A 72,089-nucleotide genomic window follows, 5' to 3' on the forward strand; every position below is an offset into this window, starting at 1 on the left:
GCTCGGGTTCTGGACCTGTGAGACCAGCACAGGAGCTTGTTGCAGCAGCGAGAGGAGGGATGGTTGTAGACATTGACCTAGTCGTCCTGGATTCTGATTCGGACGATGATCACGCTAGCATGTAGTTGTGAGTGCTGGGGTGTACTCCTCTGGACTGGATTAGGGTAGGAGTATAGTTATAGCTCTGGTCTTCATGTTCGTATTTTGGGGCAGGGTAGGTTCCCGACCGTTAGCTTTTTGTGTGGTTTTCTTTATGGAAATCACAGAGAGTTGGTTGGACTAGGAGGTCTTATTCAGACCGTTTTGGGATGACCTACTTTCATTTTGGAGGACTGTATTGCGAACACTTGACCTTTCACTTTGGTTTGTACATATTCCCCACGGGCACTACTTTCGGTTACTTCCCGTCACTGGAGGATACTCGTGACGTGGTTCACTACTTACAAAGGCCTCTCTGGCTTTTCTAGTTTTGTTGTTGGGTTGTGAAGTCCGCCCCATCATCGGAAAAAAAAAATCAAAATAACCTTAATGAAGTAAGAAAATTGGTGGTTGAGCTTTCCGTGAAGGCTTAATTGCAACTTTGGTCCTTGACGTTTACCAATTCCACGATTCTAGTCCCCCACCTAATTTAATTACACAGATGGTCCCTGACTTTGCTGGCAGTCTGCAACGTTGGTCCTACCATTTGTTTGTTAATGGAGGAGGTTTACATGGATGGTCACTTAGCTGATGTGGAAGTTGAATTGGAGAGAGATAGAGACCAGCAACTGATTCAACCTTCTTCCTCGCCTCTAGGGACTTGTTCGTTCTTTATCTCTTCCCTTTTCGCTAAATCTCAAGCTTTGAAACATCTTCCTCATGGTGCTCTGTTTTTTAAGGAGGAAGAGGGTAGAAGATGACCGTTGCAGGTCTCACGTGCTTCCCTCTCTCTTCAGTTCTTCTTTCTCTCTCCAATTGGACATCCACGTAAGCCTCCTCCGTTAACAAATAAACGACATGACCAACATTGCGGACGGGCAGCAAAGTCAGGGACCATCCGTGTAATTAAATTAGGTGGAAGATTAAAATTGTGGAATTGGTAAACGTTAGGGACCAAAGTTGCAATTAAGCCTTCCATGAATAATAGCATGAACAAGTAGTGAAGTACTAAAATATTGTACGTAAGTAACCCTAATCCAAAACTAATCCCAAAAATTTGACAAAACCCTCTTAAAACCCCCTCTCCTCGTCTGTATTCATTTCTCAGCAAAACAGCAAAAGAGAGCAACAACCCCTGAAACCAGAGCAATGGGGTTCATCACCACCCTCATCTCCCGAGCCACCACCACCACCACCACGAACCCGCGCCTCCTGTCCCAGCGGCGAACCATATTCGACGGCACCTTCCAACTCGTCCGAGACCGAGGCCTCGACCACGCCGTAGAGAGGGAGAAGAATCTGAAGCCATTAATAGACCTCAAAAACCTCATCAAGCTCGAACCTTCCAAGTCCCTCCCAGCTTCCCTCATCAGAGACTCCATCGATCTCCCCTTCCGCCCCATCGAGTTCATCCGCAAGTACCCCACCGTCTTCGAAGAGTTTCTCGCCGGCGGCCTCCAACCCCACATCAAGCTCACACCGGAAGTGCTCGACCTCGACGCCGAGGAGCAGTTAACGTTCCACAGCGACATTGTCAAGCAACAAGCTGCGGATCGCCTTCTTAAGCTCTTGATGATTTCAAGGATCCATAAAATCCCCTTAGGAGTCATTGAACGCTTGAAATGGGACCTCGGTCTTCCCCATGATTATGTCGAAAGCGTTGTTCCTGAGTTCCCGGATTACTTCCGGGTGCGGGACGATGATGTTTTGGAGCTTGTTTGCTGGAGTGATGAGCTTGCTGTTTCGGTTTTGGAGAAGAAGTGTATGGGGAAGGGTAAGGAAGTGGCGTTTCCGGTGCAGTTTTCGAGCGGGTTTGAGATGGATAAGAAGTATGAGAAGTGGTTGAAAGAGTGGAACAAGTTGCCTTATGTGTCCCCGTATGAGAATGCGGCTCATCTTCCGGCTTCAAGTGATGAGTCTGATAGGTGGGTTGTTGGTGTTTTGCATGAGATTCTTCATGTTTTGGTTCCGAAGAAGACCGAGAGGGATAATGTGTTTGTGCTTGGGGAGTTGCTGGGTTTGAGGTCGAGGTTTAAGAGGGCACTTTTGCAGCATCCGGGTATCTTTTATCTGTCTAGTAAGATTGGGACCTATACAGTGGTTTTGAGGGAGGGTTATAAGAGGGGTTCGTTGATTGAGGATCATCCTGTGATGCAATTGAGGGGGAAGTATGTGCATCTCATGAATACTGTTAAGGAGGAAAGCAAAGAAGGTAAGGTGGCTCAGGGTAAAAGCAGCAAAAAAGAGGGCAATGTGGCCGGGCATGAACGGAAAGTAGGAGAGGAAGAGGGTGGTGATGAGCACAGTGGGGAGGAACAGAAAGGGGAGAGGTTTGAGGACGAAGTTGAGGATGCTAGTGAATCTGCCTTTGATGATGATAGTGATGATGATGAAGAGAAAGAAGAAGAGCGGTCTCCAAGAGGTAGTCATGGAATTGCTGGCAAAAGAAGGGGCAGAGACTCAGGGAAAGTGAATTTAAATGCTGATAAGCCTTTGAGAGAAGGTTGGGGAGAACGTTCATCTGGAAAGCCTTGGCAGAGGAATGTGGAGAGAAATAGGTCAGGAGTTTCAGAAAGAACACAAACACGAGGTGAATATAAAGATGTTGAGAGTTCGGCTTGGAAGCCTAGGCAGAAGACTGCGGAAAGAAATAGGTCAGGAGTTTCTGAAAGAACACAAATGCAAGGTGGATATAAAGATGTTGAGAATTCGGCTTGGAAACCTAGGCAGAGGACTGGCGAAAGAAATAGGTCAGGAGTTTCTGAAAGAACACAAATGCGAGGTGGATATAAAGATGTTGAGCATTCAGCTTGGAAGCCTAGGCAGAGGAGCGCGGAGAGAAATAGGTCAGGAGTTTCTGAAAGAACACAAACTCGAGGTGGATATAAAGATGTTGAAAATTCAGCTTGGAAGCCTAAGCAGAGGAGCGGGGAGAGAAATAGGTCAGGAACTTCTGAAAGAACACAAATGCAAGGTGGAAATAAAGATGTTGAGCATTCAGCTTGGAAGCCTAGGCAGAGGACCGGGGAGAGGAATAGGTCTGAAGTTTCTGAAAGAACACCAATCCGAGGTGGATATAAAGATGTTGAGAGTTCACAACAGAAACCAAGATCCTCTAAAGGCCCAGGAAGGCCATCAGCTAGCAAGAAAACCCCTGTTTTGTAAAGATTTGCAACCAAGTCAGATGCAGGTAGGTGGTTCCCCCTCTTGATTTTTCTAATGTGTGGCATTTTGATATGCTTTAGTTTTTGCTGCTGTTTCTTTCTACAAGGCCATTATTAGGCCTTTTCTTGTGAATGTTGACTGTGCCCCAGGTCCTTGTGCTAATTGTTAGTTGATTTCATAGCTTTAATTGATTTTATAGCAGTAGACAAGCTAACTATTTGGTGATAGTGTGCAATCTAGGCTACGATTTGGTGCTATTACTGGATAATACACATTTTTGAGGAGGTTTCTTTGGCATAGCAGTTGATTCTAAGATTAGGCTATTGGCTTGTAATCTTGTATTTGGTGTAAGACACATGAAATTGCTGGCAATACACTCTATTATTTGGGGAACTTTATATGGATTCTACTAGATAACTTGCATTCACTCTTCAAGTGTGCTGAAAAGAATGTGGGGGTGAATACACACATGTGGAATTTTGGAGATTCCCGTACTTGGAACTTTCATCTTATTATTCATTCAGATAGGGGTAAAAAGTTTGATTGTTAAAAAGAATGATGTAAAGATGAGGTTCATTGGTGGAAAATATGAGAAAAATGGGCAATTACATAAGTTATTTATTAATTTTTTTCAGTTTATGAACAATTAAACATTCAACTGATTAGGATACTCTGGTCCCAAACCAAAAAATGGCATTCGACTGGTTAAGTATGTTCAGATAGTTGTTAAGGATTTATCACTTTATTTCAGTGGTTAATTGCAGTGTATTGGAGATATCTTTTTCCAAGAATTTCATTCCTGTAATCCCCTCCCCCTTCCATAGAAAAATGAAAAGATCATGTTAATTTCCATCAATGAGATGATCACGCATGTGGACTTTTGAAGAACTCTCTTACTTGGATTTTTCATCTCATTCATTCAGTTAGGGGGAAAAAGATTGATTGTATTACATTTTGTATATTTCCATATTTATTAGATAAAAGAGAAATGGAGAGCAAGGAATCATGGACACATCAAAATAATAGTCATATACTTATGTTGAACACTTATACATGTCACTGTCAGTCACTTCGGGTATTCCTAACTCCAATTCGTTGTTGCTTTTCTGCAAGAACTGCGACTGCCAGTGTAATCTTATTTTCAGTGTTTTCGGTGATAGTCTTTAAAATGCTTAGATGGGGTGTCGTTGAGGAGGAAACACAAGCTTAATGGGATACTGTTACAAACCCAAAGTAGATAATTAGTGCATATATTGAAACAAACAAGAGGAAAGAATAATTTTATTGAATAAAATTGAGAATATGAGAGGTCTTCTCCAAGAGTTTCCCTTCACAAAAGATATCTCCTATCACAACTAACCTATGAAATTCAGAGAATGAATCCTGTACTATTTTCCCCTACTAGCTAATAGAGTATCCTCTTTCTAACTTCTCCAACAATTCCTGACTACTTTAACTCCCCTTAATTCTCTTTTATCCTAAAACTTGTTCTTAAATGCTTAGCCAGAAATTTCTTAGAGAAATAATTTTCTTCTATGCATGACGTGTCTTACTTTCCCCTTTACCCTGACTCTTTTGAATTTCTTTAATTTTTATCCTGTAGTCAGTTGTTGGGGGTAATGTCATGCATTTACAAGTAGAAAAGCACAAGTATATAGAAAAACTTATAAACGCGATAGATTTCGTATTGAGGGTTGAACATCTTTTGGCTTTGTATGTGCACCTAATTTGCAAGAAGTAAAGGTGCTTTTGAGTTGTGTGCTCATTTTTCTAGTTTTTGGGTTGTTTCATCTGACGTATGATCCCAGAGTTTTCAGCGACATATTTCTTCTTCCATATATTTTATGTGATATGCAATGTAAATACCTCTTCATCTGATATGCATAAGGACTGATTTGGCCATTTGAGCTGAAGTATTTTCTCATTTTTAACTTGAATAAAAAATCAGAGAAAAGAGGGGAGGTACACCTTGGTAGGATAAAGCATCCTCTATAACAAAAGAGAACAAGAATATACAACAGAGAACATAAACATGTCATATCAACTAGAAGTGTCAGCTTGTGTTTTGTTAGGATGTGAGAGGGAAAATTAGTTAGGGACTTTCATAGTCTGTAGTTACTGAGTAGGAGAGGATTAGTTCCTGTTAGGTACCAGGAAAAAGCACAATAACTGAGAATGAAACTGTAATAGATGAACACTGAATCCCCTGGGAAATTCCAGAAGCAGTGTTTTTAGGGAATTACAAATAACAGCAGGGAAAATAAGATAAGGATGAGCAAATTCGAGACTGATCTTTCTCTCCTAGTCCAAGCCAAATTCTAGCCTAAGGAAATACTCTCTCCATAACTAACTTATATTCTGCCAATGGTCCCCCCTTCCCCACGTGATTGCTACCACCTCATCAGGTGGTTATTTGGGAATACTACATTCTAGAAGGGTGGTCATTAGGTGGTTCAGCTTGCATCTGCTTGGGCCTCCTCACATAGGCATTGCCAAATCTGGGCCTGGTACTTGGGTTTGCAACAGTTGCATAAATAAATATAGGGGATGAGAAATTGGTGAGGGATTCATTCAGTTTGTTACTTTGGGAAAACGGAGCAATAGCTCAGTTGAATAGATAAACCCTTGTTTCTTTGTTTTTCTCCATTTCTATTGTGGGTTCCTAACACAATCCCCATCACCTTGAGCAGGTAGATTGCTCAAGATTTCTGGTATAATACAGTTGGCCCATAACAGGCATAACTATAACCAAACCAGAATGATGGGACAATCTGATTTTTTTAACTCATGCTTTCTTGTTGATTGTGCATGTCATGTAACCTAGGCAATAATTTGGTCAGAAATTCAAGTGGCTGAATGTGAAAAAGTGGAATTGTGCGAGACTAATCTTGAGGCGCATGTTTGCTCCACAAGGCCACAGATGGATCCATGCTTGTAGAAATAGGAACATGAGTCACTTCATTCCATGAACCTTGGAAGTTGGAACTGATACTCGTGGCTATTTCATCTACTGGAAGAATATTTATGACATTTTACTGTAGGTCGACAAAGTCGGTAAATGTGCTTACGAAAATGGAGTAATTTTAGAATTTTTTGAGCTTATTAAAAGCCAAGTGTATGGCACTTAAAAAAAATTGATATACTTGCATCTTTAGTTCGAGTTCGAGCGTGAATTCCAATTTCCAAGTTTAAACAGCCTCAGTCTTTCATCAATTTGTTAGTGTTTTCCATTTTCTTTGTTTCTTTGTTTCTTTTTTGTTTTTCATTAGTTTGTTTCTTTTTGTTCATTTTAGACAGTTGATTGGCTTTAGTTTTCTTCTATTGATCAAACCTGTTCTTTCTGTGGCAGGAGTGTTCTCCCATATTTTGCACTTGCTCAAGGGGACTTCAGATGTTCTCTTCCACTGAGCTGTTATTGTTATTCAAGGACAACACTAACCATTCAAGGTTGCACATCAAGCTACTTGTTAGAAATCACATGGATTTCTTCAATGGGATCCCAAACATAGCAAGAAGGAGAATAGGAAAATTGATTCCAATATTCATTCATTATTAAAATTGATAATGGAAAAATACAATGTGTATGCTATTTATAGCACAACTTCCTAACTAACTATAATGGAAAAATACAATGTGTATGCTATTTATAGCACAACTTCCTAACTAACTATTTCACTTCTAACAAACTATCAACTAACTATTCCTAATCACTAAATGTGATTCTTATATTTCTAATACCCCCGAAAGATGGAAGTGGTAAACATTAACACATCCAGCTTGGGAACATCATGACTAAGAACAAAACAATATCAGGTTATGAACACCATGAACAAATATCAACACAGCAAAGAGGAAAAGAAAACATATATGTGTCTTCTGTACAAACACCATGAACAAGCAATCAAGGGACTGAAGATGCAAAAGAGTAGTGCTTCTGTACAATAGACCAATTCAGTGCGCTTGTTGCATCTTCACATGGACAGGAGGTGCTTCCAGAAACAACAAGAAATAAAAGCACAGGATATGCAGCAAGGCTAAAACAATCAGCACTTTGGACAATTTTAGTCCCATCTCAAGACCTTGAGAAGCACCCAATTCTGAACTCTTAACAAGGTTTTGTAGCATATTCAATCTATCATGAGCTGAAAACCCAAGCTGCTCACTAACTTTAGCTTCTGATAACCAACTCAAAAACTCTGCATTTTCTGCTTCTAACTCTGAATCACAGAAATCTCGACAGGAGCATGCTGATAAAGACTTACTTGTTGAACAACCACCATTAAAACCAGAACCAAAAAGAGTTCCAAAATACATAACAAAGTAAGTCTTGATGTTAAAACAGAAAGAGCTTTGACTAAGCTGCATCTCTGCTAAACTTATAGAGTTACTCAGTGTATGCCACAGGAGGTGAAGTGCATTATTCGAATTCCAAACAGTTGCTTGATCTATGGGATCATCTTCATTATTTTCAATAACTATTGTAGCTGAAGCATTAAGTAGAGTGAGTGAACTTAAGGCTTGAAACACACATATAGTTGCTATACCAACCAAAGAGCCATTACTTAATCCAAGCATATTTGTTTTATGCAAGATTTCAAAATCACTGATAGCTGCATATATCAGTGCATAAGCTGATTCCGAAAGCTCTAAAGTGAATGTCAACCTATTTATCACCTCACAAGCAAGCATATACAATTTATCTGAGAACTCAAGTGCTTCACTGCAATGGTTATAACAGACAAACACCATTGCATCCTGATATATGTTCAAATTTGAAGCACCACCTATTCGTTTATCAATCAACATGAACTGAACCTGATCCAAACTGCTTAATGAGCATCTATCAATTATTGGAGCATTTACGCAAACACCTTGTGTGCAGCTTCTGAATCCACCAGGATCAAGTAAAATTGACTCAAAAGAATCTCCAATCATTGTGTTATTTTCACAAACACCTTTTGAGCAACACAAGGATCCATCCAGATCAAACTGAAGATTTCCTATCTCTGAGGATTTTTCACAAACAACTTGTGAACGGTCCCAAAATCCTCCAGGATCAAATGAAAGTTTCTTAGGAAGATTAACTATCTCAGAATAACTTCCACAAACACTTGGTGTGCAAAACCAAGAACCATCAATCTCAAGCAACAAGTTCGAATCATTCTTCCAATCAAAAGAGAAATTCCATAATCCTGGCCAAGACAATTGAGATTCTTTGATTGAAAGAAGGATTTGAATTACCTCTATGATCGAATTCTTCATGAGACACGAATCTGCTCCAAGATTGATCGCACCCTCACTGAAATCTCCAAAAACATAAGCATTGGTGGCTGGTTTCCATGCCGGAAATTGAATATCCCTATTGGCAAAGAAGGAAAGATGCGAAACAAAAGAAGATGATACAGCAGGATCGGTGGTAGATGCTGAATCGGAAGCAATAGCTTCTTCCACGACAGAAATTGATGAAGAGGAAGCTTCAAGAATTTTCTCTGGCACGGTTTCAACCATTGCTGAATCAGAGAAGGACGAACGCGAATAAGACAAAGATGAATCTGAACTGGACGATGAATCCAGTAGCAAAGAAGAACCAAAGAAACCCTTGCTGAAAGTGCCAAAAATGAATGGTTCAATCGCCGGTTTCCATGCCGGAATCTTGATTTCTCGGTCGGCGAAGAATGAAAAGGGGTTCTCAGCAACCGTTTCATCTATAGCAGAATCAAGGTACGCAGGGGAAGCAAGAAAGTGAGAATGCAGCACAGAATCTGAATCTTCGACCTTCACAGTGGACGCTTCCTCCATGACAGAACCAGAGCTCATGACTGAATCAGAGAACAGCGAAAGAGAAGATGAATCTGTGGCGATGTCTCCAAAATCAGCGACCAAATCAGAGAAATTGATGGAAGATAATCTTGCAGTGGTTCTCGTAGTGGTGCTGCGGCGGCAGCGCTTGAAGCTACGACGAGCAGGTTGGAGGAAACGCTCGTAACTCGGCGACGGCGGTGGCGGAAGAGGCGGTGAGCTCCATTGGAGCTCTGATACCATGTTAGAAATCACATGGATTTCTTCAATGGGATCCCAAACATAGCAAGAAGGAGAATAGGAAAATTGATTCCAATATTCATTCATTATTAAAATTGATAATGGAAAAATACAATGTGTATGCTATTTATAGCACAACTTCCTAACTAACTATAATGGAAAAATACAATGTGTATGCTATTTATAGCACAACTTCCTAACTAACTATTTCACTTCTAACAAACTATCAACTAACTATTCCTAATCACTAAATGTGATTCTTATATTTCTAATACTACTCTCCAAGAGATGGTGATTCAGTTTGACTAAAGAAAACTTGCTTCAGGATGCATATGATGCAGAAATAAGGAGCATCTAGGGGAATCTGACCCCAACATTATCTATTGCAATGAAGCTTTCGCTATTGCGGAATCAGTATTGGTATTCCTACGCACGAAATTTCACTCTCATGCAACAGGTAATGATGAGTAAATATTGGTTACGCAAGGAATTATTAATTAGAGGAATTTTATATTTTTGCTCATATTAACAAATTATGGATGGATCCACTAACCCAAATATGTTGATTAATTACTATTTAATCATTATTCTAAGATCAGATATGGGATTTCAAGCCGTTGTAGAACATTTATCTTGCTGTATTTAGACATCTGAGAGAAAAGGCTAATGTTAGCCATTAGAATCCAGGATCATGCTATCCCATGCTCAGTGCTCAGCTCATCAGATTTTCTTTCTTTTTTTTGATTCCAAATGAACTAAGCAAAGGGACGGTAATCACGCCCTGCAATTTATCAGGAATAGCCCGAAAACCAATACAAGATTGGTAAGAGAGAATTGCTTTTTGCACTCATCTTTTTACTATTTGCACTTATTCTCTTTGAAATATAACCTTAAGGGCCCGTTTGGTGATCAGGACAGGATAGGATAGGACCGGATAATAATCATATCTTGTTGTTATCTGTTGTTTGTTGCGCCAGCAGGATATGATAACACTATCCTGTCTCCTATCCTATCATGTCAATCATGTGTAAAAGTTATCCTGAGGGGGGAGCTAGGATAGAGCAGGATAGGATACCAGTTATATATTTTCTTTCAGTATCCTAACTCCAAATTAATTTATTTTAATATTATATAATTTATAATTTATAATAATATTAATTAATAAATATAAAAATATTAATTTAACTAAAATAAAAAATAAATAAAATTATTATTCATAAATAGTAAAATATTTTATTATTCATAAATAGTAAAATTATTACTCACTTATAAATATTGATTTATTAATAATAATAGACTAATTTAATATTTTCATCTCCTATTATTTAAAAATTATTTATCTACTTATATAATAATTTAAATATAAAGTATTTTTGAAATAATAATATTTTTAATTTAGTTAAATTTTATTGTTTATCACGTGTCACAACTAAGTGAAAAACATTGATTACAAATATTGATTTTTTAATAGTAATAGATTAATTTTTTATTTTCATCTCCTATTATTTAAAACTACTTATCTACTTATATAATAATTTATAATTCAAATATAAAGTACTTTTGAAATAATAATATTCTTAATTTAGTTAACTTTTATTGTTAATTATCACGTGTCACAACTAAGTAAAAACCAATCGTTTAACTGCATATTTTTATTTAAAATATAGGATATCTTCAAAACAATAAAATAGGCTAATTAATAAAATTTAAATTAATTTTATTTATTTTAAAATATAGACTCATTCATGAAAATGTAAAGAAATTAAATTTAATAGAATGATCAATTTTAAATGTATTTTTTATTTAAATATAAATCTGATACATTTTTCCTTATCATATCTTATCCTTATCATGTACACCTCAAACACATGATATGATAAGAGTCTATCCTGCTCTTATCCTATCATGCTGATATCCTGTTCACATATCATATCCTATCATATCCTATCCTGACCACCAAACGGGTCCTAAATGTGAGATTATGGTGTATACATAGTAAAACGTGCTTGTGCAAAAAGTAATCCCCTTTAACAAAAGCTCCCATCAATGTTTACAGCCGTTTGGTTTCCAGCATTTTTTAGTTTCCATTCCATGGTGTGAATTAACAACAAGAATGCACAAAAGTATGAAGATTGATTTGTGCATAAATAACAAAAAACTGCAACAAAAGTAATCACCATAGGGATGTAATTGTGCATGAACACAAACCCATGGTAGCCACAACTATTTTAGAAAACTAGGATTAGACCTGTGCATCTGGTTTAAATTTATAACTTTGTTGGCTTGATTTAATGATTTTAAGTTAATTATCACAATATATAATAAACATCAGGCTTAATTTCAGTTTAGGTCTCTGATGTTTCTCAAATGTGCGGTCTGCACCCTCTGTGTTTAAAACGTGCGATCAAGGTCCCTCATCTATCTAAAACGTGATAACGATGCCCTTCCGTTAACTTCCGCTAGGTTCCGTCTGTTGACCAAACGGAAATGCTGACGTGTCACGTGACACTTATTTAGTTCATAAAATATAGGCTACTAATTAGTGATGGAAATAATCCGTCACAAAACCCATTTATATAAAATAACTGCTCTACATCAAGCTACACTAGAAAGTAGAAACCTAAAAACTCCTCACGATGCTCTCATCCAAACAAGCCTTTACTACTCATTCCAGCATCACCGCCACCGTCCTCCTCTTTCTCCTCGTCACCGTCACAATCACAAATCAAGGTCAATAGCCTCCGCCCTCGACCTGTACCTGGAGCCCCACGCTTCATCCTACTGATCCGAGAGCCTTCGAACCAAGAAATTTCCGCCCACAAACCTCAATGAAACCCAGATCGAGAGCCAAGAGGAAGGGATCGAGAGGCAGAGAGCTTGTTCAGATGATGACGAAGATGAGATGAAGGACAGCGGACGAGGTTGGTCGTGGTGGTGGCTTCATTTTCTACCAGTACTGCAAGTCTGCAACAAGTTTATGTGTTTTGGAATTTGTAAATGGTGTGGTGTTGGATTCAGATGCATGTAGATCTGAATGTTGAATGATTGGAGGTTGTAGAGGGAGTACAAAGAGAGAATGCCATAGAAATTTTGATTGGGGATGTTTATTTGGGTGATGGGAATTCATGGAGTTGTAGGAATCATAATCAGCGTTATCATTCTCTTCTTAGTCATTGTTTGCTTCATCACCATCGAAGGAACCTGCAACTCACGCTCCTAGTCTAGTCCCTCTCTACTGCTTCTTCCTTCGATTCAATCTCTTCTTTCTCTCATGGCATTCATTACAAACAACGTTCAATTCGTATTTGTAAGACCCCGTTTTAGGGCATATTATTTTAATAATAATATTAAATAATATTCTGTGAATTGTTTGTGTTATGTGCGATATGATGCCTTTATAATTGACAATTATTGTATTTGGGACATTATTAGGCCTTAACACTATCTAGATGACAATGTACTCGTCATTACGGTCGTTTTGACTGTAATATTGCTAGGGTTATTTCCGACGACTTTTAGGTCAAAATCGGCCTGGAAGCGGCGATGAGTTGGCGAATCGAGGCGACGAGGACAATTTTGTGGGTCACACCTTATGGAGAGGTTCTGTGCATGATTTTAAGAATATTCCATGAGCGGATATTCCTTTGTTTTATTTTTGGAGGTTTTATTTAAATAAAATGAGTTTTTATTTAAATAAAATGTATTTAATTATTTTTAAGCCTATGGTTTATTAAATAATTAATTCTGAAAAATATTTTTGAGTTATTATGAGAGTAGTGCACGAAATTTTGGAGCCAAAACCATTGGTAAAGTTTTTAAATTTAAATTTGAAGTTTTGATGCATTTAGGAGGGAAATTGTGTATTTAATGCATTAATTATTTTGGGTTTTTATTTAAATTATTATTTTAAATATTTTTTTGAGAAAAACTGAGCATGGTGAAGGTGGTGGACGGCCAAGGCATGAGGAGGAGGAAAAATGAGTCTTTTGCAAGTATTTTCCTTTTCTGGCTAAGTTTTATGAGTGGGAAAATTTAGGGATTTTGATTCCTTGACTTTCAATTAATGAGGGATCAATATTTGAGTTTTTAAAACCTTCAAGTATCTTCTCATATCTCATTGAAAACATTTTGGATTCAGATTTTTATATTCTAAAAGATTAAGGATTTAAATGATAGTTTTAAAAGGGATTTAATTAGGAATTAAGCCAAATTTTGAGAACCGAATCAAGGAAGGTTGGAAGAGTCTAGAAACACTAAAATGGGCTGGAAATTTCGTGGTTTTGGGCTTTTTCTTGGGGAGAAAGAAAAGCATTTAATGCTTGACTCTCACCCCTCACTATAAATAGAGTCTTTCCCCCTCTCATTTCTTCACACCAAGAGCTCTCCTCTCCTCTGCATTTGTGTGAGCTCTCTCTCCCTCTCTTTATTTTTATTTTATTTTCCTTGCTTTATTTTATTCCTTGACCAAGGTGATGTTGGTCATTCTGAGTATGCTCTGTGGTTGCAGTATAAACTGATCTGCCACATCCAGAAAAGAATGATCATTTGATTGAGTAGTCAAGGAAAAGTTTGTGAAAATGGTGTTTTTCTTCAAAGTGTTCTTATGATGTTCTCCCATATTCATAGAAAAGTTGTTAGAAAGAGTCTTTGATCTTGGGAGGATTGAACCTATGCGAAAATTATGTTTTTCTTCGAAAGTTCTTCAAGTGTTCTTATGATCTTCAAGCAAAATGTTTTAGAAAAGAATGTTTGATCTTATGAAAGAAATGGTTTCGGATTTTCAAGGTTTTTGGGGGGAATTTCGTGGTCAATAAGGGGATGGGCTTATGATCGATTCGATTGTCCGATTAGTAACGTTACTCTGTCCGTTCGTTGGTAGGAAATTTCCAAGTATAGACCTAGCTTCATGGGGCAACCCGAGACTTCTAGGAAAGCGTACCTTTGAGGTAAGGGCACTTCTGCTATGATTGATTGTAGCTGTATGACTATGAAATGTTAAGGACCTTATGATATATGAATACGCTAGTAAGGGCACTTCGGCTGTGATTGATTGTGATTGTTAGAAAGCATGATACTAGGACTATCGATGTTACATATGTGCTAGATATGCTATGTGATAATAATGCAATAAATGTTAGCTAGTGTTATTATGAACATGCCTATATTCCTAGGGTGTTAGCTACATTTATTGATATACATGCAAGTTATTATGCAATGATATGTTGTTCATAAGAAATGAACGTGATAGGCTTAGGGCCTAGTGATGATGACTGGCTTGCATGGTATGCATTGTGGACCAAGTGACCTGGACTGGGCTTGGTTGGCCACGGCTGGTGACCTAGACTGGGCTAGTCGATTGTGACATTCAGGGGAGGCCCTGAATAAGGACGAACGTGAAACAGCAGTGCGTTGGAGAGGTCCAACCCCGATCATCAAGCTGTTGGGCAGCAGTGCGTTGGAGAGTTCCAGCCCCGATCGTGGAGTCGTGTTCGTCTAACCTTTCCAAGAGGGATTGGCTTATGGATATCCAAATGTCTGCATGCATGTGCACGAGCATTGACTAACAATAACTTAGAACTATGAGATAGTTCCCTATACTTGTGAACCTTAGAACTTAATATAGTTCCCCTATTTGTGAATGTTAGCTTAGGGAAGAACTTTTGATTGATAGGGTAGTATACACTACTTATGATATGTGTGTGTTAGAAGTTGACCCTTGCTCGTTTGTTTTTTGTTGTTTGGGGCGCTTAACGCCTAGACAACAAGCATGCGTGCGATCAGTTGATATGCGGCCCTATACCTGCTTGATGTGGACGACGACAAGGCTCGAGACATCAACCGCGCGACCGATGGTTCAGCTATGGGATTGGAGAGAGAAGAGGATGCGAGACGATATGATGCAAGCGTCGGAGGAGGCCTTGGAGGGCACGCGGCTTATGAGTCAGGTATTGAGCGTGATAATTGAGTCTGTACTTGGGGGTGAGCTGAGTTTGTTTATATGGTTCGAACCTAACCTAGAGATCTTCTTGTTGTGTTGGCTCGGGGGCGGTCGAACACTAGTTTATTTTTTTTTGTTTTAATTTGAAAGAATCATTGTACGCTTCCAAATCTTTCATTAATGAAACGAATTATTCAGCCTATTTACTCTTGTCACAACTTCTTTATTCTCAAGCAATGTTTTAAAAATGTTTTTATTTCGGCTAAAATTTATCCGCGTTTTTGAAAAATATTAATAAAATGACCCTCAAGATTTAGGGATGTTACAGTATTGCTCCTATTGGGTTTGCTTAATGGGTCCTCTGTGCATATGGGTCACTCCCATTCTGCTGGTCACCATCATCATCATGACCATGACCATGAACCCCATCATCACCATCATGGAATGTTGAATTATTAATGAATTTAATAATTGTTTTTAAAAAACATGCACTGTCAGCGAGTTTCGTTTAGTCAACTGACGGAACTTGACGGAACTTAACGGAAGGGCCTCAATAGATCGTTCTTGAATTATGAGGGAGGTTGACCGCACATTTTAAACACAGGGGGTGCATATCGCACATTTGTGAAACATCAGGGACCCAAACTAGAATTAAACCTAAACATTTTTTATATAGTTAGAATTACAGTACCAGCAAAAATTTCAATGCTTGTTTTTATCATGAATATTAAAATAATACCATTAATGCATGAAAACCTTAACAGTTAATTAAACTAAAACACAGATTTAATATATCACAATAAAAAAACAAAGATTTAATATATAGTAGTAATAAAATTTATAGAAGCACAAATATCAATTTTATTTTAATGATTGTTTTCTATTAATATTAATTACTTCGGTATGGTATATGATTGATTCGTCAAAAGTAAAGTACAGGGTTCACATCTTATAAATAGAAAAATCCTACTGGTTGGGATATGTACAACGTCGTCATTGATTGAAATTTATGCAATTTTGTTTTTTTATAAATCTTTATATAGAGAGTTTAAAAAAAAATCTTTATATAGAGGTTTCAAAATTTCTATTATGCACTTAGTCTTAATTGTATACAAAATTTATCTAAGGATTTTGTACTGTTATTGGGCTAACAACCTTTGTAATCTTGTGGGCTTACCGAATTTGTACTATTGGACTAGGCGACCCATGACCCAGACGGGTCAAAACCTTATAATATATAAAAAGGACAACGCCCAAGCGGCTGGGGGGATCCAACACTTTTTACTCATTTGTTACTTTGTCATATTTTACCTCTGTTCTCTAATTGCTTAGCCCCGACCGGAGTTCTAGACCGGAACATTAGCGCCCACCGTGGGGCCGAGGAATTCAATCATAGGCTTCAAATTCACTAAAAATGGTGAATCGATCTGGGGCGAATGGAAGGAGAATCATGCTAATCATGATAACGTTCCACCTGACATTTTGCAACAGATCATGGCGGATCTAACTGATCTCCGCCAGCACAATCAACAACTGCAAACTCAACTTGCTGAAATCAATCAAGATCGGGGCTTGCATGAGGGCGATCGTAGAATGGCAGAGATGGTGGTAGATTTCCAACCATTCACAGATGACATTGCGAATACCTCTGTCCCAAATAATTTGAAAACTCTGGTTCTTGATTCATATTTTGGAGATTCTGACCCAAAGGATCATTTGGTGTACTTCAACACCAAGATGGTTATCGTGGGTGCTTCAGATGCTTTGAAGTGTAAAATGCTTCCTTCAACTCTCAAGAAGTCAGCAATGACTTGGTTTACAACGCTGCCACCGGGTTCAATTGCTGGATTTATGGATTTATCTGCGAAAATTTTGTCGCAATTCTCAACTATCGGTGCATTTGGAGGACAAGATGCCATAAATTTGTATAGCGGCTTTTGAATTGGGTCTTCAGTCAGGAAGTTTGAACAGCAGTTTAAGCCGTAAGCCCGTGGAAACGATGGCGGAATTGCGGAGCAGGGTGCAAGGTTTTATTCGAGAAGAGCAAAGTGATCGCATAAAGAGAAACCGTAAGAATACAGCAGTTACCGGCCAACAACAGCAATCGGATTCGAAGAAGGCGACGGTTAATGATCAACACTCGAGCGGAGCAGTTACAAAAGGAGAGAGAAGTTATAACAATTCAAGTCGTTTTGATAACCACTCTAATTTTCGAAATCGGGCTCAGCCTTATGCAAATCGTGGTTATGGACAATCGATGACGTGGACCAGAAACCAACAAGATAGGTCGGCCCCACTAGCGGTTAATTTAACTGAGGCTTTGCACATGTGTTTGGAGGCCAACACGATTCGGTTTCCAAAGCAACCGAAACGCTCACCGTGCAACGTGGACAGAAACAAGTGGTGTGAGTATCATCGAATTGCGGGACACAATACTGACGACTGTTTCACGCTAAAGAAAGAGATCGAGGCTTTGATAAAGGCAGGTTATATGCGTCAACTGGAAGTGCGAAAAGAGTCAGATGGAGCTGGAACTTCAACGAAGCGTGATGAAGCAGGAAAGGAAATTGAAGAGACAGATCCAAAGAAGCAAGTTGGAAGTGAGACTAAAGGGCGTATTCATTCCATATTTGGAGGATTCCGGGGAGGAGGTATGACTAATTCTTCCAGAAAGAGGTATGTTCATTCCATAAATGTTGTATACGCTAATGATTGGGGAAGTTGGGGAATCAATCAGCCCGATATTACATTTACTATAAGAGATTTTGAGGGAGTTCAGCCTCATGAAGATGATCCCATCGTGGTGATGCTAAAAATATCTGATTATGAAATTGAGAGGGTGCTTCTGGATCAAGGGAGTTCAGCAGACTTGATATATGGCGATGCATTTGAGAAACTATGGCTTACAGAAGCTGATTTGTTGCCATATGATGGGGCGTTAGTTGGTTTCTCCGGGGAGAAAGTATTTGTTAGAGGGTATGTGGAGCTGAATACAGTGTTTGATGAAGGTAAAAACGAGAAAGCCTTTGCCATTAAGTTTCTTGTGGTAAAGTGTACATCACCCTATAATGTGCTTATTGGAAGACCATCCCTGAACAAACTTGGGGCGATTATTTCAACAAGACACTTAACAGTTAAGTATCCGTTGGATATAGGTGGAGTTGGAACTTTGAAAGCTGATCAAGTGGTTGCCAGGAAATGCTATTCTGACAGTTCCAAACAGTATGGTCACATGGGAAAGAGAGCAGTAAAGGAAGGGCACAGAGTTTTTGGGGTTGATGTTGATCAGGACGAGGTCAGTTTGGATCCGAGAGAGGGCTTCTCCGATTTCAAGATGACTCCAGAGGAGGAAACAAAGACAGTGAAAGTAGGCGAAAGGATTTTGAAAGTTGGGGTAAACTTAACTCCAATTCAGGAAAGTAGATTGGTGCAACTGTTAGCTGAAAACATGGATTTATTTGCTTGGAGCGCACGAGATCTTCCGGGAATTGATCCAGAATTCATTTGCCACAAATTGGCATTGAATCCTGGTGTGAAGCCAATCGTTCAATTGAAGCGTAAGATGGGCGAAGAAAAGGCACTTGCGGTGAAAACGGAGACTAACAAATTGATTGATGCAGGTTATATAAGGGAAGTAAAGTATCCTACTTGGCTGGCTAGTGTTGTTATGGTCAAGAAGAGCAATGGAAAATGGCGAAAGCACGAATTATACAGATTTGAATAAGCATTGTCCAAAAGATTCATATCCGCTACCAAACATAGACAAATTGGTTGACAGGGCTTCAGGATTTGGAATGCTGAGTTTGATGGACGCGTACTCGGGCTATCATCAAATTCGAATGTATGCGCCAGATGAGGAGAAAACTGCATTTATGACAAATCAAGCAAATTATTGCTATCAAACTATGCCATTTGGGCTTAAGAATGCAGGGGCTACTTATCAGAGGTTGATGGATAGGGTTTTTGAAAAGCAGGTAGGGCGCAACATGGAAATTTATGTGTATGATATGGTGGTCAAATAAGAGGAAATGGGCGGTCACTGCTTGGATTTAGCCGAAGCTTTTGGAGAAATCAGAAAGCATAACATGCGCTTAAATCCGGAAAAATGTTCTTTTGGAATTCAGAGTGGAAAATTTCTGGGCTTTATGATTACTAGAAGAGGAATTGAAGTTAACCCGGATAAGTGCAAGGCAATTTTGGAAATGCAAAGCCCAACATCAGTGAAAGAGGTACAAAAGCTAACAGGAAGAATTGCAGCCTTATCGCGATTTTTACCATGCTCAGGGAGTAAAGCGGCTCCTTTCTTTCAGTGCTTGAGAAAGAACAAAGCTTTTCAGTGGACAGATGAATGTGAGCAGGCTTTCCAAAATTTAAAGGAGCATCTGGCTAAGCCTCCCATATTGTCAAAACCAATTCCAGGTATTTCGTTATCAATTTTCATTTCCATATCAGATAATGCTGTGAGTTCTGTCTTATTACAAGAGTGTAAGGATGAGTTGAGAATTATATATTTTGTGAGCAATGCTTTACAAGGGGCTGAGTCAAGGTATCAAAAAATAGAAAAAGCTGCACTAGCTTTGATTGTCACCGCCCGAAAGTTGAGACCTTATTTTCAAGGTTTTTAAATCAAAGTCAAAACTGACTTCCCTCTACGCCAAGTATTGCAAAAGCCTGATTTAGCAGGGCATATGGTTTCTTGGGCTGTCGAATTGTTCGAGTTTGGTATAGTGTTTGAGAAGAAGGGACAGATAAAGGCGCATGGCTTAATAGATTTTTTGAATGAAATGTCTCCAGAAGAGAGAGTATCAGAAGAAGTGGAATGGGTTCTGTCTGTTGATGGTTCATCAAATTTAAAAGGAAGTGGAGCTGGCATAGTTTTGGAAGGTCCAGGTGGAGTAACTATTGAACAATCTCTCAAGTTCGATTTTAAGGCAAGTAACAACCAAGCGGAATATGAAGCAATCATAGCAGGAGTGCGGCTGGCCAAAGAGATGAATGTGCGTTATCTTTTAATCAAAACTGATTCTCAGCTTGTGGCGAATCAGATCAAGGGAGAATATCAGGCGAAGGATGTTTAGTTGGCAAAATATTTGGTGAAGGTTCAAGAATTGTTGAAACAGATGGACAGAGTTCAGGTTAATCATGTGCCAAGGGAGGAAAACACCAGGGCTGACATCTTATCTAAATTAGCAAGCACAAAAAAGCCAGGTAACAACAAGTCAGTGATTCAAGAAACTTTGAAGGGTCCAAGTGTAAGTGAAGGTGATGATGTGATGGTAATGGGCGGAGCGGCTATGGATTGGATGGATCGAATTCAAATGTGTTTGGAGGCGAAGGGGTCAGATTTAGCTTTGTTTTCAAAAGATCAGATTCAGGAAGCAAGTCACGACACAATGATGGGAGAGCAACTTTACAGAAGGGGCGTTGGAGTTCCTTTGTTGAGATGCGTTAACAAAATAGATGCAGAAAGAATTATGTTCGAAGTGCATGAGGGGGCTTGTGCAAGTCATGTTGGGGGAAGGTCTTTGGCCTCGAAAGTGTTAAGGGCACGTTTTTATTGGCCAACTTTAAAGGGCGATTGTATGGAATATGTGAAAAAATGTGAAAAGTGTCAAGTTTTTGCTAATCTTCATAGGGCACCTCCAGAAGTTCTAAGTTCAATGAGTTCTTCATGGCCATTTGCAATGTGGGGCGTTGATATTTTGGGACCATTCACTCCAGCTGGGGCTCAAGTCAAGTTCGTTTTGGTAGCAGTGGATTATTTTACAAAGTGGATTGAAGCAGAGTCAATGGCGAAGATTACAGCTAAGAAGGATAAGAGGTTTTATTGGAGGAAAATAATCTGCAGGTTTGGAGTGCCAGCAACAATTGTTTCTGATAATGGGACACAGTTTACAAGTAGGAAAGTCAGAGATTTTTGTGCAGAGATGAGAATTGAAATGAGGTTTGCCTCAGTGGAACACCCACAATCTAATGGGCAGGTTGAAGCAGCAAACAAGGTAATTTTGAATGGTGTAAAGAAGAGGTTGGGCGAAGCAAAAGGTTTATGGGTTGATGAGTTGATAATAGTAGTTTGGGCTTACAACACAACACCGCAATCTACTACTGGAGAAACACCCTTCAAACTCGCGTATGGAGTTGATGCAATGATTCCGGTGGAAATTCAAGACATGAACTTTCGAGTGGCAACGTACGAAGAGGAGCAGAATCGGGAGAATGTTCTGGTGGATTTGAATTTGGCAGAGGAAATGAAGGCTGAGGTTCGTTTAAGGGAAGCTGCAGCTAAGCAAAGGTCAGAAAGGTGTTACAATACTCGAGTGGTGCCCAGAAGCATGCAAGTGGGCGATTTTGTATTACGCAGAAAGGCAAAGTGCTCAACTGATTCGAAGCTGACACCTAACTGGGAAGGGCCATACAAGATTTTGCGTGATTTGGGACATAGGGCTTACCATTTGGAGGAGCTATCTGGGCGTAGGATTCCCAGATGCATGGAACGCGCAACACTTGCGCTACTACTACAGTTGAAGTTGTGTTATGTTTATTTCGTTTCAGTTAGTTTGTTCTGTCCAAAGACTACGTCGTGTTTGTTGTTTTGTGATTTCCGTATTTGTTTCAAATGTGAAGACTATGTGGTTTGTCTGTTAAGACTTAGTAGCATGCACTCTTTTCTCTACCCAGTAGGGAGAGTTTTTAACGAGGCATGACATTATATTTTAATGAATAAACAGGTATGCACTCTTTTCTCTACCCCAAGCGAGAGAGTTTTTAACGAGGCATAACCTTTTAAAAAAGTTTCTTGAGTGCTTTCTTAGCATTTGAGGTAATTTTCAACTTAGGTCTATCAATTGGGCGATGCTAGGCAATTGAGAAAGAGTAAGTCTCTTAAACCTAGAGCATTTGACCACGAATTCATAAGCACAACCTTAATTTGGATTAAGCTTGTCCAAGTTAAGCACAAAGTCTCCAAGCGAGCAAACTTCTGCATGAGAATAAACTGTACTTCTCATCTTTTCCTTTTTGATTCAATTCAAAATGCCAAGGCCTTATGAATTCAAAGAATAGTTGTTAAAGAAACATTAAAGTTTTCCTTTTCGTGAAAAGTTTGATAAGCCCAGTGCTTCGTCATTAAAAGAATTCATCAAAGTTTTCTTTGCGTGAAAAGAATTAATGAGCCCAGCGCTTTGTGATTAAAAGGATTCAGTGGGATTCTCAGAAGCTTGATTCTTTCTTTTCTTCTTCGCGGGCTGATTCTTTTCTGTCTCTGAGTGACTCCCTTCAGGCTCAATCAACGTTTTGGCAGGCGAAGCTTTGTTCTTCAATGCTCGTTGTTCACGGCGGAAACGAAGAATGTCGTCTTTAGAGAGGCGAGACATCTTGGCTGAAAATGTACAAAGAGAAAGGAAAAAGTTAGAAATGTTTTTCATAATGATATGTTGGAGAAGGGGTTAAAAAAGGCGTTTCTTACCAACAAACTTTGCTAGGGTTCTTTCTTTGAATGCTTCATAAAATTCATAGAGGTTTAGGTGAATCGTCGACAGAAAGTCAACTTCAAATTTTTCATCAATTGTTAGAGAGGACTCTAGAATTTTGTATATGAGTTCGGGCTTATCAGTCCAGTAAAAAGGGAATCGGGGGGTACCATCATCAAAGTAGAAAATATCTTTACATTTTTCAGATTCTCTTAGTGTGAAAATTTTTGCTTTCCAATGTTTATAGTTGCTCCTAAAAAGGTTTGAATAGACCACTTCCCCTGGCAGAGGACAAAGAAATGTATTCGCCTTTCACTTTCATTCCAGTGGTTTCAAAAAAGGAGAAAAACTTTTTGCAGGTTGGAACTATATCTAAACAGATGCATAGCAATTCAAAGGCTCTAAGGTAAGCCCAACCATTAGCAGAGAGTTGTGTGGGGGCGATGTTCATTAAAGATAGGCTAGAACAAGTAAAGTCAGAAAGGGGAAGTTTGTACTCAAGGTCCAAGAACATGGTTTTGAAGAAGTAGGTGTGGTTTCTACCGCTAGAGTCAGGCTCTCCAAAACAACAGGGTTCATCGGGGGCGCAAGCAATTATGTCCAAATGGGCGTCATTATCGTCAGCCCTAAAAGTATATTTGGTTAGCAAGTCCAGTACTTTAGGGATAGTACGAAAATCGCTGTATCTAGTAGCGATTTTTCGTAAAATCCATAGTGAGTTGGCAGCCGGCGGGTTCTTACGGTTCTTAGGTGCTTTTCGAGGGTTTTTTGCCACCATTTTGAGAGCGAACCTCCCTGAAATTGAAAGTAAATAGGGGTTATGAAGGTGGTGATTTAAGTGAGTGGTTTGTTTGTGACATGCATAGTGGGGTATGTTAAGAAGTCTAGATTTCTAGTTCTGGGTTCTAAAGAAAAGCAGGAATAGAGGAAGGAGGTCGCAGACTGAGGTAGTAAATACTAGCAAAAGTAGAAGCTTTTTACCTGGAGTAGAAGTTGTGGGGTTTTGAAGATGAAAGGAACGCTTCTTGCAAAATCCTGGAAGTGCTTCCGGTACTGGGAAAAGTTAAACAGCGAATGCTCTTTGGTGTTTTAGAGGAAATTGCTTGGGAGGTTGAAAAGTTAAAGATGGTAAGAATGGTGATTGTAGAATTTTTATAGTACAAGTAAGGAACAGACGCGTCGGTTCACGCTCGGGTTAAGGGTATTAAGTTAGGAGACGTGTCGCTTGAGAGGCCACAAGTTTTTACCATTGAAACATCTTTTAAAAGCAAACGGTCGCGTTTCTTTAAGTTTTGAATGTCATAATTACTTTTTCATATATGTCGTTTGGAAGGGTTCAGTTAGTGGGTTTTAAATGCTGATTGGAAATGAGCATAGGGAATTGTCAGGCTTTGCTTCATCACGTGATGAAGTTGATAGTTTCAAAGTGTCAAAATATTTGCATATCTTGTTTATGATTATGACAGGGACATGACAATGAAGTGACCGGTAAAGATTTTAGACTGAATCTTGGAAAAGAAAACAGGCAAAATAGCTTCGGCGAAGAAAACAGGCAATTGACAAGGGCGTAATAGTGATGCCATGGGCGAAGCTTTCTTTACTTATTACGAGTTATCTTTTACATGTAACTGTTGTGAAGTCACTATGATGAAACCAATGAGTTTGTCTAGATTTTAGCATTATTACTTTTGTACCTTAAGGGGCGATTGAACATTGTATTGTTGGCTCACTTAAAAGACACACTGCTTCTTAAAAAGGCTTTTAAGATTAGGTGTCTTGTGGGCTTGTGTGCTGTTATTGGGCTAACAGCCTTTGTAATCTTGTGGGCTTACTGAATTTGTACTATTGGGCCAGGCGATCCATGACCCAGACGGGTCAAAACCTCATAATATATAAAGAGGACACCACTCAAGCGGCTGAGAGGATTCAACACTTTTTACTCATTTGTTACTTTGTCATGTTTTACCTCTGTTCTCTAATTGCTTAGCCCTGACCGGAGTTCTAGACCGGAACAGATTTGTTTTCAAAATATATTTAGAATGTAGAAATAGATGTGTTTTGTACAAGTGACAAGTATCTATTGCTCACCTTTCGCTCAAGAGTAATATGACAGGGGATGCTTTTGCCAAGTATGTAACTCGAGATGACTATCGTTGACGAGTTTTGAATCTTCAATGTTATCTCTTTTGTGTCAAGATGCTTTTTGTTTAATTTTTCTTTTGTCATAAAAAAAAAGATGTGTTTTGATACAAGACTGAAGTTTCTTTGACACCTCATTTTTTTATTTTTTTATATCAGAAAGATAAATTGCACTCTTCAGGATTCAATCCCTGAACTTCCCCTACCTCAGCTCATATATGTCGCATAACTCTTACCACTTGAACTATCATTTGAGTGATGAAAAGTTTGAATGAAAAGAAAGATAGAAAGAAAGAGCGAAAATATGAGATGTGATCAGTGATATAATTAAAAAAGATGAGAAAAATAGAAGCAAAATAAAGTAGAAAAAGGATTGGAAAAAAGATTATATGTGAATGAATAGCCCTTTGGTACAATCCAGGAAAAATAAACAACATAACCTTAGAATATGTAACTAAGAAAAAGAGGTGGAGGAAAGAAATGAAATGAGACCCACACATCAAATATGAGAGTTCTGGAAAAACTATTTTTTCCTTCTAATATCGACTTCCATATTTGACAAACTGCAATTACCAAAAAAAAGTTAGAAATACTTTAAACATTAATAATAATAATTGCCAGAGAAAACTTTTAAACTAAAGTCATGAAAAGATCCTGCTTAATCGTCCCACCTAAAAAGTAAAAATAGTATACACATTTATTTTTACATAATCAAATTAAACTTGTTAACAAAAAAAGACGCATGTTCATATCATAATCAAACTGAATTGAAACAGTTTCCTTTTGATTTGAAGGAAACATCAGAGGTAAATACTAATGATAAATGAATGTATTAGATATGCATTGATGTTATGTTCATGATATCATGATAGTCAAATAGGATAATGAAAAACTCTTGGAAATTGCTAGGACATACGTGGTGACATATTATGCCAATAAGTAGTAGTATTTCTCAAGACATTTCATTTAATTAACAAAAAAACTTTCAAATTTAAATTAAGAATAACTATTCAAGTCAATCCAGTAATAAAGCCATATAAGCAATTATACCCCAGATGATTAAACTCTATAAAAGGTAAAAACCCAAGACCCAAAATGTCAATTACATGCTAACCAAATTAAGATCTCCTAACAGCTGCATCAAAATTAACTCACACTAAAATTGGATCTACAAATACTGGTTCTTACAAAAAGATAAAGGCCCAAGTTTGCAAATTGATGCAAACTATAATGCATAAAAAACAGCACTTTATGCATAACAAAAAAAAGAAAAATCAGTCAAAAATCTTGGTGCAATCTATGGTGTCACCCTTAAAAAGGGGTTCACCCATGCCCCCATTGAAAAAACTTTCATAAAAAGAGGGACACTGAATACCTCTTTAATTTCCACCATTGATATAATATTTATAAAATTGAATGGCTGAGATTGAATCAACAAATTGACCAAAATACCCAACTTCTTCACTTCAAAAAAAAAAAACTCTTCTTCTTTCTTCCTCCCAATCTAGACAACCACCTTCTTCCAAAGTCTGGTCCTCCTCCGCCCACAACGCCGCAACAATGTTGACTACTTCCGCCTCCCACACCCACAACCCCTTTCATGGAGTCCGAAAATCTACCCCAAAACTCGCACATCAAACACCTTCTATGTTGCTGCGGCGCCGTGCTTGACGTGAGGCTCCACTTGGACGCCATTCGCCACCGGTCGAAGATCCTCGGCGGCCGTTACAGCGTCTCTCAAGGGTTCCTCACCGAGTGTTACATGCACGGCGCAATCGTGTCTGATCCGCAATGAAATCGCATTGTGCAGCATGCACGAAGCATGAGTTCGTTCCCTTCCTCTTCCTCAACCATTATTCCAGATCTGTGCTTCATTTTTGGTTCACAGAATTTTCCACCTCTGTTCAACCTCTTTTTTTCCCTTAGAGCATCTCCAATGTAGTCCTTATTTTGGGACCTTAAAATAAGATCCGGATCTTATTAGATCCCACCATTGGAGCTATCATACATGGCATGAGATCTTAGCAAAAGCTAAGATCCGTGCCTTAGCTCAGAACTCTCAAATGTGGGATCTTAAATAAAATAATATTTTTTTTTCTCTCTTTCAATACCATAATCAAAGTGAAAATTATGGAGGAAAATAAATAATATAAATATATTGAGTACTGTGGGCCCAGACAAAAGTAAAATAAGATCTCAACCACTAGAGTGAAATGTGTATGAAGATCTTATGAGTGTCTTAAATCCTATGTGGCAATTTGGGCCCACAAGAATTGAGTTAAGTCCCAAAATAAGTTCCTACCATTGGAGATGCTCTTAGACATCCAGATCTGTTTGCTTGATGAGTGAGTTTTGTTTTGTTTCATTTTTCAATGTTGTACCATGTACTTGTGGGTTATATTCAACGACTGTGGGTTCATAATCAACAAAAATATAACCTAGATATGTTTTCTTTATCCTCTGCTTATATGGTTCATGTTCAACCACTGTGCGTTATATTTTTGTTGATTTTATTTTGTATTTGTGGCTTTGGGCATTGGTTCCAATACTCTGTGGCGTGGCTAGCCAAGGATTTGAAGAAGAAACTACAAATCCTTATTTTACTGCTAGAAGAAAAAACTACAGGCAAGAAGACAAAATTTTTAGCAAGTAGTTACGGTAGGTTGTAAACCGCCAGAATATTTAAGGGACAAATTTGTAATCTCACATAAAAAATTTGGGGGACACCGATGCATCCCCTAAAATGGAGACATTGTAGTCTTCTACCGAATTCTTATAACTATTTAACATGAAAAAGGAATTTACATGTTCTGTTTTTTTTTTTGTGAATGAACTTACATGTTCTAGATATTGATCCGTCCAATGGGAAAAAAAGGAAAGAGAAAAGAAAAAAAGAAAAAAAAAGGAAAAAAGGAAACAAAAGGCAAACAATGATAGGCTCAATTTCTTTGTTTGCAGGTTCTGCCAATATGAAAATCCAAATCGTCTAAAGTTTAATGCCTATATATAAAATTAAAGAAATAATGAAGAAACAAAAGCATAGGTGTTTCACAATATTCAATAAGATTAGCCACAAAGTGTTTCTCATTTGTCCTCAAGATTAGTATGTGGTAGAGGGTTGCATCCTCAATAGACTTCTATTAGTTGGGCAAAAAATAGCTAGTTTCATTATATTGCTCTTTTATGAATATTAGTTTAATAGTTCTAGTATTTTATTATACCTTATGATCTAGAATATTCTATTTCCTAGGATGGTGCCACATGTAAGGTCACCTTTCATTCCTTAAGAGGATAGATAGTATAAGTTGTATTGCTTCCATGGTGAAATGTTAACAAGAAAATTGACAAACTTTTATTTTATCTTCTTTTCTTAGTTTTCTTTTGGTTTTCTTCATTTGATTTTACTTGGTAGAGTTTCTCTCTACCAATTTGGTGCTTTCATGGTTGATCTCTTGCTTCCCACACGGTTACATCCAGTGATGTTTTCTCCAGATTTTCATCTTGCACCGTTTCACTCGGAGGTGCTTCATAATGGTGGATTTTCTGAGCAACATTCTGCTGATTCTGGGTTCACATATCCAGTTGCCTACCAGCACAACAAGCAACCTTCAATTCCACCACAACCCCCACCATATCCTCATTACCAAACCTCTTCCTACACCCAATCTGCCACACACTATTCCTACAACCCCAATCCATTTTCCCTCTCCCACGTATCACAAAACAGTACCCACTACCAACCATACCACTACACCCATCCAAACCCAAACTCTGAATATGCTTCACCTTTCCCACCCTATTACTCACACTACCCCCAACCGGTTACAGACCCTTACCCCCAGATTAACCAGTACAACCCACAACCTACTCCATATTATTACCCACACCATAACCCACATATTTCACGAGTTCAGACGCACAAGACCAAGGATAGCTCAAAACTTCCCTCATTCGATGGAGCAAACCCAAGTTCTTGGCTATTGGAGGTTGGATTATACTTTCTTCAGAATCCCTACCCATGGGAAACCCGTTTCCAACTGCTTGCTCAGTGCATGCGAGGACAAGCTTTAACATGGTTTCAGGTAATGCAAGATCAGATTGATTCATGGGAGAAATTCCGGGATGACTTCAAGTGGCAATTTATAACAAATAGTGTTGTCTACAAAACTGGAAGCAACCGATCAAAGACCTCTGCCGCACAGTCATTTACCGACCTGTTCCAATCTGCAAACGTGGTTCCAACTACAAGCTCCTCTGAGAGAATCATTGAGCCGATGGTGGTTGTACAAGAGGTTATTGTCGAAGAGGAACAAGCTACTGCAAAAGCCATGTCTCAAGATGAATATAACCAGGCTTTCACATTGGAATCTGATGCTACTTCTACTGTAGTACCTAAGGTTATATCTGAAGAAATTTCACTAGAGGTACGATCTCACTTAGCATCTATTCCATGCCCAAATGCTATTATCCCTTTACCCACACTGACAGCAGTGGCAACAACCGTACCCCAACTGTTTGCTAAAATGCATGAGAGAAACCTATTTGACAAATTGCATGAGTTGGAAGATCATGAGAAACAAGTTGGCTCTACTTATGTTCTTAACTCTCTGTTATTTAAGTCCTTGACTAAATCAGGCTTGTTCATAATCTCTTTTGCTCCTGGAATTTGTACTCACACTCCTAAGCTAGCATATGGGGGCTTGACTAAATGTGTGGATGAAGATTTCATATTAAGCCACCAAGTGTTTGAGGCATTGCTTGAGAAAGAGCTTATGCAGGAAACTGTTGGGGATTCTATTGAAAAGCATGTTATTGGTCATATTGAAAAGTTGCCAATCCAATTTTTGAATTCTAGCCTTGTTGCTTGGAAAATGCTTAAATCCCTTCCTACATTCGTACTTGCTAAACCTGATCTACTAGATATTGCTCATAAGCTATTTGATCCTGGTATTTTCCACCATGTGTTTGACAACAGCTCTGAGAGGAATTATGAAGAGCAGCAGGTTAACATTGAAAAATTTCTAATGCATTTCATCATGCCTGGGACTCCTCAACTTGATTCATTGGTCCTGGCATCTATAATTGTTGAAACTTCTCTACCGGCTTTACTTGGCTTCATTATTACTTCCTTTGATCCTGGTATTTACAATGCTGTTTTTTCTCTATCCCATGGTGACTTCTCTAAATGTATTTTTGGAGATTCAAGGTTGAGTTACCTAGGTCCTACTTTGTTGCCAACTGTTGCCAAGTATTCTACAAATAAAGAACTGAAATGTGATGCCACAAATGCTCTATCCTGGTTCAGCAACTTGCTACCACAGTTTCATACTTGTGAGGAATTCAAGACAGAATTCAAATCTCATTGTTGTGCTACCAAATCTGAGTTTGTTTTTATAGAGTCAGGGGTAAATCTAATTGAGACATCCATGGTTGAGAATCATACCAGAATCAGATCTGAACACACTGTGAGTGACACTGTTGATTGGTCATATGCTACTACACTGGTCATTGGACCTCATTCCAACACTGAGGTTTCATTAGAAGCATCACATCAATTCACAGCTGAGATAATTTATGCAGTTAATATGGGATTCCAGGCAACAGCAGAGGTTGAGCCTCAAACCCCATTATCTGAAGACTTAACTTCTCAGAATCCTACTCAAGAGGTTTCTGATGGTAGTATCCCTAAAGTGAACTTTGAGACAGATTTTTACTCCACCAACCTTGTCTCTAGTATCTCACACCATATGTTTGAGGAAATGCATGAGCTCATTTGTGTTACTAACTATGGCAATTCATTATATAGTTCTTATGCAAATATACCTAGCGGACTTGAGTTGCATGATTCACTCCCTGTGATATTTGACCCTGGCATCATTAACTTTGAACATTTATGCCTCATTGTTTTTCTCATGTCTCATTTTATCTTCTTTGAAGACTTGCAACCACAAATAGTGTCTGCTTACTCTTTGTCATTAAATGTGGCAGCACCTAAGCTATTCGATTGGTCTAGCTTTGCAGCACAAACCATGTGGCTTGGGCACCAGGGAATTAAATTCTTACCGTCACCGCTTGCTTCAGTGCTTCATAATGACACATATTGTTCTCTTCTTACTTGGATTCTCATCATTGCATGGCTACTCCTGTGTTCTGCTCATTTGGATTCATCCTTCCAACTCATCGTTGAGGACAAGGATGTTTTCAAGGGGATGGTAATGGTAGAGGGTTGCATCCTCAATGGACTTCTATTAGTTGGGCCAAAAATAGCTAGTTTCATTATATTGCTCTTTTATGAATATTAGTTTAATAGTTCTAGTATTTTATTATACCTTATGATCTAGAATATTCTATTTCCTAGGATGGTGCCACATGTAAGGTCACCTTTCATTCCTTAAGAGGATAGATAGTATAAGTTGTATTGCTTCCATGGTGAAATGTTAACAAGAAAATTGACAAACTTTTATTTTATCTTCTTTTCTTAGTTTTCTTTTGGTTTTCTTCATTTGATTTTACTTGGTAGAGTTTCTCTCTACCAGTATGTCCTAACAGATAGATCACCGCTCATAAAGAATCCCCAACGACAAACAGTACAAGTCATGTATACACAAAACTACTTCATCATAACAAAAAATGCTCAAAAGAAAGGATTTGGATCCTCTCCATCCGGCTTCTCTCCATCCCCTCTCCATCCAAGATCTGAGCTATTGATTTTGAATTTTAAAGGTGGGGATTAATTCATGTTTTCTCTCTCTTCTTAAATTGATCCAAGCCTCTAAATATAATTCATTTTTTCTCTCTCTTCTCAAATTGATCCTCACCTTTAAAATTCAAAATCAATGGCTCAGATCTTGGATGGAGAGGGAATGGAGAGAAGCAAGATGGAGAGGATCCAAATCCCAAAAAGAAATGCCTAAAAAATGACCTGCCATGGATAAGATGCAACTCATTGACATTAGAACATGCATAAAGGCAAATTTAAGAAATTAAATAATAACCAAAAATACTATACATGAGATGGGTAACATGTAAGGCTACACTAAAAGTTCAATTGAAGAGATGATTCAATTGTAGGTGTCTTCATCAGAGTCAATATTAAAAAACTAGGCACTTACTGGAGCATATGAACACTGGGAAGTACAGAAGAGATTGGAAATTATTAAAATAGAAACAAGAGAGTTTCCCTTTATAAGTCACATAAATTCTGGATGTTAGAGAGACAGTTCTCTCTCTGCGTACCCAATACATCAGAATTTCCTAATCAATCTGACACGTCCTATTATAACCCAGATTTTGTTTTCTAAAACATAACCGACTCAAGTTACATAACCAGAAATAACTGATTTAACCATAAAATAACTGACTCGAACCAGAAACTAACTCAATTATTCCCTGCAACGCCCCTACCCGTCTTGCGGCGGTAGACCTTTATAATTTGGGACCGCTCCCTATCAAACACTTTCCACCATTAAGTAACAGGCCATCTATGGCTTTTTCAGCAAGCACATTGATTAGAGTACCAACTTCATTTCCCTTGATATCAATTTCCATAAGTGCATTATGTAGCTCAGAATCATTGAGATCACAGCTCCTCAATGTGTTTTGTATTACCCAACTCACCTCATTGTCCATTTGTTCCCTAGATAGAGACTTAATAAGAGTAAGTACATAGAGCATATGAGAAGCAAAACCATAGTGCACCATCTCCATGTACATATTATACGCCTTATGAACATTATCACAATTACAATGTTCAAGAATAAATAAATTATAAAATGCTCCATCTGGCTTATAATTCCACTGAAGCATGGTGTCATAAGCATTCTCTAAACCCCTCCTACAGAAACCTTCAACAAGCTCCACCAGACTATCAAATTCATTATTACTGCAGTTCTCTATTAGAGTATCATATATTGAATCAATTGGGACAGTCGAACACGAATAAATATGACGCAGAAGGCACGCATTAGTTTCTCTTGTCCATGCTTTCCTACCAAGTCCATTAAAATAGACACTAAATGAAACAATATTTGGCAGATAAGTATAGTCATAGTTTGCCAGTTCATCATTCAATTGAGCCACCTTGAAATAGTCACCTTCGTCTAAATAAGCATTCACCAAACTAGTGTAAGCAACCTCATCAGACAGGCCTTCCATAAGTGACGAATATGTGATTTCATCCAGCTCCGAAATGCCCTCCTGGTCATACATATCATCCTTCATGTCATACGCTTTCTTCATCTCCCAGATTCGGCAAAATCCAGATATAACAAGGCTATAACTAACAGTATCAGGGGACAAACTCATCTCAACCATGCCCCTCAAAAGTCCCACAGCCTCCTCGGCCCTGTCCAAAGAGCAATACCCATAAATAAGCGCATTGTAAGCAACAAGAGACGGTGAAGTCTCACGAACAATATCAGGCAAAAACCCCTTGTTTATCATTTCATCATGCAAATGAAAAACCTTACTGAATTCACCTTCAACACAACAAGCAGTCATCAAATAAGTATAAGTAACCTCATCCGGGGACAAGCCCCGCGCTTCCGACAGTCTTCGCTGCAGGAGTAGGCCTAGTATAAGTTGCCAATACGTGACAGCATCAGGCAAGACGATGCCCTTCTCAATCATCTCCTTCTTCATTTCAAAGGCCTTCTCCGATCCAGCTCCTTGTTTTCGCAAAACCAAGAAATAAAAGTGTCATAACAAGCAACATCAGGGGACACCATGCCCCTCAAAATCCCCATAGCCTCCTCAACCCTCTCGTGATGGCAATATAAGAAAAAAAACCCGATTGAATGTAGCAACCGAGGGCTCAAACCCACTAAAAAACATTTCACTGAAAAGCTTATAACCCTCATCATTGAACGAAATCAAATTCGGCTCCATACCCTTGGAAATCATTGCTAGGGCCGGCCCTGGGCCTGTGCAAGCAGGCCCACAGCCGAGGGCCTCCAAAAAGAAGGCCCCAAAAAAAATTCGATTTTTTTTACAGCAGTTGTCCTTAAAGAACCGCTGTAAATAATCTATCTTTTACAGCGGTTCGGACCGCCGTATAGTCTTTTACAACGGCGAGCTCTACAGCGGGTCCCAACCGCTGTAAAAGGCAAAATTAACCGCTGTAAAAGGTTTTTTTTGGCGTAGTGTTCCCATTAAACTTTCTAAAAAAAATTTAGGGGTCCATTTTTATTATTTACCCAGGGCCTCCAAAATGTCGGGACCGGCCCTGATCATTGCTATCAACAACTGAAACGCTTCCCCCACGTTGTTCTCCATGCAACTCGCCACTATCATCGTGTTGCAAGTACCAACATCGGGCGGAGACCCTTAGTTCCCGGCGGAGGCGGCGGCGGCGGCGTGGATCATGACGTTGTGAGTGTTGACGCGAAAGGTTTTGGGGGTGGCGGTGAATGAAAGGTTTTGGCGGTGGCTGTGACTGTGAATGAAAGGTTTTGGGGAATTAAACAGGGTGGTGAATTAGGACCTTCATTGATTCGGTTTTGGGAGATTGCGGCCACGAGGTTGACTCGTGAAGGAAAAGAGATGAATAATTTATGTCCGTCAAGGAAAAGAGGTTGTTTAGTTCTTTTTACTACTGTTTTAGAGTTTAAACTTTTAGGCCTCGTTTGGATTAAAGATTAATGGAATATAATCGAGTGGAACATAATGGGGCGAAATTATTTTATAATGGAGCCGAACAAATTTACCACTCCAATGTTTTCATTAATCCCTTCCTCTAGAGTAAATCAGGCTTTGTCTCTCTAGGTACAAATCTATTAGGGCTGAGGGCCCTTTCCCTCATATAATTGAATATAGTCCTTTATAGGCAAAAGAAAAGAGGCTAATGTGGATAGCATATGGTCCATTTCTATTTATTTTGTGAAATAATCACTTGTTTTTAAAAAATTAATCGCTTATATTTTTTAACTTTTATAATGTTTTTGGCGAAAAGCAAAATTTGAAAAAAAAAACACTAATTTTGCCTTTTTTTTTTCCATCGGAAAGATAAACTACAACACTCTAAGATTGATTTCTACACATTCCCTTCCCTTCCCTACTCATATGTTCACCAACTCTTACCACTTTAGCTAACTTATAACTCAAAATAATCAACTATTTTTAAAATTTTAAAAGTGGAAAACAATTTTTATTTGTAGATTTTAAAAAAATCTTAAAATAAAACTCAATTTTAGTGCAACTTTAAATTCACTAATTTTTAGGCAGGCACAGATGAGCTCATATTATCTCGGGGATTACTTGCGAGCTAGTCAGGGCCGCCCAAGGGTAAAGCCACCCAAGCAAGGGCTTTAGGCCTCCAAATTATTTTGTTTTTTCTTAAGTAAAAAAGGCCTCCGATTTTTTTTTCTTAAGTAAAAAAGGCCCCCAAAATTAAAATTGACAAAATTTTATATTAGATCAAACATGTTTCAAGGCCCCCAAAATTAAAATTCGCTTTAGGCCTCATTTGGTGTTGGGCTGGCCCTGGAGCTAGTTGGGGGGTAATAAAACCGAAGCAAAACACAAAGAGAGTGTGAAGAGAGAGAGAGAGAGAGAGAGAGAGAGAGACTAGATTTGTGATTGAACATTTTGTTATTGGTGGTTACAATAGTGACATCTTACACTATTTATAATATGCAAGTCATAGCTTGCCGAGTAAGCTATTACTTACTGTAACATAAACTTAACTGTCTAACTGCCTATCTGCATATCTGCCATAACTGCCTAACTGCCTAACAGAGTGTATACTCTATTACTTCCCCCTCAAGCTAGACTGGGGTGTGGTGGGCAGCAACACAAACTGTCAGCTTGTTTCTCAAATCAAAAAACCTTGTTGAGGGTCAAGGCTTAGTCATGGCATCTGCAATTTGAAGATCTGCTGGAAGATGAGAGACTTGAAGCTGCTTCTGAAGGACCTTTTCTCTGACAATGAAAAGATCTAGCTCACCGTGTTTTGTCCTGACATGAAGGATCGGGTTATGTGTCAAAGCCACTATTGATAAATTATCACAATCAGGGGCGGACCCACAGCATAGTGTGAAAAAAAAGAAAATTTTTACTTACCCCTTATATAGTTTTTTTTTGAACCCCTGAGAATTTTAATTTGCACCTCACCCCTCTCTCACACACACGTACAGACTCACACAGCCTCACCCTCTTACTCTCGCTCTGCTACCCTAGGTCTGGACGTCTGGTCAAGCACACACGCACAGCGTCGGCGCGCCACCGGCCACCACCAGTCCCTGCCTCTCTATCGCTTTATCTCTGCAGCTCTGCTATCTCAGTATTTTTTTTTCCACCAATATCTCTTTCCTTTTCTCGCTCTGTTCTAGAATTTTCCTTTTCCTCTATTTTCTCGGAGATTTTCCGAGTTGCCAAACACCGACATAATCCTGCAGAATCTTTTCGTTCCAATAGTGATCCCACCGATTTGCAATTTCTCACTCAGGTTCTCTATATTGATTCCGCTATTCCGATAGAGAGTGAGAAAAGCGTTAGGAGTGGTGAGTCAAACTATTTGGAAAATTGAGCAAGCTACATGAACTGGTGCGGGAAGCTGGATTCATCATCGAACTTGAATTTCAATCACTTCGCTGTTGTTGTTACCTGTTTGTTGTTGAATTTTTTCCTCCATTTTCCCCCCAACTTCTCTCAAGTAACAATAATCGAGAATTTAATTCCCATAAAAGGTGTTTATTGTTTTTCCCTGATTCTTGTGTGAAGCACTGAAGCTTGATTGCTAAATTGATTTTGGGTGAAAACTGAAATTCTGAAAACCCATGTGGACTGGGCGGGTCATAAAGGATGCATATGCCCGCCCAAAATGAGCAATCACCCGGACGAAGACAGCCATGGCGGGAATCAACGACACAGTGAATATCTTTGCTCTTCCTTAGGTGGACCCGCGAGCCAGCTGGAAGATTCTGTTGGATTTGTCTTATATACATAGGGATTTGGGCCCTGATTGTCAGGACCAAATATAGGAAAAGTCTATACCATGACCACACCCTCTATAAAAGGGGAGGTCATCAACTTGTACGAACCACTTTTTCAACATTAATGAGAATTTACCTTTTATGACATCTTACCATTTTTAGTGCTCTACTAGGGTTAGCTTTATTCTTTCATCTTGCGTTAGCTGCTCTAGTACAGAACATTGGCGCCGTCTGTGGCTCTAACCTAGATCTACTAGTGACGTAGAAGGTGGGAGTTACGATTCATGGAGACTCGTTCATGCGGCGTGGGTCGCCGTGATCATCGCCGCAGAGGTGGTGGACGTCACGGCGGCCGCGGCGGCGGACGGGACAACAATCGTCCTATGCTTCATGAGCAAGAGCAGGAGGCTTCCTCGGAGGGGGTCCACTCAGTGGCGCAGTCACCAGCGTCGCTGGTGAACGTAGCTCCGGGAAAACCTTCAGATCTGATAGCCAAATCAGATCCAGGTGTCAGGCGACGATCAATGCCGCCTGAATATGTGAACTTAGAAGACCCTAAAACCAGTGCTCCACGGAAAACGCAGGAAGTAGTGACGGGTATCACGCCCGCGACTTTGCAACAAATGTTAGATACTTTGCAGAAGGTGCAAACCCAAAACGAGCAGTTACAAGCCCAAGTCGAGTATCTAACTCAGAGGCAAGATTTTAAGCAAGGACAACGTCTTGAGGCAGAGGACGTAGTAGAATTTCAACCTTTTGTTCCAGCTATCACCAAGGTAGACATACCAAAGCATCTACAAACAATGGCATTAGACGCCTTTTCAGGCGACTCTGATCTCATGGAACATCTGAGATATTTTAACACCAAAATGGTAATTGGTGGGGCAACGAACGCGGTGAAGTGTAGATTATTGCCTTCAACATTCAAAGGAATGGCGATGCAGTGGTTCATCAGACAACCGCCTTTCTCCATTGACAATTTTACTGATCTGTCTACTAAGTTCCTGACTCAATTCTCCGCCAACAAAACTACAAAAGAAACAATGTTTGATCTCATCAGCATACATCAGCAGCCATGGGAGAAGTTAAAAACCTACATGGCACGCTTCAGTAAGATGGCGGTTCAGTTGGAAGAGGATAACCTGGATGTATGCTTGGCGTCTTTCAAAAATGGCCTTAGGGCGGGAGATCTGAATCGGGACTTAACGAGGCGACCAGCGAGGGACATGATGGATCTTCGTGCTCGCGTTCAGGAATTCATCCTAATTGAACAAGATGATCAGAAAAAACAAGAGAGGGAGGAAGGGCGCAAGCAGGCCCAATCTGGCGATGTTCCACAAGAAAAACTCAAGGCGGGGAAGGAAACCAGGGTAGCACAAACTCCGCGTATACCAAGACCGGGACCATATCAAAACTCCAAACCCGGATTTCAAAATACATGGCACAGAAATTCCCAAGGTCCCACTGCAGCCTCAACTGGTCAGCATGGTGTCTCGCCAGCTCCAGTTCCACTTACTAAGTTGAATGCTCCCTTAAGTACCATTTTAAAAGCAGTTGGGCAGACAAATGTTGTGCAATATCCACCGCCGCCCCGGCGGCCGCCAGCTAATGTGGATACAAATAGATGGTGTGAGTACCACAAAGCGTTGGGGCATACCACGGATAATTGTTGGAACTTGAGGCGGGAAATTGATCGCCTGATCAAGGCTGGCCATTTAGCAAATTTTGTTAAAGACACAACAGCACCAGAGGCCGCTAAGACAAAGGCAAAGGAAAGGAGATAGTGGAAGAGTTGGGCGATCCTGTTGGGGAATGCTCATCTATTGCAGGAGGATTTGGAGGGGGTGCAATTTCAAGCAAGGCTAGAAAGCGTTATGTGGCGGCAGTACACTCAGTACATGTGGCGTACGAAGGCGAGTGTTGGTTAAACCACTCTCCTATTATATTTACCCCTCAGGATTTTGCGCATGTTATTTCCCATGACAACGACCCAATTGTAGTAACAATCAGGGTTAACAATTACATGACGAAAAAAGTGTTTTTAGACCAGGGATCATCGGCGGACATCATTTATGGAGATGCCTTTGATCGCCTGGGGTTAAAGGAATCAGACTTGAAACCATATAAAGGAACCTTGGTGGGATTTACAGGGGACCGTGTCAATGTGCGGGGATACGTGGAAATACTAACTGCCTTTGGAGAAGGAGAGTTCGTTAAGAAATTTCAAGTGAAGTACTTAGTCTTAGCGTGTAGAGCCAATTACAATGTACTCTTGGGGCGAGACACCCTCAACAAGTTATGCGCGGTCATTTCAACTGCTCACTTAACTGTCAAATATCCAGCCTGCAATGGGAAGGTCGGGATATTGCGCGTAGACCAGAACGCAGCAAGAGAGTGTTATCTAAGTGTGGCGCTCTATGGGCGAAAGGCCGCCAAGGAAAGCCACTGAATTACATAAATCTTTCCACAAGAAGGATTGAGTCTAGACCCAAGAGACGATGCTGATGATTTTCGCCCACAACCTCTGGAAGAAACCAAGCAAGTGCAAGTCAAGGATAAGTTTTTAAAGATTGGTAGCAGTTTAACGAAGGAGCAAGAGAAAAGATTGATCACCCTTCTAGGTGATAATTTGGATCTCTTTGCATGGACCATCAATGATGTACCAGGGATTGACCCCAATGTGATCACTCATAAACTGGCCATACGACCTGGGGCGACACCAGTCATCCAGCCAAGGCGAAGAATGAGTGATGAAAAGAATAAGGCGGTGCAACTAGAGACTGAGAAATTAGTCAAGGCTCGCTTCATCCGTGAGGTGCAGTACCCAACTTGGCTCGCCAATGTTGTAATGGTCAAGAAGGCCAATGGGAAATGGCGAATGTGCACGGACTATACAAGTTTGAACAAAGTGTGTCCTAAAGATTCGTATCCACTTCCCAATGTGGATAAGCTTGTGGATGGAGCTTCTAGAAATGAACTTTTAAGTCTCATGGATGCTTATTCAGGCTATAATCAAATTATGATGCATCCCTCAGACGAGGAAAGTACAACATTCATGACTAATCAGGCGAATTATTGCTACAAGACAATTCCTTTTGGTTTGAAGAATGCAGGAGCTACGTACCAACGGCTCATGGATAAAAAAATTTCCAGACAAGTAGGCAGGAATATGGAGGTATATGTGGATGACATGATCGTGAAGTCGGCCAGGGCTGGTGACCACGGCGATGATCTAAAGGAAGCGTTTGCTCAATTAAGAACATATAGAATGAAGTTAAATCCCGAGAAGTGTTCTTTTGGGATTCAGGGGGGAAAGTTCCTGGGTTTCATGTTAACATCAAGGGGGATAGAAGTGAATCCTGATAAGGGGAAGGCGATCTTGGAAATGAAAAGCCCAACAAGTGTAAAGGAGGTTCAACGTTTAACAGGACGAATGGCCGCCTTGTCACGTTTTTTGCCAATGGCGGGTGACAAAGCGGCCCCATTCTTCACCTGTTTAAAAAAGAATACGAAGTTTCAATGGACAGAGGCGTGCGAACAAGCTTTCACCAAGTTGAAAGAAACATTAGCAACGCTACCAGTACTCTCCAAGCCAACGTCAGGCGTTCCTTTGATACTCTACTTAGCAGTTACTGACAAGGCGGTGAGTACGGTGTTGCTCCAGGAAGAAGGAAATAAGCAGAAGGTTATATATTTTGTGAGCCATACTTTGCAGGGGGCGGAATTGTGGTACCAAAAAATTGAAAAGGCGGCTTTGGAAGTTCTGAAAACAGCGAGGCGCCTCAGGCCATATTTTCAAAGTTTCCAAGTCAAGGTTAAAACTGATGTTCCCTTAAGGCAGGTACTCCAGAAGCCTGATTTATCAGGGCGATTGGTCAGCTGGTCAGTTGAGTTATCAGAATATGATATACAATACGAGCCGAGGGGCCAGGTTACAATCCAAAGTTTGATCGACTTCGTGGCGGAATTAACACCCACGGAAGGCGAGAAAACTCAAGGAGAATGGGACCTATCTGTGGATGGATCCTCCAATGACACTGGAAGTGGGGCTGGGATAACTATTGAAAGTCCAGACAAAATGGTCATCGAACAATCTCTGAAATTCGAGTTCAAGGCGAGCAACAATCAATCCGAATATGAGGCTTTGATCGCCGGCTTAAGGCTAGCCATTGAGTTAGGCGTTCAGAAGTTATTCATCAAAGGAGATTCGCAGTTGGTTGTTAAGCAGGTGAAAGGCGAGTATCAAGTGAAGGATCCGCAACTTTCTAAATACTTGGAAGTGGTGCGCAGATTAATGATGGAGGTCAAAAATATTAGGATAGAACATGTCCCGAGAAGTCAAAATGAGAGGGCTGATGTGCTAGCGAAATTGGCAAGTACAGGGCGATTGGGCAATTATCAAACAGTCATTCAAGAAACCCTGCCTCGCCCAAGCATTGATTTGGTAGAAATAAAGTTAAAAGCAGTAAAGTCAGTAATTGAAGGCGAGCCTTCTTGGATGGAGTCAATCAAGATCTTCCTAGAGAACCCTCCAAAGGATGACGATCTGAACACAAGAGCAAAACGTAGGGAGGCCAGTTTTTACACACTGGTGGATGGTGAGTTATATCGGCGGGGAATTATGTCTCCTATGCTCAAATGTGCTGATGCTAAGGATGCCCCGGGAATAATGGCGGAAGTCCACGAAGGAGTGTGCTCCAATCATATCGGTGGGCGATCATTGGCAGTAAAGGTTTTAAGAGCAGGATTTTATTGGCCGACAATGAAGAAGGACTGTCTAGACTATGTCAAGAAATGTGAAAAATGTCAAGTCTTTTCTAACCTACACAAGGCTCCCCCAGAAGAATTAACAACCATGATGGCACCTTGGCCATTCGCTATGTTGGGGACTGACATTTTAGGACCATTCCCAGTAGCAAAGGCACAAATGAGGTATATCATCGTGGCGGTTGATTACTTCACCAAATGGATAGAAGCTGAAGCAGTGGCGACTATCACAGCCGCCAAGGTCAGGAATTTCTTGTGGCAAAGAATTGTGTGCAGATTCGGGGTTCCCATGGCATTGGTAATGGACAATGGGACCCAATTTACAAGTAATGTCACCCGGGAATTTTGCGCGGAAATGGGAATTGAAATGCGATTTGCCTCGGTAGAACATCCGCAAACCAATGGACAGGCCGAGTCAGCTAACAAGGTTATTTTGAAAGGCTTAAAGAAGAAGCTGGATGAAGCGAAAGGACTTTGGGCGGAAGAATTACCAGGCGTCCTATGGGCATACAACACCACTGAACAGTCAAGCACGAGGGAAACCCCATATCGTTTAACTTATGGAACTGATGCCATGCTCCCTGTGGAGATTGCCAACCAAAGCTGGCGAGTGGCTCGGTTTAATGAGAATGACAATGGGGAAAATCTGATAGCAAATCTAGTCATGCTGCCTGAGGAACAACGGGAGGCGCACATAAGGAATGAGGCGGGAAAAGTGAAGGTTGCAAGAAAGTTTTCAACGAAAGTGGTGCCAAGAACGATGAGGGTAGGAGACTTAGTGCTCCGAAAAAATACCATACCTGACAAACACAACAAAGTGTCGCCCAATTGGGGCGGGCCCTACAGGATTATAGGCGACGTGGGAGGAGGAGCTTATAAATTGGAACAACTTAACGGTCAAAAGGTTCCACGAACATGGAACGCCTCACATCTGAAGCAGTATTTTAGTTAAAAGAAACAACAAAGGTGAATGAAGCGGCACTCTTTTTCCCTTTCTTTGGAGAGGTTTTTAATGAGGCGGCATATGTAAAGAATGAAGGGACAATTGTTCCCATGTATGAAAAAGTAATGAAAAGATCATTTCAACAGAATTGCTTATTTTTTTTATTTATATTACGAGTTTATGCAGTGCAAATCGTACCAAGGTATACAATATCGCGAATAAACCTTTCGGAATAAGAAAGTATCGCCATCAAATGTTAAAAGCCTTGGCAATTCTAGTGGCCACTAGAAACCAAGCCTCGTCGAAAAATCGACTAAGGTATATAAACCCAAATAAAAAGAAAATTTAGTAAACAACAGCTTAAAGGTAACTGAAGGTGTGAAAAACGACTAGAAGGGGGGGGTTGAATAGCGTTTTCAATATAAAAACTTTCCCTTTAAGATTTAAAGTAAATCTTTTCGGTTTCTCTAAGATAGATGGTGCAGCGGATAAAGATAGAGAGAAGAGAAAAGCACACAAGTATTTTATCCTGGTTCACTTGATAAATCCCTCAAGCTAATCCAGTCCACCCGTTAAGGTGATTTCTTCCTTCTTAGAATGAAGGCAATCCACTAATCAGATAATTGTTACAACTGCACTTGAAACCTACAAGTGACTAACAATACACTGACTTAGCTATCACTAAGATTCACTCTCTTAGTCTTCTCTAGGATCCGATCAACCTTGATCTCCTAAAGGAATCACCACTAAGATTCACTCTCTTAGTCTTCTTAAGGATACTGACCTACCCGGTCCCTTAAGGAAAATCAAACAACTGTTTGAGGTTGGTGTTTACAAAAGTTTGCTTCTAAATAAGCTGAGTGTAAACCAAATAAGAATAGATGAAGAAAGTAGAGGCTTGAATCTTTTCTTGTATTGCAGCTCTTGATTTCTCTCGCTCTTCTCGCTCTCTCAGTCTTTCTTCTTTTCTTCAGCCTTTTATAGTCCAAGGTGCAAAGGATATTTCTGTTGAGAGAATATGACCGTTGGAGGGCATTTCTGGAACTTCCAGAACCTGCTGTGGCTGAACCTTGGTAGGTAGGCATTTCAGAATAGTACACTGCTCTTGTACTTCTCGATAGAGACCTTTGCCTTTAACCATTGACCTCTGATCAGAGTTATGCTTCGTGTTGGAACTTGTGAAGCTTGGTGATCAGAGTCAGAGGGAAGCTTGGATCCTCTGACCTTCGTTACTTCTGCTTCTGGACCTTCAGAGCTTCTGAACCTTCAGAGCCTCTGGTCCCTCAGAGCTTCTGGTCTTCAGATCTTCTGATCCTCAGATCTTCTGATCCTCTGATCTTCTGATCCTCTGATCTTCAGATCCTCTGATCTTCAGATCGTCTGATCCTCTGATCTTCTGAACTTCTGACGAATATATCTTCTGGTGTCAGAATCAGAACCTGTTTGTCAAAACACTCAAGACAAACATTAGAGTATCATAGTTGTTCATCCACAAATAAATACTTGTTATCATCAAAACATAGAGTTGTACCACATGACCAAATCTTGATCTTACAGTAACAACGGTTGAACTTAAACGAATTTCATTGAAAATGAGAAAGGGGCGAAGCCCATACATGACTTGAAACAACAATGAACAAAAGAGCAAAAGGGTAAAGCCCAAAAGCAAAATTTTGAGTTAACAAAATAAAAACAATCTAAATTCAAGTCAGGTTCTCATTGTTGGCGTTGTTGTCCTGGCTTGCAACAGCTTGAGGGTCTTCCTTCCCTTGATCCTCATTCTTGTTCTGGTCATTCCCATCTTCGCCATTCCCTTCCTCAGGCTTTCAGAATCAAACTGAGGAAGAAGGTCGAGGCCAATGTCATCATCGCCAACCACTTGACCATCCTTGATCTCCTTCAGATACCCGATGCGGGAAAGATCAAAGCCCGGTTCAACAACACTTATTTGCTCTTTGGCCGCCAGAAAGCCTTGAGCAAATTGGAGGGAGGCGTGCCCTAAAATGGAAGCATTCAGGCGTTCATACTTCTTCTCCAGCTTTTGGCACTTAGCCTGAACAGCAGTGTGTTTGTCATTGATGGCTTCTTTCAGGGACTTGGTCTTCTGAAGGAGCAGGTTAGAAGCAGCCAAGTCATCAGTTAACTTAGCACATTTTTCCTCAGCAGACTTCAAATGTTTGTTGGCTGTCTCAGCATCAACTTTTGCTCGCTCATAGGCAGCCTTATAATCAGCCGCCTTCTTCTCAAAGCGATTCTTGGCCGACTGCAATTCTTTCACACACTGAGCCATGCCTGCCACGGTGCTGGCGGCAGAAAGTGCATGGAAAATGGCCTGGGAAGCAATGTTGGGGGGACCTTGACCGGAAACATCTTTGTGAATCCGGTTGTCAAAAGTTCGAGCCATGAAGTCCAACCCGTTGAAGTGAGGATCGGATAAGCTCAGTAAAGGGGGAGGAGCCTCGCCACCCATGGCTGAGCTAGTGCCAGCATGGCTAAATGGATTTAGCGGGCGGTTGATCAACACACTTGGATCCTGGTGGGGTGGCGGGACATTGTCATGTCCCTTCTTTTTCTCCGCGGGTTGACTCTTGGAAGCCAAACCGGTTGGATTGAGAGTTGACTGGTGAAGAGGTTTACCACCAGCAGCTTTTTCAGCAGCGCCTGAAGTTCTTTGGCGCTTAGGGTCCCTGACGTTATCAGAGTCCGAAGCACCTTCATTCTTTTTCTTCTGTTCAGCCTCGGCCCTTTTCCTCGCCGCCGCAGCAGATTGGGCGAGGTATTCCTTCATCTTAAGCGGGTTAGCGTCGACCTTGCCTTTTCCCATCGTAGCTACACGGAAAAAATCAATTAGACAGAACACATGAACAAAAAGAAAAGCAAGTTATGTGCAAAGATTATAAACTTACTAAAAAATTGATTTAAAGTGCCGGATTTCGACGCCTCAATCAAGTCATGACCAGAGATTACTGGCAGTGTGCGAAGGTAATCAGCGATCCCTCGCTCAGAATCATCCAAGGCGTCATATGAAACGGAGATTTTTCGGCGAGGATTTTTTGTCCAATAAAAGGGGAAGAGAGGATTATTGTCGGAATCTCGAAACAAGTTCTTTATTTCGGGCAACTCCATAACTTTGAAGTATTTTTTCTGCCACACTTTGTAATGGCTTTTAAGGGCGGTGAATCGGCTCATGTTCTTGCGGGCTAAAAGGGGAACCCACTTAACAGATGTAGGTTTTGTGGTGACTGACTTATAGAAAAGGAAAAACAAGGGGTAGGTGGGAGTGAAACTCAAATGTTCGCAAAGAATTTCAAAGCAGCGGATAAAACCCCAGGCGTTGGGTTGGAGTTGACAAGGCGCCACGTTCAGAAAGGAAAGAACGTGACATATAAAAGGCGAGAATGGAAGTTTGATATTCAAGTCTAAGAAAAAATAACCATAAACGAAAAAGAAATCGGGCGATTCATCGGATGACTCTTTGCGTAAAAGAACACAATCACCCTCGCCACATGGAAGAACATTCAACTGAAGGTCTTCGTTATTAGAGGTGGCGGGATTTATCTTGGTAAACCCCTGGGCAGATATTCGAAGCGAGTTGATGCTCCCAATGCTGCCCCAGATGGACCGCCAAAGACATTTATCTTCAACCAAATGCGCGTTTGAACGCCATTCGGGTGAAGACAAATCTCCATTGGAAGAAAGAATAGAATCTACAGAGTCGGCGGGTCCGGAATCCTCGTGAGTGGAAGGCGAGGAGTGAATTTCAATAACAGTGGGGGCAACAACTTCCCCCTCCGTAGAGGGTGAAGAAAGTTCTAGGGAAGAAATACTGATATTTTGCAACGACATACGGGGCAATTTCATAAAAAGAAAAAAGAAGATGAACAGATTCAAGAAGAAAAAAGAAGAAGATGAACAGATTCAAGAAGAAAAAAAGAAGAAGATGAAGAGTTTCAAGAAAGAGAAAGAACTCACCGGAGGAAGAAGTGGAGGATTGGGTAAGGAGGACGTCGGCTATGGGAGAGCACCGCGCAATGACGACGGCTGGAGTGATGGAGGTTCGCCGGAGTTCGAAGAGAAAAAAGTAAGAATTCCGGAGGTTTTAGAGAAACAGTTTTTGGAAAAGTGAAAAGGTAAAAAGGGGGTTTTTATAGAGGAAGAAGGAGGAGAGAGAATGAGTGGGAAAGAAAGTGAAAAGTCATGGGATTTGAAATTTGAAAAGGCATGACGTGAAAGGATGTAACTCCTCGAGACGCACAAACCGGAAACTGCATTCATGGAAAATGATGAAGAAATCCCGGAAAACAAGGATTACGTGCGTCAGTTGAAAAGACGTGATTAACGGTTATGACTTATCAACGAAAATAAAAATGGCGATGTATTAAGGAACATGAAAGTGGCGCCATATCGATGAACAACGAAATGGCGGTGAATGAATAAACAAGAATGTGGCGACATGCCCGCGACCACGAGAAATGGTGATATCATGACACATCACAAGGTGAACAATAAAAGCGGGCGACGAAGTAGCATATTAAAGACATTTCGACTCAAGTTACCCGAGCCTCATGTCTTGGGGGCATGTGGACTGGGCGGGACATAAAGGATGCATATGCCCGCCCAAAATGAGCAATCACCCGGACGAAGACAGCCATGGCGGGAATCAACGACACAATGAATATCTTTGCTCTTCCTTAGGTGGACCCGCGAGCCAGCTGGAAGATTATGTTGGATTTGTCTTATATACATAGGGATTTGGGCCCTGATTGTCATGCCCAAATATAGGAAAAGTTCATACCATGACCACACCCTCTATAAAAGGGGAGGTCATCAACTTGTACGAACCACTTTTTCAACATTAATGAGAATTTACCTTTTATGACATCTTACCATTTTTAGTGCTCTGCTAGGGTTAGCTTTATTCTTTCCTCTTGCGTTAGCTGCTCTAGTACAGAACACCATGATTGATTGATAATTTGATATATATTTCACCCATTTTCAACTTGAGGGGGGTGAAAAACTAATTGAGTTAGAAGTAAGCGATGGGAGCTTGGGTAATCTGGATATCTGTCATCTTTTTTACAGAGAGCAACGACATTAGATGATTTAGATCTTGCTTTGTCTACAGGAAAGTTCTATTCTAAATTGCTATGGATATGAAGGTTTTTTATTTTTTGATTGGCTGGTCACTGATAGCCAAGTTACTCCTTTGCTCAAGTCATTGTTTCCCTGTCTGATTTGTGTTATTCTGCATTTCTTCTCCCCTGCAATTCTCATTGTTGCTTTTATTTGCTTTCTTTCTTTGTCTATTTTTTTCTCTTCCTCTAATTTGTATCCTGTTAGAGCTAGAGCTAGTTAGTTGAAGTAATGAAAATTAGTCATTCAATTTAGTTACATTTTTTTCTCTTTGCGGTTCTATCTTTCTACTTCCTATTAAAAGTAACCCTTTTCATAATTTGTTGTTGAAATTTTGCATTTGGTTAATGAAATACCACATTATAGTACTATGAAAACTTGATAGTTTATGCATGGACTTGAAATGCTAATTATGTGCTACATTTGAGTGAAATGTGTGTTGATGTGATTTTTTTATCTCCCTTGGTATAAGCTTGAATTGAAGCAAACTATTTATGTGCTATGTAAGTGTTGTTAGGACAACACAATCTTGACCTTGATTATTGGTCATGAGGTATATAAAGAATTCTGATTATGATATGCTTGAACCAAAAATTTAAACCCCCTAACCCCAGGGTCCTGGATCCGCCACTGATCACAATATATGAAAGGGTTGGATGAGAAAACTTTGAGTTCTGTTAGCAAACTTTGGACCCACAAAATTTATGCAGTGAGATGTGTCAAGCTTCTATATCCAGCCTCTGTACTACTTCTTGCAACAACTGATTGCTTCTTTGAGCATCAAGAAATCAGGTTGGGACCAAGATATAGAGCAGCACCAGAAACTGACCTATCATCTGAATCTGTTGCCCAATCTGCATATGTGAATTCTATTAGCTGCATATGACAAGACAAGGCTTGCCTCATGTAATGACCATAGGTAAGAGTACCATGTAGGTACCTTAGAATGCTCTTGACACCCCCCAATGAGTGTCCAGAGGATTGGTCATATACTGACAAACCTTATTAATGGGAAAACTTAATTCAGGTCTAGTTATAGTGAGATATTACAGAGCTTCAGCTATGCTTCTGTACAAAGAAGGATCCTGAAATGGAACACCTTGACGTTTGTACAACAATGAGATTTTGTTAAATAGAAACATAACTTAACAATAGAGACAAAAATAGATAACAATGTACATTTTGAAGGATTTAAAACACATATTTCTCTTCCTTTCTTTTATATTTTTATCATAAAAAATCATCAATTGTCATCTCCTCACTTGTTTCTGTTTATCTCTCCTCCCCTTACTTCTTTCTCCTTACCTTATTTTTTAAAAATGTAAAAATGATATATACACACCTCTCCACCTCTACTTGGTAGAGAGAAATAAAAAGAAAAGAAAGAGAATTAAGAGATAAAAATATATTATGTAATAGAATAGAAAAAGAGTTAAGAGATAGGAAGAAAAAACAGTATAATTATTGATCTCCTCGTGAGTTATTACTAGAGAAGCAACTTGATGGCGATTAGGCAGGTACTACTCACACGAGTTATACACGTCTTGAATTATTCTCAAGTGCTCATTTGTGTGCAACAGCTTTCACTAAAAGCTGCTTTCTGTTTGATCTCTCAGTCTCAGCCTTATCAATAAATCATCAAATGTCAATGCCAGATTCTCACACCACCCATATCTCCCTGCACTTGTCACTTACAAGTTACAACACAGAGAAAAAGCTACTTTTTTTTTATAACTTCCAAAATTTTCCCATCTATTTTATGAGAAAGAAAAAACTGTACTGTTAAACATGTAAAAGCTAGGTATAGAAAATGAGATACTTTCCAAAAAAAGATCAAAATGAAAGATATAGAAGAACAGACGAATCATCCCCAAAATTATATGAAAGCAACCCATCAACATAGCTTCTAGCCTCAATTACAGGCACTACTGATAAGCCTCCAACTCTAATTGATTAGGCAACAAATAATATCTATCTCATCCAACCAACAAAATTTATGTCATTAATACACGGTATAAAACTACATTGAATCAAAATTATGGTGAATAAAAGTAATTTTCATCAACATTCGCTTCTGCTCACCATGATTTAAATTTCAGCATTATCTTCAATGGTGTATTCAAATATGCTCTTAGCAAATGTCACTCTTGTGCCCATTCCCACTCACCAACAACCCTTTGCTTTCTTCCTCTTTCTCACTCTCTTTAATCCTACTTCCATTGTAACTACCCATCTCCACCCTTGTGAGCTTCTCAGCCTTCAAAGCCTCAGCTTCCCAATCTGTACGCACTATAACCACATAGAGAATTGACACAGCACACGCCACTTGTGCAGAGAGAAGCCCGAACCAGAGCCCGCTGAACCCAACCTTGAACCAAAATGCCAAGCCCACGGCAACCGGGGTGCCCACGAAATAGAATGAGCCCAGGTTGATGTGGGCCCCTATCACAGGCCTGGCCGTCCCGCGAAGGATGCCACAGCCTGTGGTTTGTGGGCAGTTTCCAAGCTCACACAGGCCCATAAGTGGCATGACTGATGCAACCAAGGCTTTGACAGGCTCATCTTTTGTAAACAGCCCAGCCCACTTGTGTCCAAGGATCACAGTCCATGTTACATTGATGAAGCCCATCACAAAAGCACATCCTAAGGCAACCATGGCTGCTAACTTTGCCTTGTATGGTTTACCAGCTCCAAGCTCATTCCCTACCTGCATTTATTGCAAAGAAATTGATGATCTTAAGGGCATGTTTGGAAATACTTGCAATTGTGTGTTTGGCTCCCCCCCTGGGGAATCTCTAAATCAATTCCAATAGAGTAAAATCAACTGCACCCGCACATAATTAATTCTATTCAAAACCTATTGCTGGAACCTAGAGGGAAACTCCTTCGTTGAACATAATTTAATCTGAGATTTTACAACTAATTTCACATTACCCTAAAAAAATTTTTTATAAATACATCTAAACATAAATTGATCACTTCACACTCAACTCACTATTACTAAAACCAATTTTTTCTAAAATCAACTGTAAAAGCACTAAACACTAAGCACTAATTTTAAAATCAAAATCAGTTCTAATAACATGCAAAAACTGCCATTAAAGCTTCTTAGAGCATGTTTAATAACAAGCAAAAATGTTTCAATATAACAGTGGACAATCAGAGTAGTTGCTTATCCCCACCTAAATTCTCACCATTTATGCAAATATGTACTAAGAAATTTTTATGGGTCAATGTAAGAATTTTCTGAAAAGAGAATATAATCCAAACATGTTATAATTTATAAATGCTTTGTGGTAAACATTCCTAGGTTCAAGTTGCAAATCAGAAAAATGTTTCATACAAGACGACTGCAACACAATACAAACAGAAATATAATACTATCATGGATCTATAGTTAGTTAGTTGCAATGGTCCCATGACAATAGTGGATCTCTTTAGAGATTTGATGGTTAAATTATTTGGTCCAATGGAAATGTACGATGGGTTTGTATATGCAAGCCAAGCAGAATTGCACTTACAAGTGATCAATTAGTTCTAGTTTTGTCCAGTCACATTACAAGTGTGACCTAACTTAGTGGGTCCAGACGTACTTGATGCAATCATACAACAAATTTATACCTCAGCAATTAAGCACAGACCAAGGGTTCACGTTTTGCCCAAAAAGAATAAAAATGGAAAGCAATGAAAAAAGATCAAAGATTCAGGGTGAAAAATGTGAAGAAAAACGCACATGACCTCCACACGTGTATTTAGATATATATGTAATCAGATAGAGAAAGAGAAAAATAACTACTTTTTCCACTAATAACTCATGGTCTCTATAAAAAATGTGGAAATAGTTTGATAAAATTAAGTAAAAGTAACCTATATATAATATATCTCTTGTTTACTTCTATTGGTGCCGGATACAGCTCAAATAAACTAGGGAAAAATTGAATGCAGCAATACAATAATTAGTTATTTACTACCATCTATGATTTAACCTGCAAGGCTGCAACTATTGACTTAGAGCAACTCCAACGCTGGTTTCTTAGACCAGTTGGAGTTGCTAAGGAACCGTTTCTTATTTTTTGCAGCATTGGAGCTGATCTATGTGGCAGTTTTAGTTTCTTAACTACAGTGCAGAGTTCCTTGTGCAAGGAACTCTGCTTTTTGGTTCCTTAACATTAAAAAGTAATATTTTCTCTCACTTGCTTCAACTGAATCCAGAGGGAAACGAAACAGAATGAAGGAAATCAACACAGTGCTTGCTCTTAAACCAGAATTCCAGAAATTTTATTCAACAATAAAATAAATACAAAATTATAATGAAATGTTTTAGAAGAAAGAAGATGTACAAATTTATTTACAACAGAAGATAAATTTTTTTACATAGAAAAAAAATAAAAAAACACAGAAGCTGAAAGGGAAGAACAGGAGCTCCGATCCGCTCATTTTCTCTGATCTGGTGGCGGTGGCAGAGGGTGGCCCTTGAGGAAGGCTTGCATGTCTCCGATCCAGTGCTTGAGGGGCGATTTGGGTCGAGATTGAAGCTTTGGTGGCGGCTGGGGTGTGTTTTGGTTGCGGTGAGGGGGCGGTTTTGGTGGCGGTGAAGGTTGTTTGGTGGCGGGTCAGTGGCGGTGAGGTGGTTTTGGTTGTGGTTGTGGGTGTTTGGTGGCAGAGAGGTGGGTTTTGTTTGAGGTTGTGGGTGTTAGGTGGCGGTGAGGAGGGTGGTGAGGGTGAGGAGGCCGTGAGGTGGCGGTGGTGAGGGTGAGGAGGCCGTGAGGTGGCGGTGAGGAGGGTTTGGTGAGGAAGAAGAAGAGGACGAAGGAGAAGAGGACGAAGGAGAAGAAGAGGACGAAGGAGAAGAGGACGAAGGAGAAGAAGAGGACGAAGGAGAAGAGGACGCAGGTGATCGGTTGGTGAGGTTGGAGAAGAAGAGGACGAAGGAGAAGAAGAGGACGAAGGAGAAGCTGCGTGAGAGAAGAGAGGAAGAAGAGAGGAGCGGCTAGGGTAGAATGGAGAGTGAGGGAGGAAAAGTAGATTATATAGTGGGTGACCGGCTGAGCCGGTCATCCCACCGGCTGGTGCCGGTTTTCTGCCCGTTTGGGCTTTTTTTTTTTTGAATTTTTTTAAATTGACCGGTTTGACCGGTTTTTCTGCCCGTTTTCTGACCGTTTTTTCAATTCTCCGACCGTTTTTTCAATTCTCAGATTCTTTACCTTATATATAGTGCAGTAGACCATTTGAAACACCAACATTTACTCCCACAATTTCTCTCTTGTCCAAAAATTCTCAAATTTCTCACAATGTCTAATCCTTATGAGCAATATTATCCACTGCTCGACAATGAAACACCTCCTACAAGTGAAGGTTTGCAACCTTCGCCTATGTTTCCGCCACAAAACCAACCTCCGCAGATGATTCACCTGCAAAGCCAACCTATGATGGTGTTCCAACAACAAAACCAACATTCGCAGGTGATTCGCCCGCAAAGCCAACCTATGCCGATGTTCCAACAACAAAACCCACATCCGCAAATGTATCAACCACAAAGCCAACATCCGCAGATGTGTCACCCTCAAAACCAACCTCCTCACACCGGTGGTAATGTTCAAAATCCTTCGTATCAAATGTTTCCACAATCGTTCTACCATCAAAACCAACCTCAGGGTCAAATGGGACCATATCCACCACAAATGCCTTATCCAAACAATCCACAATATTGCATGTATCCACCACAATACCAAGCACCTCCTACTGGTAGCAGCAGTAGTTCAAAAGTCTCAAGTACACAATGTGAGGCTATGCCCGATGAGCCTGAATTTTCTACTCAACGGGGTCTAGATGATATTGATCTTGAAGAATCCGGAAAGAAACGCACCAAATGGAGTGGTAAAGATAATATACTTCTTCTTCAATCATGGCTCAACGTTTCTACCGATCGGGTCGTGGGAAATGAGCAAAAGTCAGATTTGTTTTGGAATAAGATTCGAGCCCAATATGAGGAGTACCGCGACGATGCCTCTCCTTCGAGGACATGGTTATCCCTGAAATCTCATTTTAATAAATTGAATGCTGATCTTCAAAAATTTGTCGGTTGCCACACTAAAGCCGTCAATCATTGGAAAAGTGGACACTCAGATAAGGACATCATGGCTACGGCGCATCAATTATATCATGTAGATACAGGTAAAGATTTCAAACATGAGAATGAATGGCGGTTGGTGAAGGATGAACCAAAGTGGAAGGGAACATTTATGACAACCAGTTCAACGAGGCAGAAGAAGTCAGTAGATGGGGTGTATGCAACATCGTCTGACCGGAGTGCATCAATCGAGGGCGACGAATATGAGGCCACACAACCAGCAACCCGCCCGTTGGGAAAAAAGAACCAGAAAAGGAAGGCCAAAGTAGGAGACACAGCTTCAAGTGATCTCGATTATGTTCCTAACTCCGAGATGATAGCCATCGGGAAAGCTAAACTGGGATTCCTTGCGAGTTTTGAGAAGCTCAAGACTGAAGAACTGGAGGTGAAAAAGGAAAAAAACAAACTTCAAAAGGCGCGGTTATTGAAGGAATACAAAGATATCCTTATGGAGGACACATCACAAATGAACGAGGTGCAGTTAGCAACGCATCAGCGCCTAGTTGAATTCGCCATGAAAGAACTAGGAATGTCTTAATTCTTGTTGTTGTCTTTCTTAGCGTGTGCCAATGTTGTGATTTTAGCATTTCTACTTATTGATTCTGCATTAGTGTTGTAATTTTAGCATTTCTACTTATGTGTATTGCATCAGTGTTGTAATTTTAGCATTTCTACTTATGTGTATTGCATCAGTGTTGTAATTTCAGTATTCGAATTTTTCTTAATGTGTACTGCGTTTCTACTTATGTGTTCTATATAGCCGTTGGGGAATATAGCCGTTGAGGAATATAGCCGTTGTGGAATATAGCCGTTGGGGAATATAGCCGTTGTGGAATATAGCCGTTGGAGAATATAGCCGTTGGGGAATATAGTCGTTGGGGAATATAGCCGTTGGGGAATATAGCCGTTGTGGAATATAGCCGTTGGAATTTAAATTAAATTCGTATTAATTTTAATTAAATTATTTTTAAGTTGAAGTATTGATTTAGTATTAAATTTTAAATCTAAATTGGGTGAAAATAAATATTATTAATTTATGTTGTATGGTGGGACACGGGTGGGACCCTTCAAATAGTAATTTAAGAAACCATGGGTTGGAGCAAAATCTGCTTCAGTTTCTTAGGAGTTTCTTAAGTCTGATGTGGCAGACAGGGCCCACAGAAATAGTGCTGAATAGTGCTGAATAGTGTGTTAAGAAACCAAATAAGAATTTTGGGGTTGGAGTTGCTCTTAGAAACCAACCATACTTGAGAAGCTAAAATTGCCAAAAATATATAGTTGCTTTCTGCTTAAAAATTGTAACATGTAGCCTATAGTCACAGTCAGAGAACATAAAAGGGATTAAGAATAGACCAACCAAGCCACTCCATTTGTCTCTCAAGTCTCTCTATCTCTTTCTCCCATCCCATCACACCCCAACAAAACCCAATTGAAGAAACTATTAAAAACTGAGACTCTCAGATAAAGAGCCATGATAATAATTAAACAGAAGCCATCATAGGTAAAATAGGTGTTTTGGTAACTGGAGAAGTTATTACAGCTTTTGTCCAGATGCACGGTTTCCCAACCTCATCTCCATCAATTCTCTCTATTTCTTTCTTCCCATGGCATGGCATCATATTATTTAGTTCCTCTTTTCTATTCTTTCTCTCTCCTCCTTTTTTTATGAGTGGCAAATAACTAATAAACATCTAACAAATAGGACAAAGTATAAGAATTGAAGAGTAAGGTTGTGTTTGGTTTGAGGGAAGGAGAGTAGAATGGAAGTTAATAGAAGGAAAGCAAGAAATCAAGATTTTTATATGTATGGCAAATAACTAGTAATAAACACCTGACAAATATGACAAAAAATAAGAATTTGAAGAGAAAAGTAAGGTTGTGTTTGGTTTGAGGGAAGGAGAACAGAAACGAAGTTAATATAAGGAAAGCACATAAATCAAGATCATTCCTCCGTTTGGTTTAAGGATAGAAAAAATGAAAATGGAAAATAAGACATACAGACCCACTTACCCACTTTTTTTTTGTTATTGTTGAAAGATGTGCTATAATCTTATTTTTAACTAAAATTACTTTTTAAAAGATTGGATTCTACCAAAATATAAACTTGAGTTAAATGATGTGACTTATGGTGGTTCTTATTAAGGAGTCTCAGATAGCGTATAACCCGATAGATTTTATAAAAAAGAATACAATTCGTTAGTACTCTAAAATTTTAATAGCCTTTATGAAATGGTGATTCTTATGAATAATATTACGAAGTTTAGTTGTACAATCTCAAAATTGATTATGCTAACTACAAAATCATTTATATGTTGTGGCAAGTGTGAATTCAATTCCTTCCCAATACGTGTTATCATAGAATTGATTCTATTTTCCGAACAGGCTTCCAAACATACTCCATATTAACAATAATTTTTGTTACACACAATTAGATGTTTAGCCACCAAAATAAAAATGAGGGAGAAAGAAAAAAGAGAAAGATAAATGAAAATTATAGTGTGGTATATTTAGGGGTAATGACATATACACACCTCTTTTTTTATACACTTTATTTCTACCAATTTTTATTTCTATCTCTCTCCTCTTATCATCTATCACATCTTATACTTTATCTCTCTTACTTTTTCTTTTCTTCCTATCTTTCTCTTCCTCCACCTCATTCCACCTCATTTTGAGGTGTGAATAAATAATTATTGGTATATTTATCATGATTGGTGTATGTGGGAGAAAGAAAAAAGAAGATAAAAATGAGGGAGAAAGAAAAAAGAGAAAGATAAATAAACACTCACTTCTACTATTACTTCTATGGCATCATTCATTATATTTCTTATTTTTAATTTTTTTTCATATATTTCTAAGTGTGATGTGAACAAAACTTCATTGAAAGGAATGAAGACAGACGTACCCTGGCAGAAACACAGCCAGCAAGTGCCATGGGGACAGTGTACATCATGCTAGTAGTCTGAATCAAAATCCCAGTAGCCGCAACCGCCAGCGTTGGATTCTCCAAGTACCCAGCCATCACCGTCACAATCTCATACCACCACCACTCCAAACAAATCATCAAACAACTAGGCACAGCCAACTTCATCAACTGCCCCATCCCAACACCACCAAAATCCCCCACTCCACCACCACCACCACCACCCCAACCCCACCTCAACACCATCTCCTTCCTCCTCCACACCCCCACATACCCCGCCATCAGCACCACCATATTCATATTAGTCATCACCGACGCCACCGCCACACCCGGCACCCCCAGCCCCATCACCACCACAAACAAATAATTCAACGGCACATGGAACACCACCGCCACAAACGAACAGTACATCATCGGCGTCGTCACTTTCTGCGACCGCAGAAACACCCTTAACGGCTGCAGCAACGTGTTAGTCAAAAGGTCAGGCAGAGAGTAGAAACAGTAAACCGCCGCCATTCGCGTGATTCCACTATCCTGACCCATGAAAAGCATGATTCGCTCCAGATTCAGCCAGAGGAGGCTTATGGGGAGCGTTGCGACAAGGAGGATGAGAACCATTCGCTGCAGAGAAAGTGAGAGGAGTTCCCAGTTTTTGCTTCCGAATGCTTGAGAGCATACAGGTTCGAGACCTGATGCGAGACCCACGAGGACAGAGTAGCCTGTGATGTTGGTGAAGCCTATGGAGAGTGCTCCACCTGCTAGCTCCAAGCTTCCGAGTCTTCCGAGGAAGAGGACTGAAACAACTGCTCTCACAAAGACCAACCAGTTCATGGCTGTGATTGGTAAGGCCATGCTCCATAGTTCCTTCAATTCTTCCACAACCTGGACACATTTAGAACAAACCCAGCACAAGTTAAAACAGAGCTAGGTGAGAATATGGAACTCGGTCGTGAAGTCAAAATCACGGTAAACAGAGGTACAAGTTAATGAAAGTTGTTTCTGTCCATCATAATTTTAGTTTTAGTCGCGATAAAGCTAAAATCAAATGTGGACAGAAGCAAGCAGAAACAAAAGCTAGTGAAATTTGCTTATGAGAAATGTGATATTAATTTTACTGTGATTTTTGAATGAGTTTCAAAGATACACTTAAAAGATTGTTAAAATGAGATTATGCAAAGGGATAACCTGAGAGGTTGTTGGGAATTTGTTGGATAAGTAGTCCTGCTCTGAATGATCTCCCATTTTTCTTGATCACTCTGCAAACAGAAAAAAAGTAGTGAATCAAACAGTGAGGAAGATGATAAGACTTTTATTCTATACTACCCAAAAAAGCAAGCAGCAAAATGAAAAAAGAAAGTAAAAGGTATGCTAAAACAAACCTTTTTCTTCTACCCTCTCTTGCTAACACTGAAAAGGAGTGACACAAAGGATGTGTGACAAGAAATACAAGGCTATGAGGGAAAACAGGGCATTTTAAGAAGAAGTTGAAAAACCTGAAGAATGTTTTGAGTAAGCACAAAAAAACTAAAAAGCCAAGCAGGAATACTGATAGTAGCTAATAATAGTAGTAATAGAAGTCTTCCATGATGTGTTACCCTATGGGAAAAGAGGGAAATGGAAGGGGGAATATCAAGCAAAAAGCTAGAAACTTGGTAGTGGCGGCGTAATAGAGAGGTCTAGGTAGGAGTGGAGAGAAAGAAATAAAAGGAAGAGGAAAGGTGTGAACTGTGATAAGTGGGGGACAGGGAGAGACAAGGGGATTTAAAACTTTATCATAATTGTAGCAGCAGCAAAAGAGAGTTTTTTTTGGTAATAGTGAGTGATCAATACAGAGAGCGAAAAGGCAAAACGGTAGAGAAAGATTCGGGTCGGTTGGATTTGGAGCTTGAGAGGAGGAGGTGGGTTATTATTTTTACATGAATCATCTTTCTACCGAAAGTAGATATATTTTGGAACACTCATTTTTCTTCTGTGCTACAAATACAATACCACAATACTTAGTTGGGGTATGATACATAAGATGATGTATACCAATTAAATAAATCTAAAGTGTAATTAATTAAGCACTTTTTCTTTTTGATTTTCCTGTTATTATTAATTTTATTATTTACGAAGTCGTCCTCGGTTAATGTATTAATTGAGAATAAATCTCCTCCTCCTCCTTCCCAAAACACTGAATTCTGTCAGCGGCGCGGGTGGTTCAGGTCAAATCTGCAAAGGCAATGAGCGGAGGAGGAGGCGTCGCCGCCCTCGGTAGTAGTTACAGCTGTGTCGGTATTGGCGGCGTTGACGCTGCTGTGGTTATTGTTGCTGCTCTTGTCGTTTCGTAGTGGCACCGCTTGCGACCGTCGAGGGCCTGGCCAGTAGGGAAGCTCTTGTCACAGATTGAACACTTGTGCATCTTTCTGCTGTTGCTGATGACCGTGACAGTGGAGGTCGAGACTTTGTCGTTGACGGCGGTGGCGGGATGAGTTTCCGATGAGAATTTGCAGTGGCTGGCTTTGTAGCCGTCGAGTGCTTGGTAAGGTGGGAAGGATTTGTTGCACACGCTGCACTTGTGAGTGAGTTTCAATGGTTGTGGTTTGGCTGTGATTATGACTGTGAATTGGATGATGATTCTGCACACAAGGTGTTTGTGTTATTGTCTCTGTTGTTTTCTGTTTTAGTTATAAGACTTCTTTCTTATGGTCTTCTTTGTTGAACCTTTTGTTAAGATTTCGTTTACCAAACAATAAAGGGAATTCATTTAAATTCTCTAAGTCATTAACTTTTTAATAGATCTAAATGGAAAATACTACAACAAGAGGGTTATAAATGGAGAAAATTGAGCGTGGTGTTTAGTTGTGTGTGTTGGAGTGAGTGGATGAGAAAGTGGTGGGGGATTTGCAGAAGAAGAAGAATCGTCGTTAATGAGGGGATAAAGGAGAAGCAGATGATGAGTAGGAGATCCTTGAAGCTGAATCAATCCTCTTGAGGGAATGAGGATTTGATATGGTAGGGAGGGCTTGTGGATATTTTTTCCAAATCTGGATTGTGGAAGATGAAGTGGGATTTTGATTTTAGTGGGGGAGATGCTATCGAAGAAGATGAAGATGAATTTCTGGGTTAAGATGAAGCTTAATCTCTTTTCCTCAATGTGAAAACTCTAAAACGCACAAGAAAAAAGTTTCATGAAATTGGGCTACCACTTAATGAAATTAAATAAAATGTTAGGAGCATAACATAATTAACACAAATCTCGTTTTTTGTTTTTCGTTATTTTTTAAAAAGAAAAATAAAGAAGTCAAAGTTTACAGTCAAAGCTACTCCTATTGGTCCACATCACTCAAGTATGATTCAATTGTGGTATGGTAGCATTTACCTTTTTTTTTACATCAGAAAGATAAATTACACCCACCTGGAACTGAACCATGGACTTCTCTCTACCCAACTCATATGACTCATAGCTCCTACCACTTAAGCTATCCTAGGGGGACACTCATTTTTTCTCTATTTCTCTTCTAGTTATATCACATCATATGTTAATTTTTTAAAAAATATATATCACATCATATTTTTGTATCTATTAAGAGCATCTCTAATGCTAGATTCTTAGTTATTAGTTTTTAGCACTATTCATGTGGACTCGTACTGCTACATGTGCTAAAGCAACTCTTTACAGATTTTGCTTCACCCATAAGTTCTTAGTTCTTAACATTATTCATTTCGTCTTACAATACCATTATATTAATATTTTTTATTTACATATAATGTTGATTTAAATTTAAATGTTAATTTAATACTTAAATTAAATATTAATTGATTAATGAGAGAGAAAATTAAATTTTTATGCTAAGAACTCAAAATTAAAACTTCTTATATGAACTAGTTCTTATTTTTAAGAACTAAGAACCTTATGTCAACCCCTCCAATGGTCAAGAACTCTCAAAAATAAGAACTAAAAACCTTATATTGGAGATGCTCTTACTTTTCTCTTCTCGTTTTCTATCTCTTTCTCGTCATCAACACTCTTTTTTTATAGAACGTTATCAACACCCATGGGTGCACACAAATGTTTATTGTATTTTCTCTCCTATTTTATTTAATTATTTACCACTTTTCTTTTCTTTATTTTAATCTCGGTGAAGTGCAAATAAGTACAGGGTTTTAGTTTGAAAATTGACTAGTGATTATCTCGTGTGATGCACAGGTAGTATATAACGCTTGGAATAATGTGTGGATGAAGAAATCAATATCAATCAATATATATTAGAAAAGAAGAATTTTCATCAAGCTGATTTAGTGACGTGTCATTCTCAGGTTAATTCTCATAAAAAAAATCTCACTTGTAATTCTCATAAAAAAATTTCACGTGTCATTCCATTAGATAGCTTCTCTTCTGTTGTGGGTCTTTTATTTTATTTTTAGAGTATAAATTAATTTTTATGGTATTTTTATTGAATTTTCAGATTTTTATTTAATTCAGGATTTTATGAGTTTTTATTGTGATTTGCTAGATTTTGGTAGTTTTTATCTATCTTTAATTAGTACATTTTTAAATTTTATATTTGATTATGATTTAGGTTGTTTATTTCTTAATTTTATCTTAATTTCTCTTTTTTTTTAGATTTTGTTTAATATAAAAAGTATCATTATATGTTTTTAAACAATCATTATATTCTAAACTAATTGATTGATATTATGTTAAATTTCAAATAAAATCAAATCAGGTTAATTCTCATAAAAAAAAATCTCACGTGTCATTCTAATGTTAATTCTCATAAAAAAAGTTCACGTGTCATTCCATTAGATAGCTCCTCTTCTGTTGTGGGTGTTTTATTTTATTTTTGATTTATTTTTAGAGTATAAATTAATTTTTATGCTATTTTTATTGAATTTTCAAATTTTTATTTAATTCAGGATTTTATGAGTTTTTATTTTGATTTGCTAGATTTTGGTAGTTTTTATCTATTTTTATAGTACATTTTTAAATTTTAGATTTGATTAGGATTTAGGTTGTTTGTTTCTTAATTTTATCTTAATTTATCTTATTTTTAGATTTTGTTTAATATAAAAAGTATCATTATATTTTTTTAAACAATCATTATATTCTAAACTAATTGATTGATATTATGTTAAATTTCAAATAAAATCAAATGGGATACTAACCGAGTGCATTCAGTTATAAATGAAGAGGAGAAATTTCTTCACCTAAATTATTATTTTTTTTTTTGAAAGCAAAATGGATATTATTAATAGAAAGACCTGAGCCAGAAATGACTCAAGGTAGAACAATACAAGTGTAAGATTTGTCTAAAAACAAATTGGCCCAAAAAACAAACAGAGAAGTAAAGAAACCCACCACCAACCCACAGAATGACAATGAGCATCACCCAAGACAAGGCCTCATTAAAACCTTGTTAGGAAAAACCCAGTGGGATAAAAACCTACCAAGGAAAAAGAGTACCATTGTTTTGGGTGAGTCATTCTGCAACTAAACAAAAAACAGTACATTTACTGCCCATAAAAATGAGACGTATCAAACACAGCCACAGTCCTTCTCTGGTCGAAATCCTCTAGCTGAGAGAAAAACAACAAACTGAAAAATACCAGCACCAACGTCATCATCAGCAACAACAACACCACTTCCAGCAATAGCACCAGCAGAAAAATTAGCAACCAAAACAGCAAGGAACAAAGTAGAACCAGCAAATTTAAAGCCAGCAACAGGGACTCCAGGTAATGGGGAGAAGACACCAAGTTTGTTAGCTCCTTTCCTGCAAACAAAAGCAACAACAATACCAAACCAAAAACTAATAACCACCCTCCCATGAGACTAAACCTCAAAAAATAACCAAATCGGCTCCTCACAAAAGCAACCTTGTTTAGCCAACTCATCCGCCTCTGCATTCCCTTCTCTCAAAATATGATTTACCCCATTACACACCACCAGCGGCATCAAATAATCAATCATATTCAACTCATTTGTGAGCTTCCATGGTCTATTTTTTTCCCCTTTGACCCATCCAACTGCTAAAGTGGAATCGCTCTCAACCTCCACAGAAACAAGCAAGTGTTGTTGGCAAAAAAGCAACGCATACAGAATGGCCAGAACCTCCGCCTCATCTGCTCTCTGGACGTCTACTAAATTTATTTCCAAAACCCATCTATCTTGGCTAATTTGAAAATTTTAAATCTGAGAAACTTTTTCATAAAATATTAAAATCTTAAAAGATTTTTCCTATTCAATCTTCCAAATTACGTTACTATGTAATGCATTCAAATGGTGAAGGATATGTTAATGGTAGGTGTAGATTTTATGTGTTCAATTATAAGGACTAAAAACTACCTCAAACCTCCCCCCCCTCAAGGTTGACTGCCATTTATGGTTGTTCATACCTGTTCATAGTTCTGCTCTTATATCTGAGCATCATTTTTTTTTGTTTTATGAATATGTTTCTAAAACAATGCTATCGTGGAGTGATTCTTCCTGCAGGTATACACTGGTTCCGGCCTCTTTGTATCTTGGTTTTTGTGCTTCCATATATGGGTTGGAGAGGTACATGTAACATGTCAAAGTTCTGTAGTTTCTTCAAATTGTCATTAGCCTCAAGCATCTTTACTAATCTAAGTATGACCTGTCAGGGAACATATCTTGTGAGACCCAAGTTTTTAAGCTTGGAATAAATTAATGAAATTCCTATTCACGATTAGGTTCGATGTATCGTGAAGGAAACTGGAACAAGTGTTTATCGAATGGAATGAATTTATGAAGGAGAAAGTTCAGGAAAAGGCTAAGAATAGTATTAAAGTTGATATAAGTTATAGCGCGCGAGTCTTATTCGCTTACGCCTAGGGCAAGAGCGTTAGTAAACGATTAATTTACTCTTAAAGCACTATAGGAACTAATTCCAAAAATCTTCAGAGGAATATAAGAACTTCTCTTATTCCTGTCCATGACAAGTTTTTCAACACGAAACCTTGGAATGTACGAACGTCTGATTCCAATTCTCGGAAGTTTGCCAAAACTAAATCCCTGATAGCTTAAAAACCTTAAAATAAACAGTCGATGAAGACTTTTTTCTTTTCGGAGCTTCAAACGAAGATTCCACACGTGTGTACCGATTTCTTTCGATGTTCCTAATCTTTCTTCAGAAGGAAGTTTTCTTATCCGACATCAACTGCAAAAAGTAGTTTTTCGGGATAAATCGATTCATACCGATATTGGATCGTTTGCTTTAATTCCAATAAACCTGTTTCGAGTTCTGGAATTCTGTCGCCAGAATCTATCTTAGAATTTACAGAGGAACGCGTAGGAAAAATTGGAATCGCGAAATTTTCATTTTCCCGTGTTTTCCATTCCCTATAAATAGATGAAAAATCAAAATTCAAACCCCATAACCCCCATAGAACCCGCGGCTTGGAGAGGAGAAGGAGGGGAAGAAGTTTTTCGCCGATTCTCGTCTGATCGTTGCCCCGTTCGTTGCTACGCGTAGGCCTCAAGGTACTGATGTTATTCCTTACCTCTAATTGTAAATTTTGTCGCTGTTCTCTATGTCTTTCTGTGCTCAAAGTTTTGAGCTTTTTGTAAAACTGTCCAAATAACTCGATTTCTCTGTCAAAACCTCTTCTCTACTAACCCAAGAGCATGTTTAGCGGATTACATTTCGCTGAATCTCGCCGAATCGTCGCAGAGCTTCAATTCTGCTCAAATACCCATTTTTCGACTAAAGTTTCGCTCTTTGGACTAAAAACTCTTGACTGAGCTTAGTGCCAGTAGGATTAGTTGTCATAAACGCCGTTAGTGAGGACCCCATCCAATTTATTTTTCGAAATTCCAATTTTGAATTTCCGAGCTAAACTGGTCCAACTGTCCCATTAAGGGAAGTTAGGGGCGCCAAGCCCAACCCCAAATCTATAAATAAGGGACGGTTACCAATTGTAAGGGACTCTTAGCTCATTTGAGAAATAACAAACTTAAAATTCAGTTACTTTCTCTCTCTAAGCGGTTATGCTCTTATTCTCTCTAGATTCTCACATCACGATCCTTTCACTCTAGGTACCACACCTCACCTCTATGTTCTTGGAGAGAACATTTGGCGCCGTCTGTGGGGAACGGTAGATTTCGATTCCCGGACTACGTGGATTGTGATTTGGTTGAGAGAAGTTCGATTTTCCTTGCAATTCTCTTCAGTTTTTGGATTTTTGGTTGAATTCCTAGTTCGATGGCGAAGCTCGATGGAGACAAATCGTCGACGAAGTGAAGGAAGGCTGGAACACGCGCGCAATCCGCTACTGCGTCGCGCATGTAGAAGGCAGCGCGGTGAGGGGAAGGGGTCCTCAGTCCCCTCGATGAAAGTCTCGGGAGGTGAGCTGCCATCGCCTCAGGCGCTGGATGCTCACAGAGATTGGAGATGGTTAATTCGCGACGTCAATAGCCGTCTGGAGCAGCAGGACATGGAGATCCGAAGAGCGAAGGCAGCGACGGAGCTTAAAACGTCATGGGGAAAAAACTACCGGAAATCGTCACGGGAGTGGCGACTTTTCTCTCGGAGGGGAAAGCCGGCGTGTGAGAACAGATCGTGCCAGACAGAAAATCTCCAGGAAATACGGGCGACACGAAAGGCCGGCAAACCAGGGAATGAATGGTGCGCTTACCACCGGGCCATGGGCCACGTCACAGAGGAATGCCACGCTTTGCAGCGCGCAGTTGGGAAGCTGATAGCAGCAGGGGGTCCATTAGAGCACAGGGCGATAAGGCTTCAACGTCTAAAGAAGTGAGCACGATCGCCGGAGGGTTTGGCAGAGGTGGAGTCACTAGCGTAGCAAGAAAGCGATACGCCAGGGCGGTGAACGCGGTCACGAAGGTTCCTTTCGGTTTTCACACCCAGACATTACATTTTCATCCACTTACTTCTTCAGAATAAAGTAGCACCTAGATGACCCGATTGTAATCCTGCTCCGTGTCAACCAGCTCAATGTACAACGAGTGCTTCTGGATCAAGGGAGTTCGGCGGACATCATTTACGGAGATGCGTTTGATCGGCTCGGTTTGAACGATGGGGACCTCACACCCTATGCAAGGATTCTTGTGGGGTTTGCGGGCGAACAAGTGTGGGTGAGGGGCGTCCTTGACCTCGATACTACATTTGGCGAGTTTGAGGACGCTAAGACGCTGAAGGTAAGATACTTAATCCTGGGAGCGGTGGGGTCTTACAACATGATAATCGACCGAAATACCTTGAACCGACTGTGCGCCGTGATATCAACATCACATCTGGCGGTTAAGTATCCGTTGCCAAATGGGCGTATTGGGAGAGTTGTTGTGGACCAGAAGACTGCAAGATAATGCTATTGCAACGCGGTTGATCGGTATGGGAAAAAGAGTGCCTCGATAGGACACCGATGCAACGAGGTCGATGTGCTAGAAGAAAACCTAGATCCAAGAGGCGAGGGGCGCGTCAACAGGCCCACACCGATCGAAGAAACCAATGAGCTGAAATTCGACGAGAAAGTCCTCAAAATTGGGACTAGATTGACTGAGGTCCAAGAGTAGAGGTTATCAAAGCTATTGGGCGAGAATCTGGATCTTTTTGCTTGGAGTCACAAAGACATGCCGGGAATAGACCCAAACTTCATGTGCCATAGGCTGGCACTAAACCCCGGAATTAAACCGGTGACCCAGACACGCCGGCGAATGGGCGAGGGAAAGGAAAAAGCGATTCAACAAGAGGTAAACAAATTGCTGACGGCGGACTTTATTCGAGAAATTAAGTATCCGACTTGGCTGGCAAACGTGGTGATGGTGAAAAAGGCGAACGAGAAATGGCGCATGTGTGTGGACTACACGGATCTGAACAAGGCATGTCCGAAAGATTCTTACCCGTTGCCAAGTATAGATAAATTGGTGGATGGAGCGTCCGGAAATGAGCTACTGAGTCTGATGGATGCCTATTCAGGATTTCATGACCGCCAGAGTGAATTACTACTATCAAACAATGCCTTTTGGATTGAAGAATGTCGGGGCGACGTACCAACGACTGATGGATAGTGTTTTTGAAGATCATGTAGGAAGGAACATGGAGGTCTACGTCGATGACATGATTGTAAAGTCCGTTTTGGGATCGAATCATCATGAGGATTCGACGGAAGCTTTTGGCAGGCTCCAAAAGCACAACATGAGACTCAATCCGGAAAAATGTTCTTTTGGGATACAAGGTGGGAAGTTCTTAGGCTTCATGATAACGTCGAGGGGAATTGAGATCAATCCGGATAAGTGTAAAGCAATTCAGGAAATGAAGAGCCCGAGCAGTGTGAAAGAGGTGCAGCGCCTGACGGGGCGGATTGTAGCCCTTTCCAGGTTTCTCCCTCATTCGGGTGACAAGTCAGCTCCGTTCTTCAAATGCCTTAAGAAAAACACGGCTTTTGAGTGGAGTCCAGAATGCGAAGAAGCCTTCAATCGCCTTAAAGAGATGTTGTCTGCACCACCTGTTCTATCGAAACCTGTCCAGGGCCTTCCCTTACATTTGTATTTCTCTGTCAGCGACCACGCAATCAGCTTAGTAATTCTCCAAGAGGTAGATGGCGAACAAAAAATAGTTTACTTTGTAAGCCATACACTTCAAGGGGCGGAAACCAGGTACCAAAAGATAGAAAAGGCGGCGCTCGCCGTGCTCGTCACCGCCAGGCGCCTAAGGCCTTACTTCTAGAGCTTTCCGGTAAAAGTGAAGACTGACCTTCCTTTCAGACAGGTGTTGCAGAATCCGGACTTATCAGGAAGGCTTGTCGCGTGGTCGGTAGAGCTATCGGAATACGGTTTGCAATATGACAAGAGGGGAAAGGTGGGTGCGCAGGCTTTAGCTGATTTTGTGGTGGAATTAACACCGGAAGTCGGAGAGAGGGTAAATACGCAATGGATGCTGTTCGTTGATGGGTCATCAAATGAGAATGGAAGCGAAGCAGGGATCACACTGCAAGGACCTGGGGAGTTAGTACTAGAGCAGTCTCTAAGGTTTCAGTTTAAAGCTAGCAATAATCAAGCAGAGTATGAAGCTTTAATCGCAGGTTTGAAGTTGGCCATTGAGGTTCAAATCGACAGTCTGCTGGTTAGAACAGATTCGCTGCTGGTGGCGAATCAAGTGAATGAGGTATTCCAGGTGAAGGAGCCGGCCTGGATAAAGTATCTGGAACGTGTGCGGCTCCTGATGGGTCGATTGCGGGAGGTCATGGTTGAGTTCGTGCCAAGAACACAGAATCAAAGGGCGGACGCCCTGGCAAAACTAGCAAGCACCCAGAAGCCTGGAAATAATCGGAGTGTGATTCAAGAGACACTTGCCAATCCAAACATAGAGGGAGAGCTGGTAGCCTCAGTTGATCGCCAGGAGACTTGGATGGACCCCATCGTGGACATCTTGGCAAGAGAACTAAGCGGGGTAGTGAAATACACAAAGGAACAAAGGAGAGAAGCGGGGCATTACACACTGCTTGACGGAACGCTTTTCCGAAGGGGATTTAGCTCGCCCCTCCTAAGGTGTCTACCGCCCGGGAAGTACGAGACCGTTATGGCAGAGGATCACGGGGGGGTTTGTGCCAGCCACATAGGGGGGAGATCCCTGGCAAGCAAGTGAAGGTGTGAAAAACGACTAGAAGGGGGGGGGGGGGTTGAATAGAGTTTTGAATATAAGAACTTTCCCCTTAAGATTTAAGGTAAATCTTTTCGGTTTATCTGAGATAGATGGTGCAGCGGATAAAGATAGAGAGAAGAGAGAAGCACACAAGTATTTTATCCTGGTTCACTTGATAAATCCCTCAAGCTAATCCAGTCCACCCGTTAAGGTGATTTGTTCCTTCTTAGAATGAAGGCAATCCACTAATCAGATAATTGTTACAACTGCACTTGAAACCTACAAGTGACTAACAATACACTGACTTAGCTCACACTAAGATTCACTCTCTTAGTTTTCTCTAGGATCCGATCAACCTTGATCTCCTAAAGGAATCACCACTAAGATACACAGATCCTAGTCTTCTTAAGGATACTGACCTACCCGGTCCCTTAAGGAAAATCAAACAACTGTTTGAGGTTGGTGTTTACAGAGGTTTGCTTCTGAATAAGCTGAGTGTAAACTAAATAAGAACAGATGAAGAAAGTGGAGGCTTGAATCTTTTCTTGTATTGCAGCTCTTGGTTTCTCTCTCCTCAATCTTTCTTCTCTTCTTCAGCTTTAAATAGTCCAAGGTGCAAAGGATATTTCTGTTGAGAGAATATGACCGTTGGAGGGCGTTTCTGGAACTTCTAGAACCTGCTGTGGCTGAACCTTGGTAGGTAGGCTTGTCAGAATAGTACATTGCTCTTGTACTACTTGATAGAGACATTTGCCTTTAACCATTTACTTCTGATCTGACGACGCTTCATGTTGGAACTTGTGAAGCTTGGAGATCAGAGTCAGAGGGAAGCTTGGATCCTCTGACCTTCGTAACTTTTGCTTCTGTACCTTCAGAGCTTCTGGACCTTCAGAGCCTCTGGTCCTTCAGAGCTTTTGGTCCTTCAGAGCTTCTGGTCTTCAGATCTTCTGATCCTCAGATCTTCTGGTCTTCAGATCTTCTGATCTTCAGAACTTCTGATCCTCAGATCTTCTGATCTTCAGAACTTCTGATCTTCAGATCTTCTGGTCTTCAGATCTTCTGATCTTCAGAACTTCTGATCTTCAGATCTTCTGATGAATATATCTTCTGGTATCATAATCAGAACCTGTTTGTCAAAACACTCAAGACAAACGTTAAAGTATCATAATTGTTCATCCACAAATAAATACTTGTTATCATCAAAACATAGAGTTGTACCACATGAACAAATCTTGATCTTACAATCTCCCCCTTTTTGATGATGACAAAACCATGTATTTTGATGAACAACTCTAAACAAATAAACTGAATACACTCAGAGTATAAGGTATCAGAGTTAAAACTTATCCTGATGTGTATAGTTTATCTTGCTCCTTCTGAATCCAAGACTCGAGCTTGATTCTAAGCTAAGCTCCCCCTGAATCTAATACTTAATATCAACCACGTTAGAAGTATCTAGATTCTGAGCTATATTGAAGTATGTGATCAGAGTTAATTGAGTCATAAGATGTATCATAGCATTGAAGGAGATGACATCAATCAGAATGTATCGTCAGAGCATAGAAATTGATCACATAAGGGAGTTGTCAAGATACTATTAGTTCTCCCCCTTTTTGTCATAAGCAAAAAGAATGAAGGAGGAAAAAAAAATTAGTAAGAGCATAAAACGAAATACTCCCCCTCAGAAGGAATACCAAGGGATACTTGGCTTCTGATTAGTATATCTTCTGATGAGAGCAGAAGTGTGGTTCTGGTGACATCTTCATTCTGGACAAAATTTCATCTTCAGATACTTCAGAATGAGAAGCTATGAACCTACTCTTCTTCTGATGACGCAAGTCAGAAGTTGTAGTAGCATCTTCTGATGTTGTTGCTTCTGGTTTGTCAAGTTCTGAGTCTTTGTTTCTTTCTGAAACGGTCATGCTCATCTCTGCAAGCTTTTTCAGCTAGCTTTGACTTGTCAGAGTCAAGCTTATCATTAATTCTAACATGAATAGCGTTCAGAATATCAACAGAGGGGTTCTTATCAAAAACCAATGATTCCTTGACCAAATCTTACTCTACTGATGCCTCCAAGACAACTTCACCTTCAGGTTCAAGTTTTGGATCTTGGGACATATGCCTTTCTCCCGTCATGTGTTGCCTGCATCCACTGTCCAAGTTCCATGGTTGGAGTTTCGATGGACCTATTGAAGATATCTGCAACATATATAATCTTATCCCTAGGTACCCACTTTCTGGGTCCTTTCTTGTTAGTTAGCCCAGAAGTTCTGACAAAAGATAATATAAAGGAATTTGAGCATAATATTTTGACATAGAGAAAGTTCCTTTCTTAAGAGATGATGGAGCAACTTCAGAAGGTTTAGAATAACCAATGCCATATATTCCATTTCTGCTTACGCCATAGATCATTGAAGCCATTAAGCTTCTGTCTACGCTTTTAGCCAGGAATCTTTGAAAAGATTTTTCATATTTAGATTCATTCTTACTATCAGAGGCATCACAAGCAATAACCTCTTCTAACTTAATAATGTGATTTTTGAGCACAGAGTTAGAGTTAACTAGAGCATGATTACTCACATTTAATTCAGAAATCTTTTTCTCATGTTCAACAGAAGTTTCAGAGGCAGCAGAGAAATTCTTTTTCAACTTTTTATGCTTAGTCAAGAGAGTTATATTTGTCCATAATTTCAGACAAAGCATCTTTAAGTTCAGAAGTTGAGAAAGAAGCGAATATCTCATTTTCATCATCAGAGTTTGTATCTTCCTCTGATGCAGGTTCAGAGTTAGTTGCTTCTTTAGACTCTGCTTGCTTGTCCTTGACAATAGCCATGAGTCCTTCAACAACATCTTCGTCAGAGTCAACATCCTCTGACTCTGATTCATCAAAAGTCACCATGAGGCCTTTCTTTGGTTTGAAATGCTTCCTTGACTTTTTGTCCTTTGATAAGCCTTTGTATTTTCTCTGTCTGTGCTTCCAGATGCAGTTGAGCTTTCTGGATATCAGGGTTAGCTCATCCTCATCAGAATCTTCAGAGGCTTCTTCAGATTCTTCTGCTTCTGCTTGGAGAGCCTTAGCCTTTTCAGATTTGGATTTCAAGGCTATAGACTTCTTCTTCTGATTCTGATGTTCAGCACGCTTTAGTTCATGACACTTCAGTATGCTTATGAGTTCTTCTAAACTCATCTGCTCAACATCTCTTGTGAGCTCCAAGGAAGTTATCAAAGGCATCCAGCTTTCAGGAAGACCTCTAAGGATCCTCATGACATGATCAGCAGCGGTGTAGCTTTTGTTGAGGGGTCTTATTCCAGCAATAATCAACTGGAATCTGGAAAACATATCCTCAATGGATTCGTCAGGTTCCATTTGGAAGGATTCATACTGCTTGATCAGAGACAACGCCTTTGTCTCTTTCACCTTTTTGTTTCCTTCATGTGTCATCTTTAAGGAATCAAGGATACACTTAGCGGAATCACAATCAGTAATTTTCTCATATTCTTCATATGAAATGACACTTTACAGAATAGCTCTTGATCTGTGATGATCTCTGAACTCCTTCTTTTGATCTTCACTCATCTTCTCCCTTGGGATCTTTACACCATGTTCATCAACAGGAGGGGTGTAGCCATCAACAACAAAATCCCAGAGATCAGGATCAAAGCCAAGAAAGAAGCTTTTCATTCTGTCTTTCCAGAAATCAAATCTCTGACCATCAAAGATAGGTGGTCTTGCACTGTATTGATATTTGCTTGTAGTAGTGGTGGAATCCAT

General features: G+C 39.8%; 4 protein-coding genes and 1 long non-coding RNA gene across 5 annotated transcripts; 3 read left to right on the forward strand and 2 right to left on the reverse strand.

Moving 5' to 3' along the window:
• The first annotated feature begins 1,190 nt into the window (after nt 1–1,190).
• On the forward strand, nt 1,191–6,966 carry LOC130737875 (protein WHAT'S THIS FACTOR 9, mitochondrial). Its single transcript, XM_057589734.1, has 2 exons — nt 1,191–3,328; nt 6,653–6,966. The coding sequence occupies exon 1, from the start codon at nt 1,288–1,290 to the stop codon at nt 3,301–3,303; it is 2,016 nt and encodes a 671-aa protein (XP_057445717.1). The 5' UTR covers nt 1,191–1,287; the 3' UTR covers nt 3,304–3,328; nt 6,653–6,966.
• Nucleotides 6,967–13,719: 6,753 nt separating this feature from the next.
• Nucleotides 13,720–15,473, forward strand: LOC130735338 (uncharacterized). Its single transcript, XR_009018401.1, has 3 exons — nt 13,720–13,744; nt 14,222–14,288; nt 15,101–15,473. It is a non-coding gene; the product is annotated as an uncharacterized LOC130735338 (long non-coding RNA).
• A 16,840-nt stretch (nt 15,474–32,313) lies between these two features.
• Nucleotides 32,314–33,528, reverse strand: LOC130736327 (pentatricopeptide repeat-containing protein At5g39710-like). Its single transcript, XM_057588166.1, has one exon. It carries the CDS (start codon nt 33,526–33,528, stop codon nt 32,314–32,316), a length of 1,215 nt encoding a protein of 404 aa, XP_057444149.1.
• A 16,040-nt stretch (nt 33,529–49,568) lies between these two features.
• On the reverse strand, nt 49,569–58,478 carry LOC130737876 (protein DETOXIFICATION 54). The gene is made up of 4 exons (XM_057589735.1): nt 58,094–58,478; nt 57,900–57,970; nt 56,697–57,596; nt 49,569–50,368 (listed from the first exon to the last, which is right to left on the reverse strand). Exons 2-4 carry the CDS (start codon nt 57,954–57,956, stop codon nt 49,793–49,795), a joined length of 1,533 nt encoding a protein of 510 aa, XP_057445718.1. The 5' UTR covers nt 57,957–57,970; nt 58,094–58,478; the 3' UTR covers nt 49,569–49,792.
• An 8,258-nt stretch (nt 58,479–66,736) lies between these two features.
• On the forward strand, nt 66,737–68,320 carry LOC130736328 (uncharacterized). Its single transcript, XM_057588167.1, has 2 exons — nt 66,737–67,332; nt 67,441–68,320. Exons 1-2 carry the CDS (start codon nt 66,737–66,739, stop codon nt 68,318–68,320), a joined length of 1,476 nt encoding a protein of 491 aa, XP_057444150.1.
• The last annotated feature ends 3,769 nt before the right edge of the window (nt 68,321–72,089 follow it).

This window comes from Lotus japonicus, chromosome 2 (genome assembly GCF_012489685.1).
Source record: "Lotus japonicus ecotype B-129 chromosome 2, LjGifu_v1.2".
NCBI lineage: Eukaryota > Viridiplantae > Streptophyta > Magnoliopsida > Fabales > Fabaceae > Lotus > Lotus japonicus.

Excerpts from the sequence above, each read along its gene's own strand:
- LOC130737875 (XM_057589734.1), top strand. The coding sequence starts at position 1,288 with ATGGGGTTCATCACCACCCTCATCTCCCGAGCCACCACCACCACCACC.
- LOC130736327 (XM_057588166.1), bottom strand. The coding sequence starts at position 33,528 with ATGAAGAAGGAGATGATTGAGAAGGGCATCGTCTTGCCTGATGCTGTC.
- LOC130736328 (XM_057588167.1), top strand. The coding sequence starts at position 66,737 with ATGGATAGTGTTTTTGAAGATCATGTAGGAAGGAACATGGAGGTCTAC. Across the intron at positions 67,333-67,440 it reads CTTCAAGGGGCGGAAACCAG|ACAGGTGTTGCAGAATCCGG; the intron begins GTACCAAAAGAT and ends CCTTCCTTTCAG.
- LOC130737876 (XM_057589735.1), bottom strand. The coding sequence starts at position 57,956 with ATGGGAGATCATTCAGAGCAGGACTACTTATCCAACAAATTCCCAACA. Across the intron at positions 57,597-57,899 it reads AATTCCCAACAACCTCTCAG|GTTGTGGAAGAATTGAAGGA; the intron begins GTTATCCCTTTG and ends AAATGTGTCCAG. Across the intron at positions 50,369-56,696 it reads CTGGCTGTGTTTCTGCCAGG|GTAGGGAATGAGCTTGGAGC; the intron begins GTACGTCTGTCT and ends CAATAAATGCAG.